Genomic DNA, 72,089 nt, shown 5'->3' with positions numbered 1-72,089 from the left:
ATTTTATGGGTGATCAAGTATTCCTAAAAGTTTCTCCATAGAAAAAAGGTTCTTTAGTTTGGTCATAATAGTAAATTAAGCCCGAGATTCATCGAGCCTTATTGTATTTTAAAATGTATCAGATCTGTGGTTTATCAGTTAGAATTACCTCCTGAATTGGATTAGATTCACGACGTTTTCTACGTCTCTATGCTGAGACGGTACCGATTGGACCCCTTTCATGTCCTATTGAGGAAATTGAGATAATACCGGATTTGACGTTTGATAAGGAACCTGTTCAGATTCTAGAATGATATGAAAAAGTCTTGATGAGGAAGATCATTCCTTAGGTTAAGGTTTTGTGATGGAATCATAGCACTGAGGAAGCCACTTGAGAACTTGAGGATTCAATTTGTAAGCAATACCCTCACTTGTTTGAGTCAGGTAAATTTTGAGGTCGAAATTTTTTTTAGGGGGAGAGAGTTGTAATGCCCCAAAAATTTGATGTTTTGTTTGTTAAAGCCTGCCAATAATTGAGTCTTCACACCTATGGGTAAGTGTTCTACTTATATTTTGAGATTGGGGGTTCGAGTCTTCCCTCTTGAAATTTTTCTGTTATTTTAGTTTAACCCTTATCCTTAGATTCTCTACTTAAGTTTACTTTTGCGTTAATTTGTGTTAAGAATGAGCTTACTGGTTTGATGGTTAAGCTTCAATATACTTTCTGGTCCTGTGTTCGAATCTTTGTGCATGCATTAAGGAAATATTTTTATGGTACTTGTAAAAGCATGTTAGTTTTTTTTTATTTTGTGTTATTTAAAACCTTCTGTTTAACGTTGTTTTTCCCCTTTCTTTTTCTTCCCTTCACGTTTTCATTTTCTTCTTTCATTCTTTTATTTTTTTTCTCTTTTTTGTTTTTACATGCTTCCATTGGCTGCTATAGGGTTTAATTGGAAATATTAAGTTATTCATTGTGTCATTACTTCTACGTCAAAATCGTACCAGGTGTGTACCGAAAACTTAATTTTTTTACGATTTTTGAATGTTAGAAAACATGGTTGTCGATGCTACATGACCGTGTGATAGGCTATGTGACAGAGCGTATAACTCACTATTTATGAATTAGAGGTAAACGGGCTAAGGACATAGGCGTGTGCCTAGGCCGTGAACTCACTATTTGAATTTTGGGTCTTACGAGCTAGGAACACAGGCATGTGTCCAAGTCGTGTAACTCATTATTTTGGATTTAGGGTTACATGAGTCAGGGACATGGACGTGTGTCTAGGCTATGTGAAGGGTTTTGAGTCACACATGCATGTGCTTGGTCGTGTGCCAGACCATGTAAGTCACTATTTTAAGCCACATAGTTGTGTGGACCACATGGGCCAGACACCCAAGTTGCGTGAATCCACACGAACGTGTGGGCTCAAATATTGAAATTTTTCCTAAGACCGTAAGTGTCATTCGAATCGAACATAAGCCTTCTATAGGGTCCATATGATCTAAATTAGACTGTATAACTCGATATCCAATATTCTGAGGCTGAATAATCGATTATCTGTATGTATAGTTGATACGGTAACTGTTAAATGATAATGACATGTATTATCTGATTGTGAATTATAATTGAATAACTGTATGAACATCCTTGATATTTGATATCTGTAACCTGCATCTGCATTGGGTGGGAATGGTATAAAGAGGGAAATGTTGTCAGTTTAATGATCTACCAAATTAAGTGGCTAAGCCACAATTCTGTATCTGATTCTAGCGATTTATCACATATTGATGTGGCAACTAGTTTGTAATCACTCTAAAATGTGTCATACCAATACTAATTAGTGTGTAGAGCTGGATGGGTACCTGATACCCTATATGGTGTGTTGGGGTGGCAGAAGATGGTGTATAGCAGATGGGGGTAGGAAACTACATCTGATTTTGATCTATTCTGTATCTGTATCTGATTTGTTCTGCATCTTTCTGAATTGTTACAATAACACTGAGTATCAATTGTTTCTGATTTTGTATCTGAATTTGGGAAGCTACTATTATATCTATATTGTTGTTTTGCCTATATATTGGCTACACATATTTTGTTGACTGAATTGCAGGAAATCCACAGACTTAAGAAGCTTGACATGTTAAGAGCTTGGTCATCTCTCTTTTTTAGATTTTTTTTGTTTGTTTAAATTTAAACTATCGTATATTTTATTTCATACTACGATTTGTAAATTCAGATTTCCATGTCGATTTAACTGTTGAAATGCTTTCAGTATAACGAATAATTAAATACTTAAGTTTAGTTTTTCCCTTAAACATTTTGATGTGGCCTTTAGACTTGGTCTTAACATCTAGGCCGGGTATGGGGTTTTATAGTGATTATTCAATGTTAATGGTGAATTTTATGGTCCTAATCCTTTAAATTTATGTTTTTATACTTAGGACAGCATTTGGGAATAGAAGGAGCGAAAACCAAAAAATCAAAGCAAGGTACAAGAGCCACACAGCCTGACTCCTTTTATATGGCTGTGTTACCCACACGATTTTGCCAATTGACACACTGAACTTTTGTAAAACATGATTTTTAGGTTTTTAGATATTCTAAGATGTATATATAACAAAAATAAGAAGATATGAGCGAGCTGTCTTAGAATATTCAAGAAAATAACTCGAAAAACACTATTAAAGTCGATTCTGAAGCAGATTTCCGTCAAGATCTAATACTCCAGTTGATTTCTTAGGAGATTATCATGAATTCCTTTATTTCTATCAGTTATACTATATCTTGGATGTTTTTATTTTCAAGTATGAATTAATTTTCTAAATACTTAAGGGAGATGAACCCTATGATGAATTCTGTCTTTTGATTTCTATTTTATACAATAAATACTTAGATCTTATTCTCAATTATGTGTGATTAGTTCTTGGTTTGATATTTCTAGATTATTGATCCATGTTTGATGTGCTTAAATTAGAGGAGGAATAGACTTTGTTTAAGAGTAGATCTTACGTAATTGATTGGAGTTACATGCAATCCTAGAAATAAGATGACATAAATCTATCATATTGGCGTCAAATCTAATAGGGCAATCCATAGATCGAGTTAATGCGATAATAGGGTTTTAATTAGAAAGAAATTTCAATTAATCAACCTAGAGTCAATTGCTCTTACTCTCGAAAGAGATATTAGCATAATTTAGAGATTTCTACGGATCAAGATACTAAGTAAATAAATTGTGTAATTTAGATTGATAGTGACAAATGAAATCTAGGTGAATTCTTTCCTGGGTATTTTTTTGCTTTTTTATTGTTAATAGTTTATTTTCCTGATTTGTTCTTTTTCGTGTTCGTAGTTAATTAATTTAGTTAATTTTAGTTTTAATCAATCACTCAAATTTATCGGTTAAATAAAAAAAATGTAGTAATTACTAGTACTTTTAGTCTTCTAGAGAACGATATCTTTGTTCACTATTAATTGATAGGTGCTCTTGCCTTAGTCAAAATTTTAGTTAGTTTCATCGATGCATCAATAATAAAGGAGAGTACAAAAGATGAAGAGAATTAAAGGATAACTCGAAGCTCCACAAGAAAAACCCTTCAAAACAAAAAACATAATTCTCTCAATCTAATTATTTATGTTGTGTAAAACCTAGAGTAACTAGAAACAAATTTTATGTGGAAAATTTGAAACTGAGTTTAAATGGGAGAATAAAAGCCGAAAAACTTGAACTGCACATCACCACATCGTGACGTGGAATCGTGTCATCGAGACGAAAAAGGATCACATCGTTAAGACGAGTGTTTTCTTCTCATCGTGACGTCGATTGCTCGTTGGGACAAAGAACACTTCCTCGTTGCGACATGACACACATTTTAGTCTAAAATGCGAGGCAGAACTCCACAGTAGTGCTAATCGTAAGAATCAAATGTAATGTCAATTGCAACTTAAGGAGTATCTGACAAATTATTGTGATTTATCTTATTTGGTTGGAATATTTTGACCAAAATTGTTTAAGTATTTAATTGTTTATCTTTCAGAGGTTTTAACATCTTATTACTGAAGACATGTCGTGCAAGAATCAAGCCTAGTACGGATTGAATCAAAACTTTCAATGTGATCGAAGTTCTCATAAATAGGAGATTTGATTTTCAAAAAGTTTAATGACAAAAAGATCTCTGCCAAATATACTCTTTATTGAAGACATATTTTAAAGCCACTTTGAGGCCATATTGTGTTTATTTGTAGGATGACTTGTTTAGGTTTAATGTATGTGAAAGAGACCACTTAGCTTATTAATTATTAAAACTAAGGTCTAAGTTGTTAGGGGGAAAGGCTTAGTGGGAGGTGATCTAGATTGTGTATAAAAGTGAGGTTACAAATTAGTGAGTGAGTTGGACTGAAATCACATATTGTACATATTGATTTGTAGTGGACTATTCTCTAGGTAATGCCCTCTAGACATAAGAAGTTTCTAAATTGATAATTGAACTTTTTGTGTCTTTGCATTCTATAATTGTTAGTAAAATTTTCTAATTACAACTAAACGCAAATCTGGAAAGTAAATTCAACGAATTCATAACTTTCATTGCAAAGGAAATGAAAGGGTTAATAATATGTTAATAGTTTGCATAATTAAAAATAAAAAATAAAAAATTACTATAGCAAAAACTGCTATAGAGGACAGTGATGGCGAGGAAGGTAGGCTTATAAAGCAAGCTATGGAAGATGTAGGGTTCCCTAAGGTATCATTTAGAGGCAAGTTATTAAATAATACTGAAAACGTAGGTTCTTTACATTTTGATGAAATGGATGGAGACCTTGAATTGCAAGATGTTGACCTCACCATTATTAGAGATGGTTGTTGGATAAATTAGTTTAAAGATGTGTTTTTAGTCACAACAAAAGTTTAATTTTTTTCTTAACATTGAGTCATGCGATATTTATAGTAATAAATCCTAACTGAATTATTACCTATACTTTGTGCATGGCGGTCTAGGTCGTTTCTACCAAATGATCTTCTTTGTTATCCTTGAACCTTGAATTGCTTTGAGTGTGAGCTCAAACAAAACAAACTGAACGCAAAAAATGAGAACTTTTATTAATTTTCAGTGACAAAGTTAATATCTCTCTATAGGAACTGGAAAACTTTGAGTTTTTGAGAAAATAGAATTTATTCTTTGTAAATAAATTACTACTATTTTCTGATAGACTAATGAAGCTCAATCACTTATATAATTAGATCATCTCATAGTTTGTTTATAGGAAAATGATACAAAAAGTTTACTTGAACGAGGAGTAATTAATTTTTTTCTCAATAAAAATTAATTTATTAAAAATAGCAAACAAGTCTGCGAAGTGAAGACACTACAGAACAAATGACTACAAACATTAAAAATCATATGCATAATAATAGTTTAATAAAAAAATATTATTCCACTAGATGTGAAATATCAAGGGGAAGTGGCAACCCTAAGGGATACTAGGATTTGCTACCCCCTCTCACATAGGATAGATTTTCGGGCTCATATCATATATTGGGTACAACTTTATATGTTATTTGGTTTTTTAACCAATACTGTAAAGACTAAAAATCCGTGGGTATCGGAAAAGTACATTATCAGGCCTTCGTCTTAATAAATTGAGTCTGTAAATATTTATTAGGAATATTTTTTAGTCTAGTTGTGTGTCTAAATATGCTTTAATTAAGTAAATTTAACTTAATTTAAAGTAATTAGGAAAAAGGATTAAATTGAATAAATAGTGAAAGTCTAATTATAGATTAAAAGAAAGTAAAAAGGGCTAAAATGGGAATTAAGCCATTTAGCATAATTTGAGGCGACAAACATGTTAAAATCTAAAATATTTTTAGATTTTAATTATGTAAATATATATAATTTAATTATTAAATATATTATTAAATTAATTAATTATAAATACCATATTATGAATTAAATTAAATTAAAGTCAAGTGTATGATAATAAAAATATATATATACAAATGTAATAATAGTATGCATACATTTGTAAGATATTTATTTAATTACTTTTTATTTAAGTAAATAGATTTTTATTATTTATCATTATTATTATTCTATCAAATTATAATTTATATTATTAAATTATGATTATCATTATTATTATTATTATTATTATTAAAAATAAATTAAAATAAAGACAAATGTATGGTGATTAAATTATACAAGTGTAATGCATATATGTATACATTTGTAATATATTTATTTAATTACTTTTTATTTAAGTAAAAAGATTTTTATTATATTAAAATATTAAATTATATAAAATAAATAAAATAAGGACAATTGGATGGTGATGATAATAGGCAAGTGTAAAATATATGTGTGTCCAATTGTAATATATATTTGTTATTAAATAAGATATTTATTATAATAATAATAATAATTATTAAGTTAATAAAATAAAAGAATAAAAGAAATGAAATAAAATAAAGAAACAAAACAATGTAAAGAAGAAACAAAATAGCTATTCGAAAACGGAGCAGGGAAAGGAGAAAAAGAAAAGAAAGAAAAATTAAAAGGAAAAACTAAAGTTTTAAGATTTGAAGTTTTAATAGGTAAGTTAATTAAGCCATTTTCTTTTAATTTTGATGTTTCAGAAGCTCTAGAATAAAGTTTTGTTGAATTTAAGTTGAAATTTTGAAAGTTAATAGATTTTTTAGTAGGGTTTATGTTGAAAAAATGATGGAATTGGGGGTTTATTTGATAGAAATTTTGATTGGAATTGAATAAATGATTGAGTTGTAAACTAAGTTATAAGTTTTGAGTTTTAGGGATTAAATTGAAATAAATTAGAAATTATGAAAATATTGTAAAATTTAAATAGTTAAATGTGAGTTTGGCAAGAAATTGAGTAGCGAAAAGGTATGAATTGAGAAAGAAAAATATATAGGTTTAGTTAGGATTAAATTTGAAATTAAAGTAAAAGTTAGATAAAATTTTCAGCAATTAAATTGTGTTGTGTTAGTGATAGTGAAATTATTTTAATTGTTTGTAGCTAATATCGAGCCTAAAGCATCGGCCCAAAAAGAAAAAGAAAAGATCGTCGAGGATTAAATCCGAAGAGAATCCTGGTTTGTATCACTATAATTCAAACTTTATCATTATTATGTGTTTAATTTACAAATTATGTGTGGTAAGTATTTTAATGTAAGTGTTTAGCAAAATGATAAATTTATGATTGGGTACTGAAATTGAGACTAATATTGAACTGAATTATGGAATATTGAATATTGTTTGGAATACTGAATTGAATTGTGAAGTTACTAAATATTGTTATGTGTACTGCATTGAACTGTAAAATTAATGAAGTAATGAATTACTGCAATACTGTGAAACTGATTGAAATAGGGAATTATATTTGATACTGAACTGAGATGGAAATTGTACTAAAAAGTGAATTAAGTACCCTATTAACTAGTCGGGCTAGTTGGATATAGTTGGCATGCCATAGGATATGGAAGAGTACGGGTTTTTGCCGGCTTACTAATCAGGCACTTATATGCCGACTACTGTTACTGTTACCGTTACTGTTACCGATTCGACACTTTGTGTGTTGAATACTGTTACCGTTACTGTTACAGATTCAGCACTTTGTGTGTTGAATACTGTTACTGTTATTGCTACAGTTACTGATTACTGTTTAGGTATTGTGTACCGTTAAGGCACAATGTGTCGTACTGGTGTGTTGGTTGGAATCCGTGTATCCGTCGAGTCCGAGTCAAGTTAATAGGGACAAATGAAATAAATTTACTGATAAAACTAAATTTGAATGATATGGCATATGTGAAAGGTGAGAATTGAAATAAAGAAATAAGAATGGTATATATATAATCAAATGATAACATAAAAAGATTAAGTTGTTCATTAAGTGATGATAATTGTAATGTAAAAGTATGTATGTGATTTAATGTATTTAATTATAAATTGAATTATAGTGATACCACTGAGTATATGTATACTCAGCGTACGGTTGTTTCCGTGCGCAGGTTGTAGAAGTCAAGTACTGAACCAACATCCAAAGCCAGACCCGACTTCAACAAACTTTTGGTGATACATATTTTCTTTTGGCAACGTGGTAAGTACATAGGATGTGTATAAAGGTTATTATGTTTTGAATATAAATGGTTAAAAATGTTAGTATTACAAGTCTAAGAATTATAATGAAAGAAGTTTATCCATTTCAATTTAAATTAGTACATTGATAAATTTAAATTGATATTGATTGAGTTTGATTAGAAGGTATTTAGAATAGAAAATGAGTATGTGAAATGAGTTGGTTGAATTGGTTATATTTGAAATGGATACGGTTTTAATTACAGGGGGTTTTATGTAAAAATAAGCAGAAATGCTATCGAAATTTATAAAAAAAAATTCTGGAGAACTTGAATGAGTCGCGTTTCACTTTTAATACATGTTTTAGACTTCGAGAGTTCATTATAGGGACTTAGTTATTAAATTATACTATGAATGTTATTTTATTTGTGAATTATTCGTAAGTTGTCTGATATGTATGGTAATACCTCGTAACCCTGTTTCAGCGACGGTTCGGGGTTAGGGGGTGTTACAATTATTGGTATCAGAGGTAATGTTTAGCCAATTCTCAGACTAAATTTTACGAGTCTAAAAGTAAATGCTACATTTAAGTTGAAACTGAGTCGGGTTTTTGGATGTTAATATATTTATTTGATTTTGTTTTATAAATAAAATGTCAAACGAAAGAATGGATGATGTTGAACAGGAAATGTATACTGGAAGTCGAGAATTTGAAGAAACTGAATCTGCTACACCTAGTGTGAATCCGTTAGATAATCAACCTCCTAACGTAGGAAGAGAAAGAGATGATTCACAACTGTTAAGAGTTATAGCCGATGCATTACAGCGTGTAGCGGGAACTGTACCTGCTACTACATCAGTACCTACTGTTAGACGGGCCCCGATTAAAGAGCTACGGAAATATGGTGCCATGGAGTTTTGAGAACTAAGAGGATTTGATCTGTCCGCTGTTGAAAATTGGATGGAATCAACAAAAAGAGTTTTGCAACAATTAGATTGCACCCCCCGAGAGAGTCTGATATGTGTTGTATCATTGTTACAAGGAGAAACGTATCTCTGGTGGGAATATGTGGTTAGGCATTTTCCGGATGATCAGGTAACCTGTGACTTGTTTCAAAAAGAATTTCAGAAGAAGTATATTGGGGAAATGTACATAGAAGAGAAAAAGCAAGAGTTTTTAGTGTTGAAACAGGGTAATATGTCAGTACTGGATTATGAGTGAGAGTTCTCTAGACTGAGCAGGTATGCTTCAGAATATGTTCCAACTGAGGCTGATAGTTGTAAACGATTTCTACGGGGACTGCGAGATAAAATCAAGATTCAATTGGTAAGTCTCAGAATTATTGAACTTGTTGATCTGGTTGAGCAAGCAAAAATGATAGAACAAGTACTGGGCCTAGATAAAAAGTCAGAAATGGATAAATCAGCTGGGAAATGTATAGGAACTACCAGTTCTAATCCATTATCAAAGAGATCCAGAGAATCAAGAAGTGGTTGAAGATCAAGCTTTTGGTCTGATAGGGGTGACAGAAGCAGAGGAAAACAAATTATTGTCTCCACCGGTAGTGTAAAAGCTCTGCCCCAAAAAAGTGAAAATCCTGAATGCGATTATTGTGGGAAAAGACATTTTGGTGAATACTGGAAAAAAATCAGAGGATGTTTCCACTGTGGCTCTACTGAACACTTTGTTAAAGATTGTTCTAAAACTTAGAATAGTACACCTGCCACATTTCAGAGATCGGTATCGATTGCCAGAGGTAGAGGAATATCTAGAGGAGGTTTTGTTTCAAGGAGAGGAGGAGCTGGTAGAGGTAGTGATATAGCTACACAACAATCTGAAGCTAGAGCTCCAGCTAAAGCTTATGTAGTCAGAACCCGGGAAGAAGGCAATACTCACGATGTGGTAACAGGTATATTTTTACTGTATTCTGAACCTGTATATACTTTGATTGATCCTAGATCTTCACACTAATATATTAATTCAAAATTAATAGAGTCGGGAAAATTAAAAACAGAAATGTCTAAAGTCTCAATAGAAGTATTAAGTCCGTTGGGGCAAACAATATTAGTTAATCAGGTGTGCCCGAGATGCCCGTTAATGATATATGATAAAACTTTTCTGGTGGATTTATTAACAATGCCTTTTGGGGATTTTGATGTTATACTAGGTATGGACTGGTTAGCTGAACATGGGGTAATTTTGGATTATTATAAAAAGAAATTCAGTGTTCAGATTGAAGATGGTGATAGTGTTGAGGTAAATAGAATTTGTACCAGTGGGTTAGCTCGAATCATATCAGCAATTAAAGTTAATAAGTTGTTTCATTAGGGTTGTACAGCATATCTGGCATATGTTATTAATTCTAATTCAGTCGGAAGTCAGTGTAGTCAGATTAGAACTGTATGTGAATTTCTTGATGTATTCCTTGAAGAGTTACCTGGATTACCTCCTAATCGGGAAGTTGAATTTATGATTGAAGTATACCCGGGTACAGATCCAGTGTCGATACCTTCATATCGTATGTCACCCACTGAATTGAAGGAGTTGAAGGTACAACTGTAAGATTTACTAGAACGAGGTTTTATACGACCTAGTACCTCACCGTAGGGAGCTCCAGTGTTATTTGTTAAAAAGAAAGATGGTTCGATGCGGTTGTGTATTGATTATCGACAATTGAACAAGGTGACAATCAAGAACAAATATTCGTTACCACGTATTGATGATTTATTTGATCAACTGAAAGGAGCTTCAGTATTTTCAAAGATTGATTTAAGATCGGGCTACTATCAGTTAAAGGTGAAAGAAAGTGATGTACCGAAAACAACATTTCATACAAGATATGGTTATTATGAGTTCTTAGTGATGCCATTTGGGTTAACAAATGCCCCAGCTACTTTTATGGATCTTATGAATCGAATTTTTCAACTGTACTTAGATCAGTTCGTGGTAGTTTTTATTAATGACATTTTGGTATATTCAAAGTCCTAATCTGAACATGAGCAACATCTTCGAATTGTTTTGCAAACGTTACGAGAGAAACAGTTGTATGGGAAATTGAGTAAATGCGAATTTTGGTTATCAGAGGTGGTATTTCTTGGTCACGTGGTATAGTAGATAGAATTAGAGTGGATCCAAAAAAGATTGAAGCAATCGTCCAATGGAAAACTCCCAAAAATATGTCAGAGGTACGTAGTTTTCTTGGATTAACTGGGTATTATCGAAGGTTTGTGAATAGATTTTCAAAAATAGCTTTACCAATGACAAAATTATTGCAAAAGAATGTTCCATTTTTCTGGAATGATCAATGTCAAGAAAGCTTTATGAAATTGAAGCAGATGTTGATAGAGGCACCAGTTTTGCCTTTACCAGAATTAGGAAAAGATTTTATTGTGTATAGCGATGCTTCTTTAAATAGGCTCGGGTGTGTACTGATGCAAAGTGGGAAAGTGATAGCTTATGCTTCTCGACAATTGAAACCACATGAACGTAATTATCCGACACATGATCTGGAATTAGCAGCTGTGATCTTTGCTTTGAAAATATGGAGACATTATTTATACGGTAAAAAATGTTACATTTATACAGATCATAAAAGTCTCAAGTATCTTCTGTTATAGAAAGAGTTGAATTTGAGGCAGCGTCGATGGATAGAACTTCTAAAATATTATGATTGTGCTATTGATTATCATCCAGGTAAAACTAACTTGGTAGCTGATGCATTGAGTAGGAAGGCAACAATTAAATTGCGAGCGATGTTTGCACAACTCAATATTAGTGATGATGGAGGTTTATTGGCTGAATTAAGAATTAAACCAGTGATGTTTGAACAAATCAAGTCAGTTTAATTAGAAGATGATAAGCTAATGAAGAAAAAAGAAATGGTTCAGAGTGATATAGTAGGAAATTGTAGTATTGATAAGCATGATTGTCTGAGATTTCATAATCAGACCTGTGTTCCAAATGATTTAGAATTGAAAGAGTTAATACTTCAAGAAGCACATGATAGTTCTTTTGCATTACATCCCGGATGAATAAAAATGTATAGTGATTTATGAGAATTATATTGGTGGCCGGGTATGAAGAGGGATATAGTGGAATTTGTGGCTAAATGTTTGACATGTCAGCGAGTCAAAGCATAGCATCAGGTTCCAACTGGTTTACTTCAGCCTATTAATATTCTTGAATGGAAATGGGCCTGCATCACAATGGATTTTGTAACAGGGTTGCCATTGTTAGTAAGTAAGAAAAATGCTATTTGGGTGATTGTTGATCGGCTTACAAAGTCAGCTTATTTTATAGCAGTCAGAACGGATTGGTCACTTCAGAAACTTGCTAAAGTTTATATTCGAGAGATAGTACGATTACATGGTATTCTAGTGTCAATAATTTCTTATCGAGATTTACGGATTACATCCAAATTTTGGAGGCAACTGCATGAATCTCTTGGTACTCGATTTAATTTTAGTACAGCATTCCATCCACAAACCGATGGACAATCAAAACGAGTTATTCAGATTTTAGAAGATATGCTTCGAGCTTGTATTATTGATTTTGAATTAGGTTGGGAACGTTATCTACCGTTAGCTGAATTTGTATACAATAATAGTTTTCAATCAAGTATTCAAATGGCACTATATGAAGCTTTATATGGTCGGAGATGTTGGTCACCAGTGTGTTAGACAGAATTGAATGAGAAGAAAATGATTGGGTCAGAATTAATTCAAGAAACAAAAGACACTGTTAAGAAGATTCAATAGAGATTAAAAGCAGCTTTTGACAGATAAAAGTCTTATGCTAATCTGAAACGTCGAGACATTGAATACTCAGTCGGGGATAAAGTGTTTCTCAAAGTTTCTCCTTGGAAGAAAGTATTAAGATTTGGCCGAAAAGGAAAGTTAAGTCCTCAGTTTATCGAGCCATATGAAGGTATAGAGAGAGTTAGACCAGTTGTTTACCGATTGGCTTTACCTCCGGAATTACAAAAAATTCATGATGTTTTTCATGTTTCCATGTTACGAAGGTATCGATCGGATCCATCTCATATTATCTCTACTGAAGACATTGAGATTAGATCGGATTTGTCATATGAAGAGGAACCAGTTCAAATACTAGCTCGAGAAGTGAAAGAATTAAGAAACAAATAGGTCCCTCTGGTAAAAGTATTGTGGAGAAGCCATAGCGTGGAAAAAGCAACATGAGATCTAGAGGAAACTATGAGATCACAGAGTCCTCACTTATTTTCGGGTAAAATTTCGAGGACGAAATTTTTTTAAGGGAGGAGAAATGTAACGACCCAAAATCCGTGGGCATCAGAAAAGTACATTATTGGGCCTTCGTCTTAGTAAACCGAATCGTAAAATTTATTAGGAATATTTTTGAGTCTAGTTATGTAACATCCTGATTTTGGGCTTAGTCGAAACAGTGATTTCAGGACCACAAATTCGATGAGGAAAATTTTATTTTTATTACATTTTTATGGTCTGCAATTTCACGGAATGATTTCGTGAAAATTTCGTTCAAAAATTTCGACGTTTGGGCACTCAATTTGGTCAAAAGAACTAAATTGTAAAAAGTGCAAAAGTTGAGTTTTACATGTTAGAAGTGTTTAATTGTTATGAGTTTTTAAATCAAAGGTCCTTAAATGGTAATTAGACCATTTTGAAGTTTGTGGACAAAAATTGGACATGGATGGAATTTTTTTAAAAGTTTAGTAGTAAGGGCATTTTGGTCATTTGTATATTAAATGAAATAAAATGGGAAAAATAACACAAAATGGTCATCTTCTCCGTATGGGGGCCGAAATTAGCATGGGGGAAGCCATGGCTAGGGTTTTCAAGCTTTCCAAGCTCAATAATCAAGAGAAACGAGATTCAAGTCGTGATCGAGGGAAAAACAAAGTTTACAAGGAATAGGCCCGATTGCTAATATTTTGTATCGAGGTAAGTTCGTATGATAATAATAATGCAATGTTATGTTTGAATTATATCTCTTACTATTATTGCATATATTGTATGATTTAATATATTGGAAAAGTTGATGGAATGGTGTTTATGATGTGGAAATATGACATGAAAGAATGTTACATGAAGTGCAAGAAAATGATGATACATGACAAGTGATATATGAAATATGTGATTTATGTTATGTAAATTCTTAAAAGCTGATTTTCTATTTGAGTTGTGTCTTATCATACTATGAATGGACAATTGGTACTATGGATAGTGAGATCGACACTTCGAGTAAGTTCGTATATAAATAATCTATCGATTCTTTTTATGTTAATATATTTTGATATCATATGAAATGTGGTTGCCTATCAAATGATTATTTGATGTAAATTATGAATTTAAATTGATTACGGACAATTTAGTAAAATGTTGAAAAGTGAGGAATTTCTCGGTTGAACCTTTGGAATAGAAACGATACCAATGAGCTATTGTGAGGTCACGTGTGTAGAACTAAGTGCAGGCTACTACGTGTACCAGATAATTGGTCGCATGTGTAGTACTAAGTGCAGGCTACTATGCGTACCTGATAACTTCGATCACGTGTGTAGTACAAAGTGCAGGCTACTACGTGTATCAGATGGTTAGGTCACGTGTGTAGTACTAAGTGCAGGCTACTACGTGTACCGGATAATTGGTCGCATGTGTAGTACTAAGTGCAGGCTACTATGCGTACCAGATAGCTTCGGCTACAAGTGTGGAAATGAGAAAATGTGCAGGCAATTGTGTATCTGTTATTATTCCTATGAGTTCAACGGGAAATCGATTAAGTGAAAATAAATGTGAAAGTGATTATGTGATGAACAAGTGCAAGTATATGTTTATTTGAATTTATGAGCAATATGCTCGATATTTGAGCGAACCTCGGTAAATGGAAGGGATTAAGTGAAATTGTGCAAAAGTGAACTTTAGTAGTAAAACAGTGTTGGACAGCAACAGTGCATGAATTTGAAAATTTACCAAAAATTGTGTAAGTTGAATTAAATTTCAAATAAAATATTTAATTAAAGTTTATTGAGTCTATTTTCACATAAAAGAAACAGGGGAAGCAAAAGAATTCCATATTATGTGATATTTGAGTTCTTGTGAGACAGTGTCTGAATGAATTTGAGATCCCCTGTTCTGACTTGGAAAAATTGTTAAAAATTATAGAAAAATAATTTTTGGGTATAATTTATATTCCTAGAATATTGGATGAGTCTACTTTTAATAAAAACAAACGAGAACATCATCCGAGTTTTTTACTATGAGATAAATAAATTTTAGTGAAGAAATGTCGAATCTGTTAAACAGCAAAATAGGGGAGATTTTGAATAATAAACTGTACTTATTGGCTGGACTAAAAATTCTGAAAATTTTATGGTGGAAATATATATGAGTCTAGTTTTTGGGAAAATTTACGGATCTTAATTTGGAGTTCTGTAACTCTAAATATAAATGATTTAGTGACTATTACTCAAGAAAACAGCTTAACCAGAACATGTGTAAATGTACAAATGAGTTAGTTTTATTGTGGGAAGCATGTTAGTAAATTGCTTATTATTATTTCATGTGAACTTACTAAGCATAAAGCTTACCCTCCTCCTTTCCATTTCTTTTGGTGTTGTCAGGGTAGCTCAGGGTTGGAGACCGTCGGAGGCAGCATCACACTATCAAGCCAACACCTTGACAGTATAAACACATATGCTAGATTTATCAAGTGAGTGGCATGTATAGGGACCTAATTTTATAACATGTGTTATTATTATTTGGCCAAATATATTGGTCTTTAGTGAGCTAATGATTCTGACTTATAAATTTAGCTATTTATGTTATGTTTGATATTGGTGATGTGCATATGCTTGGTTGTCATGCATGGTTAGTAATAAGTTGTTTAAGTTGTTTAATTGATGAATTAAGTTTAGTAACACTTCGTGCTTGACTCCGGCGATGGTCTCAGGTACGGGGGCGTTACAAGTTGTGTGTCTAAATATGTTTAATTAAGTGAATTTAGCTTAATTTAAAGTAATTAGGAAAAAGGATTAAATTGAATAAAGAGTGAAAGTCTAATTATAGATTAAAAGAAAGTAAAAAAGGCTAAAATGGGAATTAAGCCATTTAGCATAATTTGAGGCGGCAAACATGTTAAAATCTAAGATATTTTTAGATTATAATTATGTAAATATATATAATTTAATTATTAAATATATTATTAAATTAATTAATTATAAATATCATATTATAAATTAAATTAAATTAAAGCCAAGTGTATAATAATAATAATATATATATACAAATGTAATAATAGTATGCATACATTTGTAAGATATTTATTTAATTACTTTTTATTTAAGTAAATAGATTTTTATTATTTATCATTATTATTATTCTATCAAATTATAATTTATATTATTAAATTATGATTATTATTATTAAAAATAAATTAAAATAAAGACAAATGTATGGTGATTAAATTATACAAGTGTAATGCGTATATTTATACATTTGTAATATATTTATTTAATTACTTTTTATTTAAGTAAAAAGATTTTTATTATATTAAAATATTAAATTATATAAAATAAATAAAATAAGGACAATTGGATGGTGATGATAAGAGGCAAGTGTAAAATATATGTGTGTCCAATTGTAATATATATTTGTTATTAAATAAGATATTTATTATAATAATAATTATTATTATTACTAAGTTAATAAAATAAAAGAATAAAATAAATAAAATAAAATAAAGAAACAAAACAATGTAAAGAAGAAACGGAATAGCTATTCGAAAACGGAGCAGGGAAAGGAGAAAAAGAAAAGAAAGAAAAATAAAAGGAAAAACTAGGGTTTTAAGGTTTGAAGTTTTAATAGGTAAGTCAATTAAGCCATTTTCTTTTATTTTTGATATTTTAGAAGCTCTAGAATAAAGTTTTATTGAATTTAAGTTAAAATTTTGAAAGTTAATAGATTTTTAAGTAGGGTTTATGTTGAACAAATGATGGAATTGGGGGTTTATTTGATAGAAATTTTGATTGGAATTGAATAAATGATTGAGTTGTAAACTAAGCTATAAGTTTTGAGTTTTAGGAATTAAATTGAAATAAATTCAAAATTATGAAAATATGATAAAAATTAAATAGTTAAATGTGAGTTTGGCAAGAAATTGAGTACCAAAAATATATGAATTGAGAAAGAAAAATATATAGGTTTAGTTAGGATTAAATTTGAAATTAAAGTAAAAGTTAGATAAAAATTTTAGCAATTAAATTGTGTTGTGTTAATGATTTTGAAATTATTTTAATTGTTTGTAGCTAATATCGAGCCTGAAGCATCAGCCCAAAAAGGAAAAGAAAAGATCGTTGAGGATTAAATCCGAAGAGAATTCTGGTTTGTATCACTATAATTCAAACTTTTTCATTATTATGTGTTTAATTTACTAATTATGTATGGTAAGTATTTTAAGGTAAGTGTTTAGTAAAATGATATGTATGGTAAGTATTTTAAGGTAAGTGTTTAGTAAAATGATAAATTTATGATTGAGTACTGAAATTGAGACTGATACTGAACTGAATTATGGAATATTGAATATTGTTTGGAATACTGAATTGAATTGTGAAGTTACTGAATATTGTTATGTGTACTGCATTGAACTGTGAAATTACTGAAGTAATGAATTACTGCAAATACTGTGAAACTGATTTAAATAGGGAATTATATTTGATACTGAATTGAGATGGAAATTTTATTGAAAAGTGAATTAAATACCCTATTAACTAGTCGGGCTAGTCGGATATAGTTGGCATGCTATAGGATATGGAAGAGTACGGGTTTTTACCGGCTTACTGATCAGGCACTTATGTGCTGACTACTGTTACTGTTACCGTTACTGTTACAGATTTAGCACTTTGTGTGTTGAATACTGTTACTGTTACTGCTACCGTTACTGATTACTGTTTAGGTACTGTGTACCGTTAAGGCACAATGTACCGTACTGGTGTGTTGGTTGGAATTCGTGTATCCACCGAGTCCGAGTCAAGTTAATAGGGACAAATGAAATAAATTTACTGATACAACTAAATTTGAATGATATGACATATGTGAAAGGTGAGAATTGAAATAAAGAAGTAAGAATGGTATATATATAATCAAATGATAACATAAAAAGATTGAATTGTTCATTAAGTGATGATAATTGTAATGTAAAAGTATGTGTGTGATTTAATGTATTTAATTATAAATTGAATTATAGTGATACCACTGAGTATATGTATACTCAGCGTACGGTTGTTTCCGTGCGCAGGTTGTAGAAGTCAAGTACTAAACCAGCATCCAAAGCCAGACTCGACTTCAACAAACTTTTGGTGATGCATATTTTCTTTTGGTAATGTGGCATGTACATAGGATGTGTATAAAGGTTATTATGTTTTGAATATAAATGGTTAAAAATGTTAGTATTACAAGTCTAAGAATTATAATGAAAGAAGTTTATCCATTTCAATTTAAATTAGTACATTGATAAATTTAAATTGATATTATATTGATTGAGTTTGATTAGAAGGTATTTAGAATAGAAAATGAGTATGTGAAATGAGTTGGTTGAATTTGTTATATTTGAAATGGATACGGTTTTAATTGCAAGGGGTTTTATGTAAAAATAAGCAGAAATGTTGTCGAAATTTATAAAAAAAAAATTCTGAAGTACTTGAACGAGCCGCGTTTCACTTTTAATACATGTTTTAGACTTCGAAAGTTCATTATAGGGACTTAGTTATTAAATTATACTATGAATGTTATTTTATTTGTGAATTATTCGTAAGTTGTCTGATATGTCTGGTAATACCTCGTAACCCTATTTCGACGACGGTTCAGGGTTAGGGGTGTTACAAACACTTATAATTTATCCAACCTAATAACTATTTTTCTATTTCCTAAAATATTAATTAATTAATTTTCTCAATTAAATTATTTTTCCAACCTAATTCTAATTCCATTAAAGTCATGAAAACTTTACCATATTAAAATTTTATGGGAAAATATATTTAATTGCCTCATTTAATAAATTTAAAATTACTAATTAATTTAATTATTATTTCAAACTTTAATTATTTAATTGTAATTAATTAAATAATAATTTGAAGAAATTAATTTAATTTTTATGTCATCTTTTGTACTTAGCGAGAAAACACATATACTACATATAATGATACATGTGATCTATTTCTCTTAATTATCGTTTTCATTCATTCCATAGTATTGGTTCTACATGCAATTTGTTTTAGGTTATATTGAGTTAGTGGGGAGACCGATTGGACATTTATAATTAGGCTTAAATAATTTGTAATGAAGTTCCAAGTTTTAGCCTATTAAGTACAACATTATTTAATCATTAAGTCATTCCACTAAAGAACCATGATTGAATTTCTTCCTTATATTATATATCATTACGAAAGCAATTCAATAAGTGTTTGTTCAATGAATTTATCATAAGTGTTACTCTCATAAGATATAATTATTTTCTTTATGTTAAATTCATTCACCAAATATGATCTTATTATCTCATGGTAATTATTACATTTTTTTTCATGAACCTGGAATGAACTTGGACACATGTTTGTCCATGTTCATTCATTTCAAAACTTATTTTTTTTAAAAGAAAATTTATAAATTTATAAAAATATTATTAAAATTTATAAAAATAGTAAATAAATTTCAAAAAAATAAAAAATAATAAAAACCATTTAAAAGTTAATGTCTAGAATGAATCTGGACATAATGTTGTCCAGCTTTATTGAAGATGATTTTTCTAAATTATATAAAGTTTAAAAATATGAAAAGTTGTTGTTGTTTTTAAATATAATATGTGTATCAATATTTTAATTCTATTGGTACTAAAAAATATAAAAATATAAAAATATTGTTTTAAAAAAAATATTATAATTATGCAAAGGGAGAGAATGGGTTGAACCCAAATAAGTTGGCGTCTCTTGAGTTTCTTTTTCCTTTTAAGCCCATGTGATTATTTGGTTGACATAAGTGTTTATTATATGAGAAATTCAAATAAACCATAAATTTAATTGAAAATCCCATCCTAAAACTAAGACAAGTAGTAGCAAAACAAAGCAACTTCACTTTTTTAATTTCCCATCATCGTTTATATTAACCACCTTATCTTTGTTATACTTATTAACTTCCCTTCAAATTTTTCTAATGCCTTTTTAAACTTTATTTTTTAATGTCCTATAATAAACTTTAAATTTATTTTAGTATATATATAAATACATTTTTATTTTTTATATATTTATTATTTTTTTAATTTTCTTATATTTTTATATTTAAAAAATTTTAATCAAATATAATTTCTTTAGTATTTTTCATATATGAGAACAGAAATTATCTATGTTACATAAAAACCAAACAGATCCTCCTTTTATCTTCTACATATTTGTTCTAACAAAATATCAACAACGTTACCATAAATATCACTGGATATTTTTAAATATCATGAAGATGCAAAACTAATAGAGTAAAGATGTTTGGGGGGATGTTGAGGTTTTGAGAGCTGTTTATTGTGGAGGGAGTGTCAGCAAGCATTGTTAGGAAAGGGATACTTCAGGGGGAAAAAGGGTCATAAAAAATGCTTCTTTTCTTTTGATATGATTAATTTTTTGATAAAGAAAAGGGGCTGATAAAAATAAAATAAAATAACAGAGAGTTACAGAAGGCAAAGAATAAGGCTACTCCACACTTAAAGTATTGGGGAAGGTTTATGTCAGTTCAATTTGTACAAAATCAAAATACCAATCTCTTTATTGGCAGTGAGGAAAACAACTAAAAGGATTAGGATGGAAGTTTTTGCAAGTCCTTCCCCATAGTGGAAAATTGGCATGCTACCACTTCAATCATATCAACTTACACATTAACCTTGGCCACCATAGGTGAATTGTGGTGTTGGTTAAGATATATATATATATATGATATTTTCTTTGAGTGCTGTATTTTGAGTTCGGGATTTAAATTAAGATTGTGAATGCATTTGTAGAAATTATTTAATAATTAAAACTCAAGAACTTTTTAAATGTAAAAAACCAACAAAGTTTGACAGCTTGAATGTTGTTATTTCCACAATGAACAACCCACCTAGATTTTTCAACTTGTGACAAAGAAAATGAAGTTTTTGCTAACATAGTGAACTCATAAAGCAACAGCCTAAAAAATTAATCAAAAACTTAAAAACGATAGAGCAAAGTAAGAGAGGTAATGGCATTATCCAAGTCGTAGCAATATTACTTGTGACATAAAGTTAGGGGTGAAGTCAAAATCTTTTTAGAGATTAAGTTAAAATATAATTTCATCGTTGTATTAATTTTATCTTTATAATTTTTAAAAGGGTTATATTAAAATTTTAACATTTTTAAAGATTATTATATATTAATTTCAATTTTTTATTTTAAGGGAGCTAAGACTCTTACCTGCTCCTCTCTTTGCCCCTGTATAAAGCAACAGTATTGAAGCAATCAGGGTAACAGTTAAATTGCGCACCTTGTTATTTAGAAATATCGGTTCCATCTTTATTAAAAGGCTATGCACTAATAGTTACTGGGACTAAATCTTGGAAGTTTGGTCTGATAGACCTGCGAAAGGAAAATGAGTTATTGGATCACCAGAGATAGCACTTCAAAATGCTCTTCTCTACTAAATAAATAAATAGTAAAAAAACAATGAGAATTGAGGAAATACCTAAAATTATAGGAAGAATTGGAATTGGCTAATTTCTTGTCATTAGTCGAAAGGCTAAGTAAGACAATGTGCATCCTTAGCAATGTGGCAGTCTTTGAGACATGACTTCGTTAATTTCTCGTAAACCTTTCTTAACTGTTGGAGGCTAAAAGCTATGACTCGAAATTTGATTTGTTGCACATTATTATTTGTGAATGCATTGAACCTTCTGAGCCATCTATTTCTTATTATAATGGGTCGGCATAACAAATCACTCTTACAAAGGCTCAAAATGTTTATTTTCTATCTAAATTGCCTTTGTACATTATCTACTATGGTATCATAATTATACAGTCTTGTACTTTCTATCCTTCACTGTCTCGACAATGGTCTAAAAGTCGTAGGGGAGAAAAAGGAAAATACAATAGTTTTACCCAAACAAAATCTAGTTCTAGCAGGTCTTGCCAGGCGTATGATTCTACTTTTGCATAAATATTCATACTTAATCTGCCATTTTTTGTCCATTTATCATGCACTAATCTTCAGCCTATGATAAACTTTCATGCTTCGTTATCGTGTTAGGTACTTGGGTTCAAAACTGAGGAGATTTTTAATATGAACAGAGCGACAAACGTGTTACACATTCAATAGTGTTCACCAGCATCATTGGATCCAAAACAGTTCGACTTTCTTCAGTTTATCCTCTCCTATAAAATGCCCTTTATTAAACAATCTGAAGCATCCATCATTTTCATCTTCGCTTTCACTACCAACCCTTTACTTCCCTTTCACTACCATATTTTCTATCTTCCATTGACCTTACGGCCATGTTGCCTAGGAGTCGGACTATGCCAAGCAGGATTCACCATAGCGTCGTAATATGCGATTCACCCCTCCATAGAATACTCTTCCTACTCTATTTTTGCAGTCCTCCACTTGTTTCTAACATTGATGTCCATTTATGCTTTAGGTCGAAGAACAGCATGATATCAAGCACTACTTACAAGTAGAAGTGCAGCCTAAAGCTCAGAATGAGAGTGAAGCAACGAACACTCCACCCGACTATTCCAAGTGCTTCGATGATGATGGCCGCTTGAAGAGAACAGGTACCGCTATGACATAGTTGATATGCAACTCTACAAAGCTTACAACCTTTTTTTTTCTTGTCCTTGACACAAAAACTAACACGTGCATGCAGGCACTTTTTGGACTGCAACATCGCACATTATAACTGCGGTCATTGGGTCAGGTGTTCTGTCATTGGCATGGGCCATTGCGCAGCTTGGTTGGGTCGCAGGACCGACTGTCCTTGTACTTTTCGCCTATGTCAATCTCTACACTTCCAACCTTCTAGCAGAGTGTTATAGGTCTGGTGACCTTGTAACTGGACAAAGAAACTATACCTACATGGAGGCTGTCAAGGCACACTTAGGTAACTTAATTAGTGTTTGTATATCTGCTAAAGTCGTGCCAATATTATTGATATACCCTGTTATTACAGGAGGATGGAAGGTCAAGTTATGTGGATGGATTCAATACTTGAACTTGTTTGGTGTTGCAATTGGGTATACAATTGCTGCATCAGTGAGTATGATGTGAGTTATCTTGCCTAAGTACATCAACTACTCCATTCTGCTTTAGGAATTTCATTAGTTTCAAAGCACCAAAATCAAGCTTATGTAATATAATCCCTTTTTCCGAGCTTGTTTAGGGCGATCAAGAGATCGAACTGTTTCCACAAGAGCGGTGGAAAAGATCCATGTCATATGTCCAGCAACGGGTATATGATATCATTTGGTATAGCAGAAGTGATTTTTTCTCAGATACCGAACTTTAGTCATATAGGGTGGCTCTCCATAGCTGCGGCTATTATGTCATTTACATATTCCTCGGTTGCCCTTGGACTTGGCATCGGCAAAGTTGCAGGTACATAACATGGATAGTAATCTATTGGTACCGTGCATTGAGCGTTTTCAATATCTGAATATAAATGAGTTTTGGATTCTTTTTTACAGAGCACGAGAGGTTTGACGGAAGCCTGTTAGGTATCAGCATAGGTACAGTAACACATGCTGGAACTGTTACTGGTATGCAAAAGATATGGAGGACTTTGCAAGCCCTGGGAGCTATTGCTTTTGCATATTCCTATTCTGTAATCCTTATTGAAATTCAGGTATTGGAGGATAATTAGCACTTCATGATGTAGAAATGTTGCCTGTAACTTAACATGGCCTATGCTTCCGCAGGATACGGTAAAATCACCTCCAGCAGAGTACACGACAATGAAGAAGGCTACATTATTCAGCATCACTGTAACAACTGTGTTTTATTTACTCTGTGGTTGCTTTGGATATGCAGCCTTTGGTGATCTCTCTCCAGGAAATCTTTTGACAGGGTTCGGGTTTTATAACCCTTACTGGCTGCTCGATATTGCTAATCTAGCGATCGTCATCCACCTTGTCGGCGCATATCAAGTATTTTGCCAGCCCTTGTTTGCATTTGTTGAGAAATGGTGTGCTCAAAAGTGGCCAAACTGCAACTTCGTGACGGCAGAATATGAAATACCGACCCCTTTCGGTGGTGCGTATGAACTCAACCTCTTCCGCCTAGTATGGAGGACGATATTCGTTGCACTTACAACTCTTATAGCAATGCTGATGCCATTTTTCAATGATGTTGTTGGATTCCTTGGGGCAATGGGATTTTGGCCATTGACTGTTTATTTCCCAATTGATATGTATATATCTCATAAGAAGGTTGGACGAGGAACAAGCAGGTGGCTTGCTCTCCAAATAATAAGTGTGGCATGTTTCTTTGTCACAGTGGCTGCTGCAGTTGGCTCCATAGCTGGAGTTGTGCTGGATCTCAAGACTTACAAGCCATTTAAAACTAGTTATTAAGAGAGACATGAAGATGTTGGTAGAAATTGCATGTATTTGAATGTGACTTGTGAGCAAGAGCCGCAAAGTTTATGATTCTATCGGTTTTCAAATCTATCAAATAAAATTTCTGTAGTGAATAAGGTATCTGTTTTTCCAAGTTTAATTATTTGAATAGTTGAAATTTAATTTCTCTAAAATTTTTTACTTTAAGAATAATTTAATAAATGAAATCCGATTAATAATCCATAAAAGAATGTCACATAATCTAATTTAATATAATTCTTTTGTCAAGTTATTAACTGAATTTTAATCATTAAATAAAAGATAGAGATACTAAAAGTAGGAAAAAATAAATTTTAAATTACGAAAGGCATAAGGATCGAAAGCGTAATTAAATCATATTCATTGGCAGAAACAGACCTAAAAGAATTAATCCTTATTGAATCATTAGACAGACATACAAATAAAAAACTGCAGCCTCTTAATTACCTCTGTATCAGCTATATTATATATGGTTTTTATCTCACATTGGGGTGCATGGCCTTACATATCAGTAGAATTTAATACATTCAACCACAGAGAACCAATCATCAAACTTGTAGCTAAATATTAAACCGAGTTTTAGAATGTATGTGGGTTTCACAACACTATTGGGGTTTAGAGTTTAGAGCCTTTCTTGTCTTTAATGAAGACAGACCAAGCACTTCCATCCAGTCAGGGATGAGCCAAAATCCATGGAAATATGTTCATTATTCAATCAAATCCATTCGGTTTATTTTTTATTTTAATTTTATGTCGTGGGTTTTTTCAGAGTTGGATCAGTGCTGGAATTTGTCCATCATCGATTAAAATTAAAAATTATTAATAATTCATTAAAAAATAAAAATAGCAAAAGGAAAATCGATTCAATCAATTCGTATTGGCTTGTGGATCAATCAATTCAACCTTTTATCTTGAAGTGATACTTTAACTGATCCTTAATTAAATCAATTCAACTAATTAATTCGTTCCAATTTCGAAAGTCATTAAAATCAAATTAATTAGTTTTATATTACTCTATTAAATTTGTATGTTTTAAATTTTTCAAAAAGTATATTGATCTACACTTCTTTTATTATGTTGATATTTTTTTTGTAATTTTATATGATCTTTAATTAAAAAAAACTAAAAGCTATATATCCACCAATCAAGCCACTAGTTCAGTGGTAAATGTGTTAATTTTAAGTTGATTGATGTGAGGTCCACTATAATATATATATATATATATATATAAAGATAAGTCTTTGTTACAAATTTCCTATATTTGCATGGTATTGTTTAAAGAGTAATTTATTATCAATCAATAATACATTACCTAATTTGAGTTCAACTCACTCACAAACTAAGATTAATCTTTCCACTAAGACTTTCTTCCTTCAACTTAATTACAAACTAAATAATTTTTATACAAATTATTTACCCAAAGAACAAGTTCCTAACAATGAACAGATTCGAGGAGGCCTTTTTGATTTTGCCTCGGTTTTTTGGAAGCCACCTTTGAATGGATGGTTTAAACTTAACATGGATGGCTCGTTTTTTGAGAAATCAGGAAAAAGTGGGAGTAAGCATGCTTATTTGGGATCACAATGGCAATTGGATTGTAAGGAGTTTCCATTATATCCCATGTACAACTAGTGTTGAAGTGGAACCTTGGACCCTTAGAGATGGACTTATGCTAGCTTATGAACTAAACATCTTAAATCTTGAGACTGAAGTAGATGTTACCATTATTATCCATTTTATGAAAAATACTTCTATCCCTAATCTCACTTTATTCCCTTGATTTATAAGTGTATGATATTCCTTGTAGCATATATTTCTCAAAGGGAACAAATGTATCGATACCTTAGCACAATTAACCTCTTGATTGACTGAATCATCAATTATTGGATGATGCCTAAAGGAATTTTATATATCCAACCTTGCTTTAATAGGTTAATAAAATATTGTTCCCTTTCGAAAAAGAAATATTATTTCTCAATCATACATTTAATTTGACAAGGTATGTGGATTTACAGCATTTCTCATCTTGAAGACAGCCCAAGCAATTTCAATTGCATGTCCTGCAACATCAGGCTCTTTTATTATTATTATGAGTTTCATCACTAGTGGACTTGGCTGCTATTTACCCTATTCTTTCATTCCAATAATTCAAGCCCAGTTAACCAAAAAAACCTACGAAGGAGAGCATAGGTTGGTACAATTTTCAATAACCTACCCATCATACCATATCATATGAATCACAATCACAACATTTTCATTTTTTTTTCTTTTCTTGTTGCTAACCATTTACAAATCCTCCACACAGTTTTAACACAAGATCCAAATCCAATATGTAATTACATGATATAACTATTCATTAAGAATTCACTTTGAAGGTAAGAAATCTGTTTTTTAACATGTTGTATTAGGTAAAGATTATGTCTACAGTAGGAATCCTTTCCATGTGCTTCTAATCTCTTGGGTCTTCACAAGTAAATATTATATATATATGTACATTTTATTCAAAATTGAGTCAATTATTCAATAAATTCAAATGAATTGTTGAAGAAGATTTTGACTTATTGGAAGCCAAACGATTAATTGGTATAAATGTTAGAAGTAAAACACAAAGGTTGAAAAGTAAGTTGTAATAGTCAAATGAATTGTTTAGTTGGTTGAGTATTTATTAATATCGTGATAAATATTAGAGATTGAATCTTATCATCAGTTTGAATTATGTTTGGGATTCGTTGTTATTTTTCTCAACAATTTCGTCTCTAAGATTCAAACATGCATTTTTCCTTAAAAACGCAATGTGTCTTAACACTACATTTAATACTTTTTGAAGTGTTTGATGGTATACCCTAACCTTAGATTGAGTTATCCTCATTGCCTAAACTTTTTTTTCCTCTCATAAAAAAGAAAAATGAGTAGCAATCAAACCCTTTTCCCCATAAGCTCTAGTTTGTACCATAGGATAGGACCTTCGGTCCAAATTTGTGTAGGGTGGTTGCTTCTTCATATGCCAAACAAGTACTAAGAATTCCCTTAATTTATGGATGTTCTTCAGCTTTCCTATCCCAGCAGAAGGAAAAGAAAATAAAGAAAAGTGGCCCAATATTTATTTACTCTGGACTTTATCTATTACATAAAAACTTGGAATTTTATGCAACTAGAAATCGCCTAAACCGTAAGCATTATTTCATGGCACTGATAAAGGCGGACCCCAAGAGGGTCTTCATTCCAACACGTCTGATTAGACAATATTGACATGGATGAGTCCAAATTGACTGTGGTCGACCCACCAATTTTGTTTCTTCACAATGCTAGCTGAAAGGTCCCCCTCCACCATGAAACAGTATTGGCCACCATCTCCTGCTTGATTATATAAAGAAATTAAAAGCTACATACGTGTATGGGTCCTCTCTCTTCTATCAATTTTAAAGGATCATTTTACGGGGTTTATATGGGGGCTAGATGACATAAATATTAGATTGAAAGCAAAGATCATGACAATCTAAGGAGATGATGTCCATGGCCCTGCCCTAAGACAACTCAAAATACAATTTAATTATAAATTATTAATGATAAAAAAAATTGGGATTATTCGTTTTCACCTTTAATTTCCTTTATCTTTTGTGCTTTTATCGGTTTGAAAAGAAATTAAAGAACAGACTTCGTCTACTAGCTCACTCTGATGATGGTGTTCAATGCTTATTCAAAATTTCGAGTTAAATAAAAGAATAGGTTTAAAAAAGTGCAAGGCATTACAAACCTTTGTTTTTGGGAGCTTTAAATGTCATTTTTGAATTATGATTTTAAAACAGTAAATATTTCATTAAATTTTAAATTGTTCTTGTACCCTAGAAAGTTAGATTTCATGTTGACAAGGGAAACCTACCCCAATCGCGGAGTAAACAAAATCACTGATAGGATTCAAACACCATTACTTCCTATGGTCTAAGCTTTTCATACATAAACTGATCAATATGTGGGTAAAAGCAACAGTGACAACCTTTTCAACCACCATATAAATTGATGGTTACTTTCAAGCCATGAGCCACAACCAGAAAAGTCAACAGAGCAGTTGATTGATAATGAAATGATAGTAATTTGAATCCACTGGTAAAAAGTTCAATCCAGCTTAAGTTCGGATTCTGCCAAAACTAGTGTAATAGAAACTATGGATTGGATGGTATCAAACAAAAAAAATGCAAGTAAAAGAAACTATGTTACTGCAAGAATACTATATGCAGTAAATGCTACAGTGATAGAGATTTCTTTGTCTCATTATTTCTTAAAACTAATCTGTATGTATAAACTTATCAAGCTTATAAACACACACATTAAGAAATATATATAAGGAAGTAAAATTAAATGGAAAAACTCACACTAAATCACCCTGAAATCCAGTTTTCAGAAGGATACTCTAATCCTATCCCTGCCGAAGAAGAAATAAAACACACAAAAAAGTAACAAAGTGCTTCTTCACCATGCGTAGTAAGTTCTACACTTACGCTAACTTAAAAACTCAGTGACCTACAACTCGCCTTGCATTGATCAAAAACTACATTGATCGAATGATTACCACTAGCTTACAAGGGATCGAGTTGGGTAACTAAAATGGGGCTCCTCACCACATGCTTGTTATTCCCATCTGTCCTTGTCAGCGACCTGAAAACAACTTCTGCATCATCCAACACCAGATGCTTGCTATCTACTGTTATGGTTACAAAAAAGCTTGTTTTCTTCACCATCGGTGTGAACACCAACTTCATCGGATTCACTGTCACCGTTACCCCTTTTAGTGCCCCTATCTTTGTAATGTAAACCACATTTGCCTGACCCACATTAGTCACCGTCCTCATGAATGTCTTGCTTGTTCGACCACTTAATGTGGTTGAAAACAATGCAACAATTGAAGGATAGTTAAGGTTCTCAGGCAATGGCTTCTTCATTGGACAAACTGCTGGAGACCGTGTAACTACTTGTACTAACTTAGGATTATAATAACCAACTTTCATAATCATGGTTGGTAATGTCATAAATAAGTTTCAGATCTATTGCTCGATCGAGATTTAGATGCCCAGCACCAAAATCGTAAGGAGTCGATGGCTTCTTGGTTGCTTCATTGATCATCGGCTAATTCTTATTATCAGTTATACTAGCAGTAGTCATTATAGTAGATCGATTTGCAGTTGGACTCCAATTAGGGTGTGCAGATTTCAGCAACGTTGTTGCACCACTAACACGGGAGCAAGCCATAGAGGTTCTTGAGAGGATGTTAAACTCTGTTTTCCTTTGATTAGAATCTAAGTCAGTTGGGCCAAAAACATCAGTCCAATCAGCCAAAATGTTAACCCCAGGAGCAATCAAATCCGGCTTAAGAATTTCAAGGTTCAACCCATTGGGTCCTCTAGCGGAAAAGGAAGCCACGACCAGAGCTGGCTTAATGCCGATCACGGTACCCTTAACATCAATGGTAGCCGTGGGATTCGGGGACGATGAAACATATGATTTCATGGCATCCCCTTCGTCCGACCCGAGAGAACAAGTGGGTAGAAGGTAGGCATTGTCGACCAAGCCTTCACCATTTGAAGCACCATTGGCAAGAATCATGCCTTAGATTTAAATAGCGGTCCGATATCGGAATAGCGGCCGTTATATAGCGGTGTCGGCGCTGTCCGAAACTGCTATTGCTAAAAATAGCGGTGTGAGGCCGCAATTTAACGGGTAACGGCCAATTGCGGCAATAACGGGCTGCTATTCCCGTTATTCTCCGTTACAGTAAAAAAAATCATCTCTTCTCTGAAACAAAATCTACAGAAACACAATAAAACAAAAGGGCAGGTTCAACTAGAGAAGATAGGAAACATCGGATAATTAGGATTTTAATGATCAGTTCAATTAAAATTCAATAAAAATCTGCATTCTTGCTTGCATGTCTTTAGACTAGGATTTAAGAACAGAGCCCAGAGGCAGGTCCTTCAAAATTTGCAGAGTCTAAAAAATCAAGAGAGGGGTTTCGGGTGCGAGTGAAACTGTGAAAGCATGTTTAAAGCACTGCATGGCCACTCACCTTAGCCCAAACCCCAAAGAGCCATCTCCGATTCTCCAGTCTCCACTCTCCATACCAAGTTACCAACAACAGTTTGGACTTGGAGAGACGAGTAGACGAGACGACCAAATGCTTCTGTAATGTATTGAAGAAAGAACATAGAAAAATCAAAACCAAAATTAAGAACAGAATAATGAATATAAGAATTGGGTTTTTTCAAAACCAAAAGCAAAGGGAAAGGGGAAGGGAAAGGGATAAAAAATAGGGTTTGTAGTTTACACGGGTAAGGGAAAGATCAAAGATCTTAGCTGTTTTAACTTTTGAGTTTTTACCATATTTTTATTTATAATTTTAAGTTTCTTTAAACTCTATTATTTAATTAATATATCGGTTGATGTCATGAATTTTTTTAAAAATAAAATTAATGAGACTTTACGTTATATTTTTGTTTCAAATTGAATTTAATTATCTATGAATTGCAATGTTAATTTGTTATATATATATAGAAATTTCTTTTTTTTCTTTTTAAAGAATATAATTAGGATTTTAATGAATTGTAATGTTAAGTTGTGTTCTGATATCAATATATCATATTAATAAAAGTTCGTGTTAAAAAACATTCTAAAAATTATTAAAAATGACTTTTTATAATTATTATGTTTTACAATAAATTGTGCGAATTTAAAAAAAATTTACGACCGCAATACCCGCAGTGACCGCAAAGCATTCATTATGTCCACAACCGCAATAAACACAACGCGACCGAAAAATCAGCCGAGACCGCAATTTAAATCCCTACACCACCAGCTTCCTTCACAACCATGCCTTTAGCCACCATTGGGTTACTCTTTCGATCATAGATTATGATTTTTCCCTTAACAACATTTGGATCAAGTGAATTCTCCATGCATAAAGAAGCTGAAAGTACCTTAGATTTTTCAAGATAAACCAATGGATACATCTTTCCTTTTTAACTGCTAGTCGGAGTATAACGAAACGCTGTTTAACCTCCGCCCATCACTGAGGATGACATCAGCGGAGAAGTTTCGGTCGATTGTTCCCGCTCTAACGGTCACCAACCAATGAGCAAGGTTGGTAACGGACATTAAGTTAGGTCCATCGTTTCCAGTCGAGGATGAAACAAATACCTCTGGCGAAACCGCACCGTATGCTCCAATTGCGATGGGGTCGAGATGATATGTAGTGGAGATTCCATCTCCTCCACCGACAGAAATTGAAATTACGTCGACGACATCGTTGACAGCGGCATCGAAAGCGGCTAAAATGTCGAAGTCGAAACAACCTGAACTCTTCCAGCATACCTTGTAAACTGCCAGTCTTGCTTTCGGGGCCACACCTTTCGCTATTCCGGCAGCGTAACCTCCCATGCTGGAGCGAAATGCATGTTTTCCGGCGGCAGTTGAAGCCGTGCAGGTCCCCTGACCGTTAGCATCTTTGGGTGACATAAATTCAACTGTTTCGTTGATTCCGTCGATTGGACCACCCGGTCCCACCGTTGCTTCATGAACTTTAGAGAAGAATCTTGCACCGATAAGTTTGCGGTTACTGTTTTTAGCAACGAATCTGGCTCCGGTTTAGCAAACTCCCTTCCAGCGAGCGGGAGGCGGTCAAAGATTCGTGTTTGCGAAGCTTCTCCTTTCGGGCTAGACTCCGGTGTCGAAGACTCCGATTATAACATCAGAACCATAATCGGAATTCGACCAAAGCCCGTGTTGGTTTCGCAGGCCCAGGAACTGAGAGGAGCAAGTGGTGTGAAGTTGTCGGTGGCGATTTTCGAAAACAGCAAGCACTAAAGGGTGGTTACTGAGGGAAGCAGCATGGGTTTCAGTCAAACAGGCAGAGAAGCCGTGGAAGACAGTGTCAAAGGTGTGGAGGATTCGAGTTGGCTCAGCGAACTCGGAAGTGTACCAGTGATAGTGTGTGGGGAAAATGGACGGCTTTGATTGAGAATCTACACGAAATATGAAGGTTTTAATGGCTTCATCAGTGGAAAATGACTTCGAAAAATTAGAGAAAAACAAAAGAACAAGCAAAGGAAGAAAACTGTAGAGTAAAGTAGCCATTGATGAAGAGAGAAGTGAACTAGAGTGAGTTTCAGGAGATGAGAGTGTTATGAGAGAGAGTATCTCATTATTATCTCTTATTATTTTCCCTTAATTTAAAAACTTTAATTAATCAACGACAAAACTGCCTTGTTTGACCGTTCAAAATTAACGGGTCTAATTCTACTCTAGTCCTTGTACTCTTTCAACTTCAAGAATTTAAACCCTCTGTTTACCTTGTTTAAAAACCCAACCATCCAAAGCACAATATTTTCGGTTCTACAACAACAATTAAAAAAATGGTAAAAGTTAAATGAAAGTTTTATAACTTAGTTATTTTTTTACTCGATTTCTAATTTTTATCAATTCTAAGTGATTCATTTAGTTTCAATTTCTTTATCCAAACTGAAAATAACATATTAAACGATTTTCGATTCAATTACTTTTATCGGCTAATTTAATCAGGTTTGAACAGCAATACTTATTTGAAGAATTTTTATCTAACACATAAATGACAGAAGTTCAACCAAGGTCGTTTGGTCCGATTAGTTTTTTTAGAACCAAACAAATAGAAGACTAAGTTTTTAAAATTAAAAGTAAGGGATTAAATTTTAAGAATTAAAGAGTACAGGGACTAAAGATAAATTAAAACAAATAAAAGAGAAGTGAGATTTTATTTTCATTTTTTTAATCTTAATAATAAAAGAGTATGATTTGTAGGAAAGAAATGGGGTAGCTGAGGGATTATGATATTATAATATGACAAAATAATAGTAGTACTAGAAATATGTTTAAAAGGTGCAATTAATAAATTGCAAAGGGAACAGGTTTTATTCTGTACCCCAAAATAAACCACTGTTCTGTAATAAACTGGTAGTTAAACGGCATAGATACTTCGAGGTTTGTGGCGTGGCGGACATGTGATCATTTCGATCATCAAGAAAATGGGTTTGTTAAAAATGAAGCGAAAATTTTTAGTATTGCTCTCGTTGAGAGTCGAACTCAAGACCTCCCGCTTACTAAACGGGTGCTCTAACCAACTGAGCTACGAGAGCCTGACGATCAATGATATGAAATTTCTATGAATATTTATTGCAACCTAATCAGTGTGCATTAGTCATCGCGGCCATTTATTTCAAGTGGAAATGAGGCGGAAAATGGGTCGAGTGTTGACGCTAAAGAGTGACATTTGTCTGTTGGAATGTCCACTCGGACTGTATGTAGCAGATCACAGCACAGCAGGGGATATGAACACCTGTCTCACCTTATTACCCCTCCTGTCTTCACATTTGAGAGATGCTACCGTTTTCAACGCGATTTTCTGTTACATTGTACATGGATGTTTTTACTCGAACTAACCTTGAAAACAGGATCTTGTACTTGTCTAAATAAAATCTCTCCAATACTAACGGTCCAACGCTAAGAAATTTAATGCCTTTAGGATTTTGTGGAGGAATACAATAACATTACCAGATTTTTTCCTTCGTTTGAAATCTCAGTTTGGATTTTGAATTTAATTAAAATACAACGTAATTATTAAATACAGAAAAGCCTCAAACAATTTCCTTAATAATGTATATAATTTGTTTTCTACATTTTATTTAATTATATTGGAATGCATTTAATACGGTTATAACTTATCAACAATTGTTTGCTATGAAATTAATTTTGTGGATTAAATTCATTATTATTACAATAATCTACAAGTAATGCATTAAAATGTATTAAAGTACATAATATCTGGAAAGTCATAGTTGAGATTGAGATTGAAATCCCTGGATGTTGAAAAGAACAAAAATTTCGGCCCAAAATCTCTCATAGCTCAGCTTGATGGCGGAATCCTTAAGGCCCAAGGTGCTGTATAGTTTACATGATAAATCTCTTCCCATGGTTACAAGGAGTAAAGCTGGGGTTTTGGTCCAAAATGTTTTCACACTACTGTGAGTGATGATATGCCACCAACATTCGAAGAAGCACAGTAATGAAATTTGGCGAGAAGCTGTTGTAACTGAGTATAATGCTTTAATTTCTGACGGCACTTGGATGTTGGTACCACTGTCTCAAGGTAAGAAGCAAGCTGATTGCAAATGGCTTCCAAAGTAAAGCGAAATCCAGATGGGACGGTTGATTGTTGTAAGGCCCGGTTAGTCGCTAAGGGTAGTCTGCACACATCTTACTAACCTATGCTGTAAGTGGCAAATTTGATAGCTTGACCTTAACAACGCCTTTCTTAGTGACTATTAGTGAGGAGGTTTATATGGTTCAACCACAGAGTTTTGAGTAACAGAGCACTGACAGTACTCACTTGGTTTCTTGACTGTGCAACAGCCACAGAATTGGTTTGCCATGCTTAGAGATTCTGTAGTCAGTCTCGATTTTCATCCGTCTTTGTTTGTTAAAAGAAAGGACTGACGTTATGTATCTAGTTTATACGTTAATGTCTTTGTGATATATTAGTTACTGGCGATGGCATTGAAGCACTAGTACGGCAACTTCACACCAAGTTGTGTTATTAGAGTATTTCCTTAGTATAGAGGTGAAGCAAGTAGATGGGGGATGTTTTCCTTCAACGACGCTAGTATATTTTGGAAATGTTGAAAAGAAAAAAGGTGGAGAACGGCAATCCAGCCTCCACTCCCATGGCTATATCACTAAGCCTCACCAGGGATGAGATGGAAACCAGAATGAAAGCCAAACCTGTGACTGACCGGCCACCGCGGTGGCAGGTCGTCAGGCCGGTGCCATCTCACGGATTCGAATTTAAATTTATTTTTCAACTTTTTTTTAATCTTTAAAAAAAATTATATATTAATTTATTCCAATGTCGCTTGATCTGCGACATCATTAAAAAAATAATTTCTTTTGGCTTGTGTTCGTACTTTTCAAGGGCGTATTTTTCACATGATACATATCAATGCCGCCAAAGGCAGTACAAAAAATTTATATTTTTTAAAAACTAATTATCAGTGTAATAATTGATAGCAAGAGAGGTTGGTGTCGCTGATTGGTCAGATAGCACCTTTTTTATTGTTTAATTTGCCTAGTTTCATAAATAATGCCATGTAATCTCATTTCAATAATTATTTGTTTATTTTTATATTATTTAAGTAAAAAACTGTATGATTGAAACATGTTCAATGTGAATGCAATTTTTCTAGGCAATTTAATCCCTCAAAATTAAATGCCAAATTATGTATATATAGTAATTAACTATTTTCATCAACATAATTTGAACTTTTATTATCGAAGTGTTTGACGAAAATTTTAATCACCACTTCAAACATGTATAGATTATTGTATTAAAGATATCAAAGGGAATATATTCCCTAAAATGGTAAGTGTTGAGTAAAGGAGATGGGGTTAATTAGAAGCATGTAATGGGTAGTGCAAAGCAAAGCAAAAGATGCTCTCTATTATTGAATTGGCAAACTTTATGTATGATTAATGCAAGCCTAAAATCAAGGATTACCAAACTGCTACATCTTTTTACAAGTTTGATGAAGACAACATGGCAAACAAATTAATGTGGTGGTCAAGTTAGGTGTTGTCCTCAAATAACCAAACATGGAACATCATAAATATTTTTATAAATTAGAAGATTAATGCTAAAACTCTAGCCCCCCCAAAAAGCATAATTAGTAACAACAAGAGAAGGGGCATATGTTGTTGTAGTTATTAAGATGGTAATAAACATGATTTATGTTTCAAATTAAAATCCTAATTAGCTTTGTCTTTAATCACATCAATCCCCATCTCAGTTGGATCAGTTGCTTGAACTTCGTAACTGATGCCATCTAGCACTCTCCTCAGCCCATCTTTGGATGTAGCATACAGCATTTTTGCTCTAATTCTTGATGCCGTTGGGGACCTATAATCCAACAATTTATTAATTAATAATAATGAAAAAACATATATTCCTAAAGCAAAGAGATACTTGGATTCCAATTCATAAATTATTAATACATGTTCCCGACCATTCTTATATAAACCTCAATTATTTGGTTATTATTAACCCACTAAAGAAAATAATACTCTTCATTATTGTTCTTTATGTATGCCATATAACATGTTATCCTTGTATAAATAATAAAGTTCCTACAAGAAAATGTACAGTAGTGACGGTATAAGTAGAAAAGGCGACGGACCATGCAATGAAGAAGATCTTGCTTTTCCGACAGTTATCAACGGTGACAAAATCGAAATCAAAGACAGCGTAACGGCAGTCATCGGTAGGCAAAGAAGCAGCGAGATCATCGTAGCTTTCGCCAGGACCGCCGACCTCATCGACGGTCACCAGCCTTGATTTGTCATCGATCTTGAACACTATGTATCTATGGACTTTCTTCCATTTCATCTCCATGAATGAGTTTTTGCACTCATCAGTGACCCACATCCCAGTTGTTGCCTATTGTTTTCATACACCCAAATACACTAGATTACAAATCATTGATGTTGAAATGAAAAGAAAAGAAAAGAAAAGAAAATTGGGATATATGTACCATCTTGAAAGCCATCGCCATTGCTGTTGAATCTGTTTGAGAGACTTGAAACTGAAGGTGATGAGAACTGAGTGGTGATGAGCTTTATATAAAGAAAAAGGTAGGAAATTGCCACTAAACTTCATTGATAATTACAACTAATTAATTTGCAATAAAATAGATTTGATTTTGGAAAACCGGTTTGCTTTTCGTTTGGGTCAAAATTTTGGAATTGTTAATTTTATAACTTATTTATAGTTAATTTTATAATTAAACTTACAAATAAAATATTATCATTCAATTAAAATATTGAACATAATTTTTAATTTTATATTTGTATGTACATAATTGATATATATTTGTATATATATAACAAAATAAACCGAAATCAATACATATTAATATTATAATAAAATATTATATATATATATATATATATATATATATCCACCGATAGGATACTAACAACTTTGGTTTTTATGTTTGTAGTTTTGCTTAGGAAAATGTACTAATTTATTATTAATTAAAAGTAATTTCCTAGTGCTTTAGTAAAGGAAGTTTTTTTTTTTTACAGTCATTATATAAGACACTAAATGGACCGAAAAAAAATATATTTAAAAAGTTTTAGGCCCTCGTCCTTAAAATAGAAAAAATTTTATTTAAACTCTTTTAAAATTTATAAAAATTTGATTTAATCTTTTAAAAATTATAAAGATATAAATATTAAAATAGTGAAATTATATTTTTACTATCATAAAACTATACAATTTAATTTCCTCCCCTAATAAATTTTTTTAACTTTGCCCTTATTTTGAAAAATATTTTTTTAGAAAGAAAATAGTGGGTAATGTTTTCCTAACTATGAAGAATTATGTGAACTGTATTGAGTACTTCAAATTTTAACAAAAGAAAAATGGTTTGTTTAATTAAGAAGAGTGAATAAAAAAAATTAGATGACATAATTCTTTTAAAAAAATAATTTCAATTTTTTTGTATTTTCACTAAATGAGTTGACACAAAATTCAATTAAAAAATTGAATATATTATAAATAATTATATAATAATTATTAAGTGAAGAATGTTTTAATAAAACAATTATTTGTAATAATATCTAAATCAATTTAATGAAAGATGTTATTGATATGGACAATGTTGGAGTGACATAAAGTTATAGGAATAATAATACTAAAAAGAAACTGTTTACATCAAACTAAGGGTTTGTTTGGTTGGGTGTAATGGCTAATCCATTACACTCCGAATCGGTGGCCCCACTGAATACAGCGTTTGGTTCGCTGTATTGCCGTAATACAGGCTTATTACGTTGCGGACGGATTCGGCATTTTCTCTGCTTCAGCGCCGATTTCTAATCCCTTCCAAAAACAAAGATTAGCTATTACGTCTCTGTTTTGATTTTCTTTTTCAATTTTTGCCCTCAGCTTCATCTTCTGCTTCTGTAACTTTCTTTCCAACCATCTCTACGTTTCCCTTTTTTTCCATTGATTGCAGAGGAGACCTAGATATTTAAGGTAATTTTTATTTTTTCCTCATTCTCCTTATTGCGTTCTTCATCTTCTTCTCCTTCTTCCTCCAGGTAACTTTCCTCCTTCTACTTCTTCCGTTCTTCATCTTTTATTTCCAATTTTCCTTAGCTTTGTCCGTCGCATATCTTCTCTTCTCAAGGCTGCTGTTTTGTTTCGCTCAAATCTATGGCTACTTTCACCTCTTTCTCTCTTTTTCAGTACTCTTTTATCTGTTTATATTTTGTTAATGTTAAGGATAGAGTGATAAAGTATTGATTCTGGGTATTTGATTTGGACAGTAATTATGCAACGACTGGAAGGATTGTTGCAATTGTGAGAGCCTCACCACGACTCTCTTCTTCTCTCACCTCCATCAATTTTCTAACACCAAATCACTCACGCAGGTATTTTTCTTTTCTTTTTATTTGGTTGGGAAGTTCTCTTATTTCGGCATTCAATTGAGGAATCTTCTTTTTCCTTTTTCATGTCGGTTTTCTTTGTTGATAGATAGTTCGAAACCATCTGTTAATGCTAATTATGGTGTTGTTATCTAGAATTTATTAGAGAAATAAGAAAATTTAAGTGAAAGAAAAATTAAACATGGGGTGGTCAGTAATATTCCTTGTGTTTCGATATGTAAATAAGTTGAATCAAATTATTATGGCTTGATCACCAAGTTTGTAAATAAGCATGCAGGGATGGAAATGGCTCAACTCATATGTGGAGGTTGTCGAACATTTCTAATGTATACATGTGGAGCAGCAAGTATAAAAATGTTGCACCAGGTACAATTTAATGATTTTGTGCATGTGATATAAATTTGTGGTTGTAATGTTTGGAATTGCAGAAATGATTCTGTTAAAGAAGAATGGAAAATTATTTTTGTGCTTTTAAGAAAATATAATGCTTGTGGGTTGAAGATCTGTTTCTTCAATTTGTTTCTGTACTGTAAACGAGTTTAAGGAATCTTATTCATTTTTCTTTTCTAAAAAAGGGGGAATGCGATTCCATTTCCTGATTAGTGCTTCTTTGTGCTGTATTTGGTTTTCCAGCGTTACAATGTGTCGAGCATGAATGTCTTTTATTACCTTTATATTCTTTGTTTCTATTGTCATTGTCATCTTCGTTTGGTAGTCTTCTGAGCTACTTTAGTTCAAGATATCACTGGTGGATAATGGCTGTTCTAATCAAATTTGAGAGTGAGTACTAACCATATAGTATTTTCTGTTTTGTTTCTTCATTCATCTCATACCATTGGTTTTCCAGGTTGCCTTGCAATACGATTAATAGGTTACCTTATGTTTTGTCAGTTTTTTCTCTCTTTTTTCACCTTCTGTTCTGGGGACATACCTCTCAAATTTTTCTTAGATTAATGATGATAAAATTTGCTATTGGTTTTCGGCAGGACATTGATTAGAGTCACGAATTGAATGCAGTAGCCGTTGTGGCTTGGTTAGAATTCCGACTCGGATTAGGCCATGGGAACTTGGCTTGCAATCACAACCTAGTGTAGGAAGAAGTAGAAAACAATCTTCATCCATTGCATGCACCGCAACTGCTTTGGTACGTTTTGTCGCCATAACTAATCGCTTACTTTTATTTTTACAGAAGAAATTGAGAATTGTTGCTCATCTTTTTGTCAATGTAAACGGTATTAAATCTTGATAGTAGATTTACTGAAACAAATCATTACATGCCTGCACGTATGTTATGGCTCTGTGTGTGCTTTGCGCGTGCTTATACTCGATTTTTCCTTTTTTCCAGCAGAATGCAACTTGCAGTGCATCAGGACAAACTCAAACTGTTACTCGTGAGGCACCAACTATCACCCAAGGTCCTGTTCATTGTAAGAACAAACACATACTCTCTTTCAGTAGTTTGTCAATATTCATTAGAAGGGAGCAGAAGTTTGGACTTAATTGCTTATTGTGCCTTGCAGTTGATATAACTTGTACATTTGTACATACTACCTAATAGAAAAATTTAGGAAAGTTCTAATCTGAAAAAACTCTTTTAGTGGTCATGGATTATAAAAAGTATGATTAATTTATAATTATTCTGTGTAATCTCTTGGTGTATATGTGTTAATTTAGGGGGGGTTGCTCTTTTTTTCATTCATTGCATTGTGATTAACTAATGTTCTCCGGGATCCAGCAGTCAGGTGTTGGCACCACTGATAGTGAAGTACATTCCAGACCCTGCCAAATTGACGGTTCCATGAATCAAAGCGCTGCCATTGTTCCACCACTGATGCATCAGAGGCCTTTGGAATCGGTTGGTCACTCGAGCTGTAGTTTTCTGAGTTTATATATATATATATTTGAGCCATCTGTTCTTCATTCACTGTGCCACCAGATTAGTTGATTTGCCTTATACATGGTTTCTCTGTTTTGCCACTTGTGTGATTTTCTTTATTGTTGTTCCAGCATACATACAGCCATTGGGTGAGGAGTAGTCTCACTATCTCTGTTTCTTGATGATTTTTTTTCAAATTAAACCTATTAGAGAATATGTCTTTGAAAGGTAGGAGATAAAACATGTTGAAGCTTTTCCTTTTTCCTTTTTTTCCTGCTATGTCGTAAAAGGAATCTTCGACTTCGAGTCATTACTAGCAAACACAAAATGCATCAGTTAATATTTAATACCGATATCTTCATCATTTTAATATGCACCCATGCTAAATAATCACAAGTCTTGCTATCAGTCTAGAGAAGAATAAAGATACATCATATTTCTTCAAATATAGATGTTCGAATCTAAACCGACAGTTCTGTTTTGGTTGGTATCAGGATGTGGGTTAGCCGAAAGGAGCAAGCAGAAGTCGTTTTTGGCATACAACATTCTCATGGCAAATTATTTCAGCACGCCAAGGACATCTTGCTAATGTAACACAGTGAAATTTGTCAAGGTGAAGGTACTTTAGCTCTGATCTTGCACCTGTTAATCCAAACATGCAAAGAAATCCAACTTGAAGTTGATTATCGCGACTCGATGAAACGGTGGGTCGGGGGATTAGGAAAACATGTACTTTCTATGTGAACTGTTTCCAGCAGTGCTGGGGTGATAAGTGAGTGAGGCAGGGATGATGATACCATTGATATGACTAACTTCCCACGATGTAGTCTGTAAATTTCATGATTATATTGATACAAAAACTACATAATGATAAAGCCTACAGGTTTTATAATCTATTAGATTATGTTACATCCCAAAATAATTATATTTATTAATAACTTATATAAGAACAAAATGAAGGTTTGATTGACATAATAAAATTGAAGCTTCAAGTTAATGTTTTAGGTTGAAAATAATACATTTAATTTTAGATTGTCATTTGTATTATATTTCAATTGAATCGATATAAAATCACAACTAATAAATAAATTGGTTTTATATTTTTAATTTTCCACAATTTCTTTTGTAATTATAAGATTTGAACCTCTCAACACGATTTTATATTATGATTTGAGTAAATTCATATAAGAATATTAATTATTAAGAATTTTATTAAATTATATATTTTAATTATAATATATTTAATAATAATTATGTTAATTTAAATTTTATAGTATCATATATTATGATTTGAGTAAATTCATATAAGAATACTGATTATTAAGAATTTTATTAAATTATATATTTTAATTATAATATATTTAATAATAATTATGTTTAAATATGATTAAATTATTTATTATTGATATTAATAATCTTATTAAAAATTAAATAACAATAACAATAATCATTTACCAAAACAAATTTATGCTAAGGGTATTCTAGTCATTTTAGTTTTTTCCATTATGCTATTATACCTCTATTCCATTCAACCAAACACAAGATTACTATTACGCCTCTATTCCATTACATTCAACCAAACAGTTGATTTGCTATTACACCTCTATTCCAATACACCTCTAATCCATTACACCTCTAATCCAATACACCTCTAATCCAATACAGCGAACCAAACGTGCCCTAAAATTTAAATAATCGATTGAATTTTAATTTAGTTGATACTAGCCTTGTTGTTAGCGTAAAAATTTGTAGGTTCGATCAAATTGAAATATTTTTATTCTTTTATTGAAGAGTTGGAAATGAATTATATTAAAAATTTTAAATAAACTATCTTATTATATAATAAAATATAAATTTCATTATTTAGTCAAATAGAAAAAGTATTGATTGAGCTAAGCCAAAGAGAAAAGTGCTAAAAACTGAAAAGAAATTCAATGATCTTGTCAATATGGATTAAGTGAGTTCCAACAATAAAAAACATAGAAATTTTCGAATTTTTAATACTAATTTATTAACTTTCTAATAATGTCTTCCATAAATAATTGATTTGACTGTTGGTAAAAGTTTTGTCAAAAATTTAACTGGGCTTAAATGCAAAAAAACAAACCATAAAAAATTACTGACGTGAAAAGTTTAATTGTTTTTAATTATTTTGTGAGGTTTAATTGATTTTTTAAAAATATAAAATTCAAATTATTTATAAAATTATTAATTTTCAATATTTTCTAATTTTTATAATATTTTCATAATTTCTAATAATTTTTTGAAAAATAAAAAAATTATTACCTTTGGGTTTGCCTCATAAATTACTCTATATCTTATCTTGGTACATCTTTATTATCTTTTAATTACTAAATAATTCAAATAAAAAAAATTAGTGACTCTGATTAAGATGTACATTCATAGAATTTAAATTAACATATTATTTTTTAAGTTTAATAAAAATAAATAATTCTTTTAAAAAATTATTAAATAGTTCTTAAACTAATATTTAAATAATAAAAAAAAACTCATCAGAGTTCACCTATTGCACTATAAAATAATTCTTTTTGTTTTCCAACAAAAGCTTAACATTTTTTTTTACCATTATATGTACACTAAATTCACAATACTCTTATGGGTTTTATGTTAATCCGCATGAAATTCATGGTTCAATTCGTTCTTATGTTTATAAACACATTGCCCCCTCTTTTATTGCAATGTAATAATTTGTTTGTACCAAAAAATAAAATAAAATAAAAATAAAAATTTAAGTGAATCATTATTTTTAGTGATAGTTATTATCTATTGTAACACCCCTAACCAATATCCAACACCGGGACAGGGCTCGAGGCATTACCGGAACTTTACACTTTCAGTATACTAACTCGGGTCACAAAAGTATACTAACTCGGGTCACAAAATTTCATTTGAATTTAAAACTTTTCACTCATGAACATCTCGTCCCTTGTATAGGCCTTCTAGACCTATAACATATCGGAAGGCAATGTGGGACAAATACGGGCACGTTCGATTAGCCTTGGGCTCCTCAGAAAATTTTCCTTAACTAAAAGGGACACACGCCCGTGTATCTTGAGGCACGCCCATGCCCTTCAACCGTGGGAAACACTGACTTATCAACACGGCCATGGAACACGCCCGTGGACGAAACTGTCATTTTAACATGGCCATGGCGCACACCCGTGTGGCCTACCCGTTTACAACTTTGAGCTAAGTTTTTAAGTGCAGAGGACACACGACCATAGCACACGCCCATGGAAGGGAACCGTGTGTCACACATGGCCTAGACACACGCCCGTGTGTTTAACCATGTGGACTTTATTAGGCTATTTTCGAAGCCTTTAGTCACCCCTTTATACTACTTATGCCTAATGGTTACCAAGTTTGAGAAGAAGCATGATTATATACTTGTAAATAATCTTAATGAAAATAGTTGTATGGAAACCTAATATCATTGGTTTCATACATAAATGGTTATTTCCTATTTAGTGTCATGGGTTCTCATATTACTTTAATCCATCTGAAATTGGTTCACTCATGTGATTCATTGCCAATTGATAGCAACCCATCCTTCGTAATTAAAATCATGCATAAAATCGTAGGTCATAGCATACTTAAATTAAGCCAATTTTCATGGCCATATACAAAGAGATAAACATATTTTAACATGCCTTTACTGGGAAAATTAAATGACACATATAACAAAATACTCAAAAATACTATACATGCCATTGAACAAAATAAACTGAGTCTTTATACCAAAGCTTGTTTAGTTGATAGTGTGTTCACTCCCCAATTGTCTTCCAATCCTTATGAGTCATTGAGCTCTGTGAGACAGGGAAAATGAGAGGGGTAAGCATTTTCATACTTGGTAAGCTCGAATAACCGGAAAGTAAACTTACCTAGTAATTAGCAAACATCTATACTTATTTCATGAAATCATCCATTATGAAATGATTTCCTATCACATGCACTCAATCAATGAGTTAGTCATATAATCATGTATTATGTAATTTAACTAGATGAGCTCATCATCAACATTTCATTCATATATGTATATCCCATGTTAATCTCGTTGAGTTTCTAAGAAACCTTGATGGAATACCCAATATTCGTTAATTTATACGAATGATTATTCCATCTATGCATTCCCGCGAACCTCACATCATATGGCAAGATTACACGTCCAGGCTAAATCCCCTATTATATGAACTCAAAAGGTGATGTCGGGATTACCAGTCCAGGCTAAATCCCTTATAGCAACAAACACCCTTAATGAGCTAGGATCTGGATTACCAATCCAGGCTAATTTCAGACCTTAATCGGATTACCCGTCCGGGTTGAATCCATCATGCACACATATTCTTCGGGAGGCTTGATCATTCAAGGAACACCCATCCGGGCTAGATTCCTTTTCATACCTGAGATCTTGGATTACCCATCCGAGATAAATCCTTACTGCAACACATGCAGGATCTCAATTTACCTTTTCAATGAGGGTTTATCCATCGAATTCCCTTTGTCAACCTCAACCGAGATATTTTTCACATGTTATCATCAATATGCATTTCTATGATATTTCATACCAATAAAAAATACAATCATCAAGCATTCATAATTCATACAATTATGCATATCAAGGGTTTACTTTAAGTTATCCGAACGTACCTGGTACTCTTTTCGGAGTTGTGTTTCGGTTATTCCGAAACCTTGTGTTTACCACGATTGACCTTCAGAATTTGTTCCTCGGGGTCTGTAACAGCAAAATTAATTCATTAATAGCCCAAATTATATATTTCAAGTTTAATACCTACCCCCAATCTAAATGACAATTTTGCCCCTAACCTTTCACATCTTTACGATTTAGTCCCTAGGCTTGTATAATGAAACACATGCAATTCCTATCTTACCCAAGCCTAACCGAACATTTTTCTCTCTTATGGCAACCCACATTTTTCATTATTTTCCTCATTTCTACCACACATTTACATCTTTTGCAAAATAGTCCTTATAAGGGTTTCTCATGAAAACCAACTTGGAAAAGATTTTTAACACACATTTATCTTTCATATTCTTCCATAATCCATCAAAATACCAATAACTCATGCATGGGTAAATTTTTGAACAAGAACCCTGGCATGAAATATGGGTAGAAATGGAGAGAGTAAACTACCGGGATTTCAAAAATACAAAGAACATGAAAAACGGGTCTTGGGAGCACTTACTATTGAGCTTGAAAATCGAAGAAACCCTAGCTATGGTGTCCTCCAAATTTCGGCCGCTATGGGAAGAAGATGGGCATATTTTTTCTTTATTTTTCACTTTTTATTTCATTAAAATGCCTAATGACCAAAATGCCCTCATGCTGTTTCTTTAAAATTTCATCCATACAAGCCCATTTTTGTCCAAAAATTTAGAACTTGGGCAAATTGATCTCCAAGACCTTCTAATTCATTATCTATAGCAATTTCATACAAATTGATTCTAGAATCCAAGTTTTGCAATTTATTCAATTTAGTCCCTAATTTCTAATTGGACATCTTATACTTAGAATTTCTTCATGAAACTTTAACACATGCATATACTCATATTCTAGGCCTCATAATAATCATAAAATAAATATTTTGAAGTCGAATTTGTGGTCCTGAAACCACTATTCCGACTAGGCCCTATTTCGGGATGTTACATTTCTCCCCCCTTAGGGGCTTTCGTCCTCGAAAGTCTTACCAGAAAATAGATTCGGATATTGGCTTATCATGGTTTCTTCTGGCTTCCATGTAGCTTCTTCAACACCATGTCGATGCCATAAAACTTTTACAAGAGCCACATATTTATTTCTCAACTGTTTAACTTTGTGAGCCAATATCTTAATCGGTTCTTCTCTATAGGTCATGTCCGGTCGAATTTCGATCTTAGTCGGCGAAATCACATGAGAGGGGTCTGATCGATATCTCCTTAACATAGATACATGGAACACGTCATGAATCTTTTTCAATTCGGGTGGAAACGCCAAACGATAGGCTAATGGTCCAACTCTTTCAGTGACCTTGTATGGTCCGATAAATCGTGGACTCAATTTACCCTTCCGATCAAATCTTAGTACCTTTTTCCATGGAGATACTTTCAAGAATACTCTATCTCCAACTTGAAACTCAATCTCCTTTTTTTTCAGATCAGCATAAGACTTTTGCCTATCTGATGCCACTTTTAAATAATCCCGAATCACTTTAACTTTTTCTTCGGTTTCTTTAATCAGATCAACTCCATGAATCCGATATTCCTTGAGTCCTGTCCAGTACAATGGAGTTCAGCATTTCCTACCATACAAGGCCTCATAAGGCGCCATCTTCAAACTTGTTTGGAAACTATTATTGTAGGCAAATTCTACCAATAGTAGGTATTTTTCCCAACTACCTTGAAATTCAAGGATGCAACAACGCAACATGTCCTCGAGAATCTGAATCATCCGCTCAGACTGACCATCAGTCTAAGGGTGAAAAGCTGTGCTAAAATTTAACTTCGTACCTAAAGCTTCTTGTAACTTCTTCCAGAATCTCGAAGTGAACCTCGGGTCTCTGTCTAAAATAATCGACAGTGGTACTCCATGCAATCTTACTATCTCAGAAATGTAAAAATCAGCCAATCTATCAAGGGAATAATCTATCCTGACCGGGATAAAATAAGCTGACTTTTTCAGTTTGTCCACTATAATCCATATGACATCTTTCTTTTTCGGAGTCAAAGGTAATCTTGTCACAAAATCCATGGTAACTTTGTCCCACTTTCATTTGGGAACTGTTATAGGCTGTAACAGACCTGAAGGCACTTGATGTTCAGCTTTAACTTGCTGACATATTAGGCATTTCGATACAAATTCAGAAACATCTCTTTTTATGCCGTTCCACCAGTACATCTTCTTTAAATTGTTGTACATCTTGGTACTTCCTGGGTGAACTGACAAATGATTGTTATGTGCTTCTTGCAAAATCTTTCAAATAAGTTCATTGTCTTTGGGTACACAAACCCTATCTCTAAACATTAAACTTCCATTAGGACTAATTCGAAAATCTGACTCAACACCAGACTCACATTGAGCCCTTTTTGCTTGCAAGTCATCATCATTAAGCTGAATATCATGAATTTCTTGCAGAAATGTTGGCCTAGCCTTCAGCTCGGCCAAAACTGAACCATCATCAAGCAATGTCAAACGAGTATCCATGGCTCTCAAGGCATACATGGATTTTCTACTCAATGCATCGGCGACCACATTCGCCTTGCCCGGGTGATAGTCGATAATCAAATCATAATCTTTAATTAATTCGAACCATTTCTGTTGTCTCAAATTTAATTCTTTCTGAGTCATCAAGTATTTCAAACTCTTGTGGTTTGTGAATATACGGCAAGTCTCGCCATACAAATAATGCCTCCAAATTTTTAAGGCAAAAACAATAGCAGCAAGCTCTAGGTTGTGGGTTGGGTAAGTCTTCTCATGAGGCTTCAATTGTCGTGAAACATAGGCTATCACCTTGTCATCTTGCATAAGTACACAACCCAATCCATTTAACGATGCATCACTGTAGACCACAAACTCTTTTCCCGGTTCAGCTAGCACTAGAACAGGAGCTTCGGTCAGCAATGTCTTTAACTTTTCAATACTTTGTTGACACTTCTCCGTCTATTCAAACTTAACGTCTTTCTGTAGCAACTTCGTCATCGGAGTCGCTATCATGGAAAATCCTTTTACAAACCTTCGATAGTAAACGACTAAGCCCAAAAAGCTTCTAACTTCGGTTACATTCTTAGGTGATTTCCATTCAACAATTGCAGAAATTTTACTTGGATCAACTCGGATGCCTTCACACAAAACTATATAACCCAAAAATCCAACTTCCTGGAGCCAAAATTCACTCTTACTAAACTTAGCATACAATTTCTTTTCCCACAAGGTCTGCAACACAATTTTCAGATGCTTCGCATGCTCTGCCTCATCTCTAGAATAGATCAAAATGTCGTCAATAAAAACAATGACAAACTTATCCAAATATGGCCGAAAGATCCTATTTATTAGATCCATAAACACAGGGGCACCCCAAGGTGAAAAACTTGGCCTTGCGAATCCTTTATCCGTCAGCTCTTGCAATTGTGCCTTCAACTTTTTCAACTCAGTCGGTGCCATTCTGTATGGAGCAATAGAAATGGGTGTCGTCCTTGGCATCAACTCCATACCAAATTCTATCTCCCTTTCAGGAGGTAGTCTGAGTAATTCTTCCGGAAACACATCTGGATACTCACATACTATCGGCACAAACTCAATCTTTAATGCAATTTCCTTAGTGTTCATCACAAACGCAAGGTAGACTTCGTATCCTTTCCTCATATATCTCTGGGTAACCATTGCTGTGATTACAACCGGCGGCGAACCCAATTCTCTTGATTCAACCCGTAGAATCTTATCATCTGGGCATTTCAACTTAATATACTTACTACCACAATTCACAATTACATCATGAAGGGCTAACCAATCCATACAAAGTATTACATCAAATTCATCAAATGATAACAACATAAGGTTAGCCGGGAAACAACAACCTTGAATCGTCAAAGGACAATTCTTACAAACTTTATCAACTAGAACTAACTTGCATAGTAGGTTCGACACTCTAATAATGAATTCTGTAGGTTCCACAGGTATGTTCATACTAGACGCCAATCTCATGCAGATATATGAATGGGTTGACCCTAGGTCAATTAAAGTAACAATACTTGTATTAAAAAGAGAGAATGTACCCGTAATAACATCAGGAGCAGAGGCTTCCTCTTGAGCACGTATCGCATACATTCTTGCCGAGGCTCGAACTTCTAATTTTACAGCGTCTTTAGTCACGACTCGACTGCCACTAGTACTTCCAGGGTATCTTGGAGGTCTACCTCGTGAAATGGAAGCACTCAACTTCGGAGCTAATTCCTCATCTTTTTTAGCTCGTTCCGGGCAGTCTTTGAGAAAATGATCAAGAGAACCACATCTGAAACATGCGCCGCTTTTCATTCGACACTCTCCAAAATGAAATTTGTTGTAGCTCTTACACTTCGGTTTTTGATCATCTACACTCCCCACACTAGTTACCATCGGGGAGGAAGACTTTTGACCTCGTCACTTAGAGCTTTTTGATCTACCCGAATATCCCACTGACGATGTGGAGTGTTCATGCAGGCTCCTGGCTTTCTTCGTGGAGAATGAGAGTGTTTTACTGCTAGACCTCTTGTTCACAACTCGAGCCTCTCTCTTAGCTTGTTTTCTTTCATTATTAAGTTCCTCGGCCTTCTTGGCTCGATCGGCCAATACAGTGAACTCTCGTATTTCCAAGATCCCAATCAACAACTTGATTTCCTCATTCAGACCTTCTTCGAAACGTTTACACATTTTCGATTCAGTTTGGACCCATTCAGTTGCGTACTGACTTAGTCGTACGAACTCTCTCGCGTATTCCGCTATAGTCTTGTTACCTTGTTTGAGTTTCAAGAACTCCTTTCGCTTCAAGTCTAAAAACCGTTGGCTAATGTATTTCTTCCTAAACTCTGCTTGGAAGAAATCCCAAGTAATATTTTCTTTTTGCACTACCGAGGATATGGTCTTCCACCAATTGTATGCAGTGTCCTTCAAAAGGGACACAACACACTTTAAACATTCATCGGGTGTGTATGACAAATCATCTAACACTCGTGTAGTGTTCTCAAGCTAGAACTCAGCTCTTTCAGCATCATCATCAACTTTTGCTCTAAATTCCTCAGCCCCATACTTTCTAAGCTTATCTACCCGAGCTTTACCAATTCTTATCGGTGTCATACCTCGTGGCACATCCTCTTTAAATTGTTTAGGGGGTGGGGGTAGTCTTGGTATATTGGGGCGATTTCTTAGATAATCCCCAAACCATTCATCCATCATATCGAAGAAGGTAGCTTGGACCTCTTCTCGACCTTCTGACATCAACCTTCTACTACTACTACTTGATACAGCTCGTTGTACGGAAGCTGAAGCATGGCTTTCGGCTCCCTCGGACTCATCTTGTGCTTGATTAGAAGACATTTACTATATTCAAAACAATTTAAATAATTAGGAGATGTCACACTATCAACATTCAAATAATGGCATGTATAGCGAACCTTAACATCCTCTACGGTAGTCCTAGAACTGACAAAATCGTAGCTCTGATACCAATAAATGTAACACCCTTAACCCGTATCCAATACCGGGATAAGGCTCGAGGCATTACCGAAACTTTACACTTTTAGTATACTAACTCGGGTCACAAAATTTCATTTGAATTTAAAAATTTTCACTCATGAACATCTCGTCCCTTGTATAGGCCTTCTAGACCTATAACATATCGAAAGGCAATGTGGGACAAATACGGGCACGTTCGATTAGCCTTGGACTCCTCAGAAAATTTTCCTTAACTAAAAGGGACACACGCCCGTGTAGGTGGATTATGTGGACTCACACACCCGTGTATCTTGAGGCATGCCCATGCCCTTTAACTGTGGGAAACACTGACTTATCAACACGGCCATGGAACACGCCCGTGCTACCTTCCCGTGGATGAAACTGTCATTTTAACACGGCCATGGTGCACGCCCGTGTGGCCTACCCGTTTACAACTTTGAGCTAAGGTTTTAAGTGCAGGGGACACACGACCATAGCACATGCCCATGGAAGGGAACCGTGTGTCACACACGGCCTAGACACAACGCCGTGTGTTTAACCATGTGAACTTTATTAGGCTATTTTCGAAGCTTTTAGTCACCCCTTTATACTACTTGTGCCTAATGGTTACCAAGTTTGAGAAGAAGCATGATTATATACTTGTAAATAATCTTAATGAAAATAGTTGTATAGAAACCTAATATCATTGGTTTCATACATAAATGGTTATTTCTTATTTAGTGTCATGGGTTCTCATATTACTTTAATCTATCTGAAATTGGCTCATTCATGTGATTCATTGCCAATTGATAGCAACCCATCCTTCGTAATTAAAACCATGCATAAAATTGTAGGTCATAACCTACTTAAATTAAGCCAATTTTCATGGCCATATACAAAGAGATAAACATTTTTTACATGCCTTTACTGGGCAAGTTAAATGACACATATAACAAAATACTCAAAAATACTATACATTCCATTGAACAAAATAACTGAGTCTTTATACCAAAGCTTATTTAGTTGATAGTGTGTTCACTCCCCAATTGTCTTCCAATCCTTATGAGTCATTGAGCTCTCTGAGACAGGGAAAAAGAGAGGGGTAAGCATTTTCATACTTAGTAAGCTCGAATAACCGGAAAGTAAACTTACCGAGTAATTAGCAAACATCCATGCTTATTTCATGAAATCATCCATTATGAAATGATTTCCTATCACATGCACTCAATCAATGAGTTAGTCATATAATCATGTATTATGTAATTTAACTAGATGAGCTCATCATTCAACATTTCATTCATATATGTATATCCCATGTTAATCTCGTTGAGTTTTTAGGAAACCTCGATGGAATACCCAATATCTGTCAATTCATATGAATGATTATCCCATCTATGTATTCCCGCGAACCTCACATCATATGGCAGGATTACTAGTCCAGGCTAAATCCCCCATTATATGAACTCATAAGATGATGTCGTGATTACCAATCCAGGCTAAATCCCTTATTCAACAAACACCCTTAATGAGTTAGAATATGAATTACCAATCCAGGCTAAATTCAGACCCTAATCGGATTACCCGTCTGGGCTAAATCCATCATGCACACATATTCTTCGGGAGGCTTGATCATTCAAGGAACAACCGTCCAGGCTAGATTCCTTTTCATACCTGAGATCTCAGATTACCCGTCCGGGCTAAATACTTACTGCAACACATGCAAGATCTCAGTTTACCTTTTCAATGAAGGTTTATCCATCGAGTTCCCTTTGTCAACCTTAACCGAGATATTTTTCACATGTTATTATCAATATGCATTTCTATGATATTTCATACCAATAATAAATAAAATCATCAAGCATTCATAATTCATACAATTATGCATATCAAGGGTTTACTATAAGTTATTCGAACGTACCTGGTACTCTTTTCGGAGTTGTGTTTCGGTTATTCCGAAACCTTACGTTTACCACGATTGACCTTCGGAATTTGTTCCTCGAGGTCTATAACAGCAAAATTAATTCATTAATACCCCACATTATATATTTCAAGTTTAATACCTACGTCCATTCCAAATGACCATTTTGCCCCTAACCTTTCACATCTTTACGATTTAGTCCCTAGGCTCGTATAATGAAACACATGTAATTTCTATCTTACCCAAGCCTAACCGAATATTTTTCTCTCTTATAGAAACCCACATGTTTCATTATTTTCCTTATTTCTACCACACATTTACATCTTTTGCAAAATAGTCCCTATAAGGGTTTCTCATGAAAACCAACTTGGAAAATATGTTTAACACACATTTATCTTTCATATTCTTCTATAATCCATCAAAATACCAATAACTCATGCATGGGTAAATTTTTGAACATGAACCCTAGCATGAAATATGGGTAGAAATGGAGAGAGTAAACTATCGAGATTTCAAAAATATAAAGAACATGAAAAACGGGGCTTGGGAGCACTTACTATTAAGTTTGAAAATTGAAGAAACCCTAGATATGGTGTCCTCCAAATTTCGGCAGCTATGGGAATAAGATGAGCATATTTTTTCTTTATTTTTCCCTTTTTATTTCATTAAAATGCCTAATGACCAAAATGCCCTCCTGCCCTTTCTTTAAAATTTCATCCATGCAAGCCCATTTTTGTCCAAAAATTTAGAACTTGGGAAAATTCATCTCTAAGACCTTCTAATTCATAATCTATCGCAATTTCATGCAAATTGCTTCTAGAATCCAAGTTTTGCAATTTAATCAATTTAGTCCCTAATTTCCAATTGGACATTTTATACTTAGAATTTCTTCATGAAACTTTAACACATGAATATACTCATATTCTAGGACTCATAATAATCATAAAATAAATATTTTGATGTCAGACTTGTGGTCCCGAAACCACTATTCTGACTAGGCCCTATTTCGGGATGTTACATCTATACTATCATCTGAAAGGTTGAAGTTGATGTGACCCATTAATCAGACCCCCACTCATTTAAAAAGTTATCAAAAACTCATTCATTTTATAAAATAACAAACATTACTATGAGAGTATTTTTTATAAAATCTAAAAATATATTTGAACCTAAAACACCATAGTCGTCATTATTTAAATCTTACCATTTCAACCAAAACCTTATTTAAATGTATTTATTCCAAACCAGTAAAGTAAAGAACAAAGAATAAACCTTGTTTTGTGACTTTTTTTTCTCTTTAAGTTTGCCGCTTTGGCATGTATTCGTCTGTCTATTGACACGAGATTTTTAGGGTTTGTTGTCTCAAGTTTTCTCGCCTCAAGGAATTATGGAGGAAGAACTTGCTAGTTTGAATATGATAGAAGAGGAGGAGGTGGTTTTCCAAGTGGAGGCACCGGTGGTGGAAGACGATTATAAATTATGTGTGGTAGGAAGATGTCTGGTTATTGTGTTGCCCATTTTCTTTCATTAAGGAACACTATGGCTGACTTGTGGCACCCAATTAGAGGAATATCCATTTTAGATCTTAGTGAGAAAAGGTATTTATTCTAGTTTTTTTATGAAGTGGATATGAATAGAGTGTTAGAGGGTACCCTATGGTTTTTTAATAATCATTTACTACTGTTACACAAGATCTAACCAGGGGAGAATCCGCTATTAATACTTTTGCTTTCTACGAAGTTTTGGGTCCAAGTGCATGACTTGCCCTTGGGACTAATATCAGTGGCAATGGCCTATCAGTTTGGTGAGTTTTTAGGTACTTTTATTGAGTACGATACCACTATTTCAACTTTAGGAATCCAATGATTTATGAGAATCAAGGTTCGTTTGGATGTGAATTTACCACTGAAGAGAAAGAAGAATATCCTAGTGGGGACTAACCATGTCTTTTATGTACGTTTTCAATATGAAAAACTTAGACTATTTTGTTTTCTGTGTGGCAAACTTGGCCATTGTGAGAGTTTTTGTCTGGTAAGGGTGTGGGTTGATCTGTCAAAAATTATTTTTGGTTGGGACAACTCATTATGTGCAATGGAGAATAGGAGAAATACAACTGTTAGTCAGTGGCTGCGCGAGTCTGATGGTTCGATTAATAGAACTTTGGATATGGGAAGTGGGGAGAATGGGTGAAATTTTTGGGATTTAGGGTGCATGCGAAGTAATTGGCGGGAAGACATTGATTAAATATATCAAAATCCCAATCACATGCCATTAGGATCTAGAATTTTGGCATCAAGTTGGAATTACAATAAGCAGTTGATGGATCATAAGCTGGAAAATAATGGCGTGAATCTTGTGAGGCCTATGGACCTGGCTATGGATAGAGAGGGGGATTCGCTTATGACAATGGAAAGGAAGAAAATGCAACGTTTAGTGGGGGAACAGTCTGTTTCTTTGAATGAAGAAGTAGAAAAGGGTAAAAAAATGAGAAAACAACTAGCTCTGTCATACAGAGAAGCTGTATGCAATGAAATCTTAAGCTGGAATGTCCGTAGGTTGAGGAAGCCATAGGCTGTTAATCGTATTTGGAACAAATTGATAGATGTTTCTCCCCGATTTTTGTTTCTTATGAAAATAAAAATTAGTGCTAAACGAATGGAAGGAGTTTGAAAGAGGTGTGGTTTTGGCAATGGTATCGATGTTGAAAACTTTAGGGTCCAAGGGAGGTTTATCTTTATGTTGGAAAGGCAACTATTTAGTTATGTTGAGGAGTTTCTCTCATTACCATATTAATGTTACTATTCAAGATGATAAAGAGAGATCTTTGTGGAGGTTCACGGGTTTTTATGGGAATCTAAAGGAACAATATAGGAGCATTTCATGGAATTTACTAAAAAATCAGGCAATTACCTGACTGATTATAAGGGATTTTAATGAGATTGCTTACTCATTTGAAAAGAGAGGTGGGCATCTCCAATCAAAAAGGCAGATGTATGAATTTCATTTGGTGTTAAAAGATTACGAGTTAAGTGACTTGAGCTTCATTAGTAGATGGTTCAGATGGGAAAGGGGTAGGTTGGCATCAAACAATAGCAGGGAAATGCTTAATAGGGGCGTTGCGAATTTGGATTGGTGGAGTCTGTTTCATGATTATATAGTTGAGCATTTATATCATTCCATATATGATTATCGTCCTATTTTAATTGACGGAAGGAGAGTTTCTAGATGAAGGCTAAGGATGGGCAGTTATAAATTCAATTTTTAGGCAAACTGGTGTTTGGAAGAATCTTGTGAGGAGGTGATCCAGTGTGGGTGGGCACTATCTTCTGATGGGTGCCTATTAAGTTAGAAAAACTAGGTGGACATCTACAGAGGTGGAGCCGTCACTTTAAAATGGATAGAGTGGTGGGGAAATGAAATTTGGAGGAGCGATTGTTAGAGCTTTATGATCAATAGCTAGAGGATAATGTTCTAGCGGAAATTGTTGAGATTCAATTGGGTGTTAATTTGGAAGAAGATAAGGAGGAATTGTTTTGGGAACAAAAGGCCCATGTTAACTGGTTGGAAAATAGTGATTGTAATAACATTTTTTTCTTTAAGGTTGCAGTAAGTTGAAAGCAAAAATGAAATAAAATTAGGGGATTTGAGAATAATGAGGGAATGTGGGTTTTTAAGGAAAAGGAAATGTTGCATATTGCATCGAATTATTTTATGGAATTGTTCACTACATCGAATGCAAGTGATGACACATGAAATTTAGACTTGATGTAATGGAAGATCATGGACAACATGAATGAGGATCTCCTACAATCATTTACAAAAGATGAGATACGGGTAGCCACGAAGGCAATGTCCCTAGTTCGGGCACCGGGTATTAATGGGTTTCCAACGCTCTTTTACCAAAGGTACTGGCATATAATAGGTCATCATATTACCCAATATTGTTTAGCAACTTTGAATGGCAATGTCCATATTTTCTTGATCCCAAAAGTCGATAAACCCAAAAATATGGTGCAATTCAGACCTATTAGTTTGTGAAATTTCATTTACAAAATAATAGACAAAGTTATTGTTGGATGGATAAGTAGGCTATTAGATTGTTGCATAGATGAGGCCCAAGGGGCTTTTATACCGGGAAGATAGATTTTTGATAATGTGTATAAGGTTCTACACTTGTTTATAATGAGAAAAGTAGGTAAAAAAAGGAAACTTTACGTTTAAACTCGATATAAGTAAAGCATATGATCGAGTGGAGTGAGATTTTTTAACTGGAATGATGAATTTGGGTTTTCATGCAAGTAGGGTCACTTTAGTTATGAGATGTGTTTGTTCTATATCCTACACAGTGGGGGTAAATAGTGAAGTAAGTGATCATTTCTGGCCCTTGAGAGGATTACGAAAAGGTTACTCATTTAGCCTATATATTTTTCTACTCTATTGATATGACAAAGATGAATGGGGAAATGAAGAGGGCACAGATTGGTAGAGAAAGGTTAGCTATTAACAATCTTTTCTTTACGGATGAATGCGTGTTGTTTAGCGATGCTTCTAGGGTAAGTGCTTAGATTGTATGAAATTAATTTTGGAGTATGGATTTATTTCTAGTCAGAAGGTTAACTTTGACAAGTCCCTTGCCTTCTTTGGCTTGAATATGGACGCAACAGAAAGAGATACGATGAAAGAGGTTTTGGGAGTGAGAATAGAGCAAAACCCGAAAAATATTTAGGTTGCCAATGATGGTACGTAACAGGAAAATGGAGCTTTTTCGCACTATGTTGACCGACTTCGGAAGAGAGTTGAGTGTAATATTCCTAAGCTGGGTCTAGTAGTTTTGGGTATGTTTTTCAGGTTCTGAGTGTGAAACTAGGAATTTATAAGGTTTCTAGTAATTTTTAATTTAATTTAGGAGGTTGATTTCATCTAAAATCGATTAAACAATAATCCAGAAAATTTTAAAAAATATTTTCAAAAATTTAATTTTAAATATTTTAAATAATTATTAGTGAAAATAATTAATTTTGGTTGAAAAGAATCTTAAAGTAATTTTTATTAGGGGTAATTTGAGTAAAACTTAAATATTAATTAAATAGGATTTAATTGTAAAATAAGGGAAAATTTAGAGTATTTATATGGCAAATAAACCTCAAAATTCAGAATTTTGGAGGGAAAGGATTAAATCGTAAAGTAAAGGAAATGTGGGAGTGGCCATTAGACAAATTTCCTAATTTATAAATTTTTGGTGGGAGTGGCCATTTTTCACATATTTTATATCAGATTAGAGAGCTTTAGAATTCGTTTACTTTGCATGATTTTAAATATCTATCATCATAGAATAGATCCAACCAATTTCCTTCTCAAAATACTCTCTCAATTCACTTGAAATTATTCTCAAAAGTAGCCAAAAATATTCTGAAATTTCTAAAGTTTCTTGAATCAAGATTTTCAATCAACGAATTTAGAGTGAATCAAAGGTAATCTTCAGTCCTAAGCTTGTTTTTATGATTATTAAAAACATTTTTACATGATTCGAAAGCCAATTAAAGGATTTTTATCAATGTTATATTTTTCTAAGAACACATGGTTCTTTAATGGTGGATTTTGAATTTTGAGAGGAAATCCACAAATCAATGGATGATCCAACTCAAAATGGATATATTAAAATGTTTTTTTATCTTATTTATCAAGATTAAGCATGATTTGTGAGGTAATTTAAAGAAATCTGAATTTCATCATTTCATGAACCGATTTTCCAGAACTTTGTGAAATTAATTTATAGATGAAATTGATGCTTAGTTAGTATAAGTGTATTTGTGATAAGTTGTGAAAGTAACATATTTTAATCCATTCTTAATTCATTTTTGGATGATTATTTAAGCAAATTGGTGAATTTTATGCTCTTAATCCTTTAAAAGGAGTAAAAACCAAGCGAAAATCAGGAAAAAAGAGAGTAGATTATAAGAGCCACATAGGTTGGGCCTTCCCACACAGGCTGGACACACGACCGTGTAAGTTATATGGGCTGGACACATGGCCATGTGCCAGACCGTGTCGATTTCGCAACTTACTTCCCAAACACGTGAAAAAACACAATTTTTAGGCTTTCTGAGCATTCTAAAATCTATATATACCAAATAGAAGAAGAGAGAAGGGGCCATCAGAGAATATTGAAGAAAATAACTCAAAAAACACTATTGGGGCCAACTCTGAAGTAGATTTTCATCAAGACTAAAGACTCATTTTAATTTCTTTTGAGGTTTTTATAAGTTTCTTTATTTCTTGTGGTTATTTTGACTTTGAGATGTTTTCCCTAGATACTTATTGAAGATGAACCCTGTGATGAATTCTATTATTTGATTTCTGTTTCGATAAATACTTGATTTTTGTTCTCATTTATGTGTGCTTATCTCTTTTTTTAATATTTCCAAGATATTAATTCATGTTTAATGTGCTTAAATTAGAGGAGAAAAAGTGTAACAGCTTGTTTTCAATGAAAATTAGAACAATGGTTTTGAGACCAAAAATTCAATGTCAAAATATTTATTTTATTATTTTTTTAATGTCTACAGCATGTTAGTAGTATCGTATAAAAATTTCGTTAAGAAATTTTACCGTTTACATGCTTAATTGAATAAAAAGGACTAAATCGCATAAAGTTCAAAAGTAGTGTTCTAGTAGCTAACTGTATTGAATAGTTATAGAACCTTAAAGTATGAGTCCTTATGTGGTAATTAGACCATTAAAGAAGTTAGTGGATATACATGGCTTGGTATTAGTGAAATTTTTAATGTTTCAAAATGTTATAAAAGTAATTCGGTAAGTAATGACAAATTAAATAAAATAAAGCAAAGTTATCATTTTTTTGTTTCATCCTCAACTGAAAATAAGGGTTAGGAAGCAATTGGAGAAGCTTCAACATTCGATTAGTTCATTTCTAAGTGCATGGTATGTATTTTATTCCTATTTTTAATGATTCATTTGTTTTTGGGATCATTGTAGCTTAATCTAGCTAGTCCGGGGACTAATTTGTGAAATAATTAAAAGATTAAAGTTTTTCCATGAATGAATGTGTATGAGTTTTGATGTTTTATGGAAGAAAATGGTTAGTTGTTGATAGATAAACAATTTTTATTAAATGATTTTTGATGAAATTGTCAAATAGGGATTAAATTGAAAAATAGAGAATATTCATGGTGGATTTGTGAAATAAATGAAATGTAGGGCTTGCTAAGGACCTATATGAAATTTGACTATAGTGGGTTAAGGATGAATTGCGTGAATTTTCATTTTATGAGCCAGGGACTCAATTGAAATGAAATCAAAAGTATAGGGGCAAAATTATAGTTTTACTAAAATATGATTTTGGTGAAATTGTATAGAATATTTATTGAATTGAGCTGAATTTATCCATTTAGATTAATGCAGACCTCATATGACTTTAGAGCGGGGCAAAGATAAAGTTTCGAAATAGTCGCCTCCGTATCTACATTTAATCGTCGAGGTAAGTTCATGTAATTACATTGTATTTATTTGATTTTAATTAAATAATACATATATTTTGAATTTCCATATATATATACCGATTGCATATACAACGATGTTACATCAACTACCGAGCCCCGTTTGAACCTTAGGAATTCTTAGGATACAAATAAAATGTCATTAGGGTTTACATGATTCGGGTGCTGGTCTTGAACGTCCTATCGATGGCTGAGGTTTGCCATGTGTTGTGGATACTCCACAGCTCATGTGAGCAGTATTGTGTAGCTACGTTATGACCTACAGCTCGTGTGAGCATACATGTACAATAATTGACAAATTACAGTTATATGAGTTAGCACACTATGTGTGAGCTATCGTGGGTATCCTACGATATTCTAAATGGTTCAACGGGCATGATTTGAAAGAGAATGGTAAAAGTTCAATACAAACTAAGACATGAACACATGTGAATTACATTGAATTGGTGATACACGGTATAATGAAAGTTGATATGGATGATATATGCATCTGATACATGATTAAATGTTGTGATCATACATGATTAAATTGTTTATGTTATATGCTTATATGGCTAACATGTTTGGTGTAAATGCATAGGTTTTGGCCAAGTGTGGTTGGATTATGCCATGTTTAACTTACTTAATATGTAATGAAATGGTAAGTTGAGTTTTGCATTACACGAACTTACTAAGTATTTATGCTTACTCTGTGTTATTTTTCATGTTTTATAGTGAATCAAAAGCTAGATCAAGTTGAAAGCTTGTTAGAGTTATATCACACTATCCATCAACTAAATCGGTACTTTTGGATGTTTCTAAGTTTTGTTATAATGGTATGTATTGGTATTTTGGTTGTTAAAGTAGCCATTTGTTTTGGCTTCTGTTTATGGATTTTTGGGTGATGATATGGAATTAGTTTTGGTATGTAAATAATTGGCCTTAAAGTGCTTGATATCTTGGCTCATGATGTTTGAATGATTTAAGATGGAATGGTAGTTAAAATGCATGTTATAAATGTCTTGTGATATGTTTAAATGTGGTGATTTGGTACATTTGTTATAAATGACATATATGGCTATTGGTACTAGTAGTTGAATGGCACATTTGGTATCATCTGGTGTGTAATTGATAAGTAAATCAAATGGTAGGTTCTGACATAAACTTAGTTAGAAGTAACATTTTGATAAATTTACGATTACACATGTTTAAGGTGTTGAGATTGAGGTACCCTTTGGGCATATTGGTTGTATGCTAATGTACCATATTTGAATAGCTTGATTATGTATGGTCTTGGTGAATTTTGATGGCTTGTTTATTTTTGCTAAAGTGATTGTAGGTATATGCATGAATGGGTGAGAAAATTGGCTTAGAAATGACCTATTTTCGTCCACATGGGCAGAGACACGGGTGTGTGTCTCAGCCGTGTGTGACACAAGGCCTGGCAGCACGACCGTGTACACCTATTGCTTTCAAAGGTTTGCAGGTCAGGCTGTTACATGGCCTAGCATATTAGCCTGGCACAAAGGTGTGTGAGGCTATTTCAAAGGGTACACAGCCTAGAATATGGGCGTGAGGCTTGACCATGTGACCCAAGTCAGTGAGTTACACGGGCACGGACACGGACTGGGGCACGGCCTTATGTCCCTAATTTGAATGTCCACTTAGCCTGAGACATGGGCGTGTCTCTCGGCTGTGTGACTCTTGTAGTTTGAAAATTTTCATCTTTTTTTGAAAAATTCTATAAGTTTCTGATTTAATCTCTACTTGTTTCTCATGTGTTTTTAGGGCCTCGAGGGCTCGTATAAGGGACAATATGTATGTGATGATTGACTTTGCTATGATTGATGTTGTGATATTAAATGTTTAAAGTTTTTGAATAGTTTTGAAGTGTAATCTCCGGTAATGCTCCGTAACCCTATTCTGACGATGGATACGGGTTAGGGGTGTTACAAAAAGTTCCTGTTTAAGAGTAGATATAGCATAATTGAGTGGATTTGCATGCAATTACGATATAAATATACCGGATTAGAGTTAAATCTAATAAGGGAATTCATAGATCGAGTTAATGTGATAATAGGGGTTTTAATTAAAAAGAAATTTCAATTGATCAACCTTGAGTCAATTGCTCTTACTCTCAAAAGAGATATTAACATAATTTAGGGATTTCTACGGATTAAGATACCAAGTAAATAAATCATTTAATTCAGATTCATAATAATAGATGAAGTCTAAGCGGATTCTTTTTTGTAACATCCCGAATTAAGGCCTAGTCAGAACAGTGGTTTCGGGACCACAAATTTGACCTAAGAAAACTTATTTTTATTATATTTTTATGGTCTACAATTTCACGAGATGATTTCGTGAAAATTTCTTTTGAAAATTTTGACGTTTGACCACTCAATTTAGTCAAAAGGACTAAATTGTAAAAAGTGAAAAAGTTGAGTTCTACATGTTAGAGGTGTCAAATTGATTTGAAATTTTAATTTGAGGTCCTTAAATGGTAATTAGACCATTGGTTAATTTTTGGACAAAAATAGACATGAAATGGGTGAAATAGAATATTTTTAAGTTAGGGGCATTTTGGTAATCTAATAATTAAAAGAATTAAAAAGGGAAAATAAGCCAAAATTGGCCATCATCTTCTCCATTTAGTCAAAAATTGCATGGACACCATGGATAGGGTTTGGTTCAAGCTTCCAAGCTCATTTGTAAGTGATCCCGAGCCCTTTTTAATGTCCTTTACATTTTTGAAGTCCCAATAACTCGATTTATCTATTTCTACCATTATTTTGAGATAGGTTCATGTTTAAAAATTTACCCATGAATGATATGCATGTGTTTTGATGTCTAATGGTAGAAAATGAATGTTGGGTGTTAAATAAACGACTTTTGCTAAGTGATTTTCGGTGAAAATGCTTAAAAGGACTGTTTTGTAAAAGTTATAAAATTTGTCATAAAAGTGTGATTTAGTGGAAATTAGGGGCTGCTATAGTTATTAAAATGATTCGGCTAGGCTTAAAATGCAAGGAAATTGAATAAAAATCATTTTACGAGCCTAGAGGCCAAAGTGCAAATATGTGAAAATTTAGGGGCCAAAATGAAAATTTGTAAAAATATGATTTTTGGATCCATATGAATAATGTGACTAATTAGTAAGCTAAATATGATATTATAGATAAAGGAAAATAAGATTCGGGCATAGATTGGAAATGAAAGAGATTATGGACTAAATCGAAATAATTAGCTATGCTCGCATTCAAGGTAAGTTTGTATGTCAATAATAATGCAATAATATCATTGTTTATGCTTGAACTTAAATTCATGTGTTAACATTATGTGATGAATGTTTATATAGTTGATATGATGATTGTATTATGCGACAAATGTCTAAATGTTATTATGAGCAATGCCATGTTTATTTCATGAATATGAGAATGGTGAATTGGTAAGCATGAATGATATTATGGTCATTGTTCATGACATGACAAGCAAGTGCGATAAGGATGCTATATGCAGGTGTGGAAAATCCTGTTTGAACCTTAGGAATAGTTTAGGATACAAGTGACATGTCACTAGGAATTAAGAAATCCGAGCTCGTTGAGCGGTCCGAGCTCGTGATATATGTCAGAATCCGAACTTGTTGAGTGGTCCAAGTTCGTGATATATGAGGCATCCGATCTTGTTGAGTGGTCTGAGTTCGTAATGGATGCGATACATGTAACATCCGAACTCGTTGGGAGGTCCGAGTTCATTATGGATGTGTTACATGTGATAAGGTAGCTTTGGCTACGTATGTTTATGTGGCACTTATGTGTAAGTTTCCGTGTATCCAATAGTATTCCAAGTGTTCAACGGGTATTATAATGAGTGATGCGATGAAAATCCCGAGATAGGCATGGTAATGAAGGTAAAGTTATTCGATATGCTACAGATACGTACAGGTATGTATGTTATACTCATGAGTAATGATTTGTTACAGGATGATATATGACAAAAAGGTATATTCATGTATATGTATATGAATATTTGATTAATGAGCTAGAATGCTTGAATGATGAATAATCTTGGTGATTTTGTTATTATGTCGTCATATGATAGTTATCATGATATTGCACTAAAATAGTTTTGAAAATCAGCAGTTGTATGATTTCGAAAATCCACCAAAAATTTTGGAAATTGAATTAGAGACTAAATAAGATATGAGATTAAATCTTATTAAATCTAGTTTCACATAGAAGAAATGGTGTAAGAAAAAGAGTTTCATATTATGAGATATTTGAACTTTTGTGAGATAGAGTCAGAGTGATTTCGAGCTCCCATATCTACACTTTGGAAAATCTCTAAAAATTGTACAAAATGATTATGAGTTAGAATTTATATGAATAAATCCTTAATGAGTCTATTTTCAAGAGAAATATAATGGAACATTAATTGAATCCCGTACTTAGATAAAATCGATTTTTAGTAAAGAAAGGTCGAAGCTATCAAATAGCAGAACAGGGGTAACTTTAGAGAATAAACTGTACTTATTGGCTAGACCAAAAATTCTGGAAATTTTATGGTAAGAAGATATATGAGTCTAGTTCAAAAAAATTAACGGATATAATTTGGATTTCTGTAGCTCAAGATATTAATAATTTAGTGATTATGACTCGAGTAGACTGCTTGACTGGAATATGAACAAATAGTGGAATTGTGTGCAATTTCAATTATATTTCCATGGAATCATGTTGATAATTTTATTATTATTTTCATATGGACTTACTAAGCTTTAAGCTTACTCCCCCCTTTTCATTTCTTTAGTGATGTTAGGTTAGCTCGGGGTTCGAAATCGTCAAAGGCAGGATCGTACTATCAAGCTATTACCGTTGGGGTATTGATAAACCTTAAGTGTATTTGTGTGAGTGGCATGTGTAGGGATTTAGTTATTATGATGTGTATTCTTTTGATTTGGCCAATATGTTGGCTTAAAATTGATTCGTTGTGTTTAGCCATGAGACGTGGCTTATATGGGTTATGGCTTGTAAATCTATTTATCCAAGCTATTTATTGATGCCTTGTGATGTGGTCATGTGATTATATTTATTCGATATGAATGGTTAGTATTTTGGTATGTATGCTTGATGAATGTCTTATGGCCAAACGAAGTAGTCATAATTAGAGAATAAAAGTGTGATATGTCAAAAAGTCAATAATGCTTGAACATGAAATTGGTGTGGAATGACTTAGGCAAGCATGGTATAAATGTATAAGTAATAATCAAAATGAAATGTTCAATTGATTGTGAATTGGTGTTCTTAAACTTGGTATAAAATGAGTAAGTAAAACACATGTATGATGATATACGAATATTACAATTGAGTCTTAATGGAGGATGTTTAATCTTTTACTTGATGCTACATTGTATGAGTCAATAATGTATTTAAGTATATGGGGGTATTAATGGTAACAAAAAGGCTTGGAAAATAGTGTAAGTGCTAGCTACACGGCCATGTGTCTCAACTGTGTAGAGGACACAACCTAGCACACAGGCATGTGGCCTACCTGAGTGGTTTAATTTGTTTGACTGGCGTTATAAACAGAGAGTTACACGACTTGAGGACATGGGCTTATTGGAGACACACGGGCGTGTCCCTGTGTCCACACGGACGTATGACCCTGTTTCATGAAAATTTTTATAAGTTTCCTAAAACTTTCTAAAGTTCTCAATTTTGTCTCGAACCACCTCGATGTATGTTTTAGGTCTCGAAGGCCCGTATAAGGGACAATATACACGTATTTGAAAATTTTTAATTTGGACAAAATTTTGTGGCTCAGTTTTCGCATGTTTGTGAATGTTTATGTCCTGTAACGCCTCGAACCCTGTCCCGGCATCGGATACGGGTAAGGGGTGTTACACTTTCCTAGTTATTGTCTCTCTCATTGGTTATCTTTTAGTTATTTTCCTGATTTATTTTCTATGGAGTTCTTAGTTAGATTTGTTTAGTAATTTTAGTTTAAAACCAATCACTCTAATTTGTCCGCTAAATAATAGGAAAACGGTAATTACTTTTACTTTTAGTCCTTATAGATACGATATCTCTACTCACCATAACTATATTATTTATCGATAGGTGCACTTGTCTTTGTCATATTTTTAGTTAGTTTCGTGAACACACTTCAAGTTTTGGCACCATTGTCGAGGGCTAAAATATTAGGAACACTTTTTTTATTAATTTAGCCATTTTTTATTTCTATTTTATTTTTATATTTTTGTTTTAGTTTAATTTTTACATTCTAATTTTTCTTTCGTTTTCTTCTGGCAAGTTCTTTAAATTTCTAGAGATTTACGACACTTTCAAGATTAATGGCACCACTGATGATGCCATTCGCTTACGGTTGTTCCCATTCTCATTGAGGAATAAAGAAAAATTGTGGTTAAATTCTTTACCACGAGGTTTCATCACTACATGGGCTCAAATGATAGAAAGTTTCTTTTGAAGTATTTCGCACCGGCTAAGACAGCTAAGTTAAGGAATGACATCTCTTCTTTTATTCAGATCGATTTAGAGACACTATGTGATGCATGTGAGAGATACAAGGACTTATTGAGAAGGTGCCCTCATCATGGGTTACCTTTATGGTTACAAGTTCAAACCTTCTACAACGGTTTGAATCCCTCAACTAGGAAATTGATTGATGCAGCAGTTGGTGAAACACTAAAACATGAACACTTGAGGCAGCTTATGAGTTTATAAATGAAATGACACTGAATAATTATTAGTGGCAAGTCACGAGGACAAAGCCGATGAAAGTAGCCGGTGTTTTTAATTTAGATGCAGTCACCATATTATCAAACCAAGTAGAAGTACTAACTAAGAAAATTGATAGTTTATATTTATCTACGCAGGTGAATCTAGTGATGCAATGCGATACAAATAGAGGTAGAATAAATAATCCAGAATGTTTATCCTTCAGTCCTAGCACAGAGAATGAGCAAATCAATTATATGAGTAATAATTCTAGACCTCAAAATAACCCTTATAGTAATAACTATAATACAGGTTGGAGAAACCATCCAAATTTCTCATGGGATGATCAAGGAAACCAAAGATCACAACCCTCTCCTGGCTTTCAACAACCTTATTAGCAAGAGAAGCTGAACCTTGAAGAGATGTTGGCAAAATTTGTTTTGGTATCACAAACTCATTTTCAAACAATTGAGACAACTTTGAAAAATTAGTAAGCATCAATTCATAGGCTTGAAAATTTGATTGGGCAGCTTGCTAAATTGGTTTCAGAAAGACAACAAGGTAGTTTACCTAGTAAGACCGAACCTAACCCAAAAGAGCATGTAAAGGCAGTTACATTGAGGAATGCGAAAGTGTTGGCTGATCTCGAAAAGAAGTTGTAAGAGTAAACTGATAAGACAAATGATGAGGGGGTAAAACCTGAAGAAATTCATACACCAGGCTTAAAGAATATAAATCATCGATCCTATATCCGGCAAAGTTGAAGAAAGACTGCATGGATGAACAATTTGGTAAATTTCTTGAACTTTTTAAACAATTACATATTAATTTACCTTTTTTTGAAGCTATTTCGCAGATGCCCACATATGAAAAAATTTTGAATGAGCTATTAACAAATAAAAGAAAGTTTGAAGAGCTATCCACTGTAGAACTCAACAAGGAGTGTTTAACTATTCTCCAAAATAAACTACCAACTAAGCTAAAAGATCCAGGAAGTTTTACTATTCTCTGTTTTATTGGTAGTTTACACATTGAGAAAGTATTAGCTGAGTATTCAATTAATTTGATGTCTTATAAAATGTTCAAGCCACTTGGTCTTGGGGAACCAAAACCCACTGGGATGAATATTCAATTGGCCGATAGATCTGTTAAATATCCTAAGGGTATTATTGAAGATGTACTTCTGAAGGTAGATAAATTCATATTCCCTGTTGATTTTGTTGTGCTTGACATGGATGAAGACATTGAGGTGCCTTTAATTTTAGGTCACCCATCATTGATGTGGGTAATAGTAAACTTGTGCTTAGGGTAGGTGATGAGGAGATCATTTTTCAAATTTATGATGCTATGTGATTCTTTAGAGAACAACATGATTCCTGTTATTTTATTGATTCTGATGATCACATTATTCAAGAATCATTGCAGGAAATCATTTATAAGCACACATTGGAACTGTGTCTTGTTCAATGAGAAGAGGTAGATGGCGATAATGCTGTGAGAAGTGGGATAGAAATTGATTTAGATTATAATGAGTCTTCACTAAGACAGAAAAATTACGAGGACATTGAGGTAAATTAGGAATTGAAATTGAGACCCTCTATTGAAGAACCTCCCAAATTGTAACTGAAGCAATTACCAAATCATCTAGAGTATGCATTTCTTGGAAACAATTCTACATTACCAGTTATTATTGCTTCGGATTTAGAAAGATGAGTTATTCAAGTGCTAAAAGAACATAAAAGAGGGGCGTGTCCAAAGTCATGTGAATACTAGAGCTAAGTTTTCAAATTTATTTACAAGTTAGTGAGTTACACGGGACATAGAGGCGACCGTGTACGAGACACAGCTTGTCACACGAGTGTGAGAAATAAACAAATATCATACACGACTTGGCACAAAACCGTATGATCTATATGACCTAGACACACGGGCATTTCCGAGGCTATGTGACCATTGTGCTTTGTTTTTTAAATCACACACGGCCTAAACGAGTGTCACACAGGTGTGTGACACAGTCGTATGGCCCAACATACCCTTTTACATGACCGTGTCACACTTTTTAACCCAAACCCTAAATGAATTCTCTTTCGCTTTGTCTTCTTCCTCCTAATCTTCCAAAAACAAACCCTAATCACCAGTCCCTACCATTCCGATACCATCGACCACCATTCACCGTCTTAGCCCTCCCACTCTATTGCCTCCACACCTTCGCATATTTCTCGTTCCCCTTACTTTTCCCCCTTCTCTCTCATCCGTCCCCCTCCCCCTTTCCCTTTTCTTTCTTCCGCTGTCCACCACCTACCACCATCACACCTTCGAACCCTTCCCTTTCCTCTTTCCCTTCCCAACCACCTCTAACCGAACCCATTCCGTTATGACCTAAGTTGGTCAAAGGTGACTTCACTTCCTCTGGCTTTGTGTTATATTCATGCCATCTTAGCTCACACATTGACCGGTTGGATAGAGAGCACCGGAGTCGTCGGTACATTCAACGCTTACTTTCCATGGAGCGTGGTGACGAGGCACACTTTCGATCTTGCCTACTTCATTGCCCTAGCTTGTCGCCATCAGACAGATTTGCTTAGGCCCTTATGTGACTCGCCTCGCATGAAATTTCATCCTCCTTGACACTCTAAAGCAGTCCTCATCCTTTACACTAGTTGGATAGATTTCCTCGTAGGGGTTATTGAGTATGATTCAGATAAGGATGATCAAGTGACTGCGTGGAGTGGAACTTCCTCGATATCGATTATCTCATTCTGACCCTCAGGATGAGCATGAGGACTTCATTGATGATGTCCTTTTCCACCATGAGGATCCACCTCATCATGCACCTGCGAGTAATCGTACTACTACTTCTGCTGCTACCTTCGCGGACCTCTCCGAGCGATTCACCCATTTCAAGCGGCATTATTTTGAGCAGTTCGACAGTATTGATGCGACTTTGTAGCAAATCTATCAGTAAACCTCCACATATCTTCTTCAACGCTGGTGCCTCAAGATCTCGATGCCTCTAATGATGAAGATCACAGATTTTATTTCTTTTATTTTTATTTTTATTTTTATTTTTGATTTTATTTCTTTGGTTTTTTATTATTATAGTTGTTTTTAATTGAGTTTTGGACCTTTTAATCTTCTTCATTATTTGTATTAATTTTTTTATTAGTTTGCTCGAAACTCAGAACCATGCACTACATTTAGATTTGCTTACAATTCCAGTTTTCACTATTCTAGCGATGTCATCAATATTCAGGGAAGTTTTAGTTTTCTTCCTCTCTTATGATTTTATGCTTATTTTGTGCTTATAAATGTTTGTACATTTAGGAAAATGTACACCTTAAGTGTGGGGTGGTTATTAATATAATTATTAGAAAGTCCTTAAATTATTTGTTATATTTAAATACTTTTCTCATACTTCCATTCGAGTGAATTATTTTCAATTTGGGATTTTTATTGATGTTGTTTTGGATTAATTTGTAGATATTTGTACATTAATTGATTTAAACTTTAAGACATGAGAGAATCAAGTATATTAAATTATTTTTCAGAAATTAAATTTTTGTAGGTTATTTCTCTGAATTGAGATATTATCTTAAAGTTTTAAATTTGCAAGTTTGACATCAAAACCATGATTTTTGTGAGATTTTGAGCCTTTAAAGCATACATTTTTTATGCTCATTTTATTATTAGTTATGAGTATGCCAACTTGATTTATTATTCTAGAACTTGCTTCAATTATGCATTTCGAGACCAAAACTTGATTTAATATACTGAGATGATAGAGACACTTAAATTTTAACCCACTTACCCTATAAAAAGTCTACATTTTTAATTAACCCTTAGTGAACCCCGTTGACCTAACACACATTTTCTTGATTAACCCATAACCCATTTTTTTCGTTGTGACTCTTTCCCGTTTTATTGACTCCCTTTTTGTCAAGATTTGATTTGGTTAGTTGCCTAACTATGCTCTTTTGTTTGAATTGTTGAATTAATTCTTATTATTCTAGATAAAAAATTGAAAAAAATATTGATTATTAATTAGTTTTTTGTTGATTGAGCTTGAATAGTTAATTTCATAATTTGAGAAGGAGCTCTTTCTTTATTCCTATTTATTCTTGATTGATGCACTTTCTTTTAATTCAACATTTGTTTATTTTTTTCTAGTTTAGTGATTTATCAACTCGATCTCAGTTATAACCAATTTTGTTGGCCATTTCCCATACCCTTAATGTAACACCCCTCACCCGTATCAGGCCCCGAGATAGGTTTTGAGGCATTACCGAAACTTTACACTTTCAGTATACTGACTCGGATCATAAAATTTCATTTGAATTTAAAACTTTCTAATCATGAACATCTCGTCCCTTGTATAGGCCTTCGAGACTTATAACATTTCAAGAGGCAGTACGGGACAAATATGGGTACATTCGATTAACCTTGGGCTCCTCATAAAATTCTCCTTATCATAAAGGGACACACGCCCGTATAGGTGGACCGTGTAGACTCACACGCCTGGGTAACTTGGGGCACGCTCATGCCCTTCAACCGTGGGCAACATTGACTTATCAACACTGACTTATCAACACGGCCATGGCACACGTCCGTGCTACCTACCCGTGGACGACACAGTCATTTTAACATGGCCA

The 72,089-nt window shown here is 33.4% G+C and overlaps 2 protein-coding genes, 2 long non-coding RNA genes, 2 other non-coding genes and 1 pseudogene across 8 annotated transcripts; 2 read left to right on the top strand and 5 right to left on the bottom strand.

The window, feature by feature from the left end:
* The first annotated feature begins 22,488 nt into the window (after positions 1–22,488).
* Positions 22,489–24,788, top strand: LOC107917131 (amino acid permease 4). The gene is made up of 7 exons (XM_016846515.2): positions 22,489–22,649; positions 22,745–22,880; positions 22,973–23,206; positions 23,276–23,369; positions 23,486–23,700; positions 23,790–23,947; positions 24,021–24,788. The coding sequence occupies exons 1-7, from the start codon at positions 22,602–22,604 to the stop codon at positions 24,672–24,674; spliced, it is 1,539 nt and encodes a 512-aa protein (XP_016702004.1). The 5' UTR covers positions 22,489–22,601; the 3' UTR covers positions 24,675–24,788.
* A 2,958-nt stretch (positions 24,789–27,746) lies between these two features.
* Positions 27,747–30,887, bottom strand: LOC121229086 (uncharacterized). The gene is made up of 2 exons (XR_005926584.1): positions 30,757–30,887; positions 27,747–28,052 (listed from the first exon to the last, which is right to left on the bottom strand). It is a non-coding gene; the product is annotated as an uncharacterized lncRNA (long non-coding RNA).
* On the bottom strand, positions 28,750–30,761 carry LOC107916778 (subtilisin-like protease SBT1.6; annotated as a pseudogene).
* Positions 30,888–33,779: 2,892 nt separating the features above from the next.
* On the bottom strand, positions 33,780–33,853 carry TRNAT-AGU (transfer RNA threonine (anticodon AGU)). The gene has a single exon. It is a non-coding gene; the product is annotated as a tRNA-Thr (tRNA).
* Positions 33,854–36,193: 2,340 nt separating this feature from the next.
* Positions 36,194–37,427, bottom strand: LOC107917055 (actin-depolymerizing factor 5). Its single transcript, XM_016846446.2, has 3 exons — positions 37,298–37,427; positions 36,944–37,203; positions 36,194–36,666 (listed from the first exon to the last, which is right to left on the bottom strand). Exons 1-3 carry the CDS (start codon positions 37,316–37,318, stop codon positions 36,516–36,518), a joined length of 432 nt encoding a protein of 143 aa, XP_016701935.1. The 5' UTR covers positions 37,319–37,427; the 3' UTR covers positions 36,194–36,515.
* A 1,138-nt stretch (positions 37,428–38,565) lies between these two features.
* LOC107955255 (uncharacterized) lies at positions 38,566–42,088 on the top strand. 3 transcript variants are annotated; one of them, XR_005926569.1, is made up of 6 exons: positions 38,566–38,802; positions 39,096–39,200; positions 39,493–40,359; positions 40,561–40,642; positions 40,951–41,070; positions 41,586–42,088. It is a non-coding gene; the product is annotated as an uncharacterized lncRNA (long non-coding RNA). The 3 variants fall into 3 exon arrangements; XR_005926567.1 differs by lacking the exon at positions 38,566–38,802 and having other exon boundaries at positions 38,874–39,200; positions 40,564–40,642; XR_005926566.1 differs by lacking the exon at positions 38,566–38,802 and having other exon boundaries at positions 38,874–39,200.
* Positions 42,089–67,215: 25,127 nt separating this feature from the next.
* On the bottom strand, positions 67,216–67,322 carry LOC121207705 (small nucleolar RNA R71). The gene has a single exon (XR_005902828.1). It is a non-coding gene; the product is annotated as a small nucleolar RNA R71 (small nucleolar RNA).
* Between the last annotated feature and the right edge of the window lie 4,767 nt (positions 67,323–72,089).

The sequence above is a fragment of the Gossypium hirsutum genome, chromosome A01 (assembly GCF_007990345.1).
Source record: "Gossypium hirsutum isolate 1008001.06 chromosome A01, Gossypium_hirsutum_v2.1, whole genome shotgun sequence".
Classification (NCBI taxonomy): Eukaryota; Viridiplantae; Streptophyta; class Magnoliopsida; order Malvales; family Malvaceae; genus Gossypium; species Gossypium hirsutum.
Note: the sequence above shows the minus strand (reverse complement) of the source record. Positions and strands in the feature narration are given on the sequence as shown.

Bases quoted from the DNA above. Each gene is read 5' to 3' on its own strand.
- LOC107917131 (XM_016846515.2), top strand. From the start codon at position 22,602: ATGTTGCCTAGGAGTCGGACTATGCCAAGCAGGATTCACCATAGCGTC. The intron at 22,881-22,972 runs GTACCGCTATGA...ACGTGCATGCAG, and splicing joins TGGCCGCTTGAAGAGAACAG to GCACTTTTTGGACTGCAACA. The intron at 23,948-24,020 runs GTATTGGAGGAT...ATGCTTCCGCAG, and splicing joins TAATCCTTATTGAAATTCAG to GATACGGTAAAATCACCTCC.
- LOC107917055 (XM_016846446.2), bottom strand. From the start codon at position 37,318: ATGGCGATGGCTTTCAAGATG. The intron at 37,204-37,297 runs GTACATATATCC...TGAAAACAATAG, and splicing joins TGGCGATGGCTTTCAAGATG to GCAACAACTGGGATGTGGGT. The intron at 36,667-36,943 runs GTCCGTCGCCTT...GTTGGATTATAG, and splicing joins AAGATCTTCTTCATTGCATG to GTCCCCAACGGCATCAAGAA.